Source organism: Nycticebus coucang, chromosome 2 (assembly GCF_027406575.1).
Source record: "Nycticebus coucang isolate mNycCou1 chromosome 2, mNycCou1.pri, whole genome shotgun sequence".
In the NCBI taxonomy this organism is placed as follows: Eukaryota; Metazoa; Chordata; class Mammalia; order Primates; family Lorisidae; genus Nycticebus; species Nycticebus coucang.
This window is the reverse complement of record NC_069781.1, coordinates 14,529,027-14,601,115: the sequence shown is the minus strand read 5'-3', so window position 1 is coordinate 14,601,115 and position 72,089 is coordinate 14,529,027. Positions and strand designations below refer to the sequence as shown.

The window sequence follows — 72,089 nt, the reverse complement described above, 5'->3', positions numbered from 1 at the left end:
CTAAGAGACTCCTACAATCGATAAATAAATTCCACAAAGTCTCAGCTACAAATTAGTACCATTCCTAAACACCCACAACATTCAAACTGAGAATCAAGTCAATGACTCAATACCTTTCACAATACCTACAAAGCAAATAAAACACCTAATAATATATTTAACCAAGGAGGTAAAAGATCTCTACAAAGACAACCACAAATCACTGAGGAACAAAATTTCGGTTCATGTAAATAAATGGAAAAACATATCATTCTCAGGGATTGGCAGACGTTCCAATTTCGAACTAACTTTGTTAGTTTTTTTTTGTTTTTTTTGTAGAGACAGAGTCTCACTATACCACCCTTGGTAGAGTGCCATGGCGTCACAGGGCTCACAGCAACCTCTAACTCCTGGGCTTACGCGATTCTCTTGCCTCAGCCTCCCAAGCAGCTGGGACTACAGGCGCCCGCCACAACGCCTGGCTATTTTTTTTGTTGTTGTTGTTGCAGTTTGGCCAGGGCTGGGTTTGAATCCGCCACCCTCGGCATATGGGGCCTGCGCCCTACTCACTGAGCCACAGGCGCCGCCCGTTAGTTTTACTTTATAAAAAAATTAAAAGAAATTCTATGTATGATACATTATTAATGTGTGTCAAATGGACACTTCCATAGGTCCAGTCACAGCAATGTAAGACTTTGGACAATTTCTTTAATAAGACTAAGTAAGCCCCAATTCCCTCATCTATAAAAAAACACAATGCGGGTAGTGCCTGTAGCTCAGTGGGTAGGGCACTGGCCACATACACTGAGGCTTGCAGGTTCAAACCCAGCCTGGACCAGCTAAAACAACAATGAAACTGCAACAACAACAAAAAATAGCTGGGCATTATAGCAGGTGCCTATAGTCCCAGCTACTTGGGAGGCTGAGGCAAGAGAATCTCTTGAGCCCAAGAGTTTGAGGGGGTTGTGAGCTGTGACACCATGGCACTCTACCAAGGGTGACAACGTGAGACTGTCTCAAAAACAAAAAAACACAAGCTCCATATAAAATGTTGCATGAGCTTACAATAAATGGTTATTATTTATTATGTGAACATATTCTCGTCCTTGAGCTTATTTAATTCTCTAGGTATCCTCTCTGGCATACATGTACTACTAAACCCATGTTATAGATGAGAAATCTAATCCCGAGAAAGCCTCAGGCCCTAGCCTCCTCTCTATTTACTTCAATCTCTTTCAAAAATCACAGTGATAACAAGTCTCTAATTACCTGATATTTGAAGAAAGTGTCAGTCTGGAATCCTGAGGTTCTACCATCTTTACTCTTCTCCCAAGCCTCCCTTCTAATGAGCTCCCGGGAGTGGTGGGTTGAAACACTGACTGTGTCCTTGGGGTAAGGTTACATGAAGGGCAATCATCTCCTTCCAAGTCCACATTCCTTCATTTTTTGCTGATATCTTAAGGGGCCAGTGAAGATAGCTGGAGATGGGAGAAAGCCTCATTTTCCTGATGTCTGGGACTGCATTTAAAGGAAGACAGGAAAGTGGCTGAGATGACAATTCACACATAAGTCCTAGAGTAAAGCAGATCCTGTCACCTCCCACACTGAGCCTGAACCCTTTCTTCCTCTCCTAGTGTGAGAACTCTGCCCTTCTCCCCCATACCCTTATCCCTCACCCAATCACCATGACCAAAGAAGCTGAAGAGAAGATGCCTGGACCCCAAAATTACCACCCTGGAGGTCATCATCCCTTTTCTGAGTAAGTAGCTATTATCTTCAATTCTATCACTACACCCAATTCCAGCAATCCTGGAGTGTTAGAAACTGAGAAATTATTTCGTATACCATCCTCTTTTTACAAGAATGAAAGCTGACGTTCAGCATGGCTAAGATTACAAATCAAGTCATCTGCCTACAGTTTCTAAACTTTAAATATTCTGACTAAACTTCCAATGCCACAATCTCTGTATCCTTTACTTTCTCCTTCTCCATTCATATAACATGGGAAGAATTTGTTATTGGTAGGTAAGATCCCAAAGGAAAAGGAGGTCTGTCCTTTGGAAGAGACAAGGGCAGACCCCCTTTTCCTTTGGGATCTTACCTACCAATAACCAATCTTCCCTTATGCGGATAAGTGGAAACCAGCTGGGCTCCTGGTTGGCCCCAAAGACAGTAAGGTTGAGGAAAGCTCAATATTCTATGGCCTCACTCCAACCACTGAACATCTTCAGATCAGCATGGACCATAAACTGGTACGTGAGAGTATAAGGAGAGAGAAAACTCCCAGTAAGGCTGGGTCATCATACCACTTCCCCTGGCAACATAGTTTGCAGTAGTGAGTAAATCAAACTCTCTCTGGGCCTCAATTTTTCCCTATGGAAAGTATGTTATTTTCAGCTACATCATCATATTACTTAGTATGCAGTTATTCAATGTACAAAACACAGAAGTAGCAGAATTTCTCTGATTAATGAAGAGACCTCAGCCCAAGACCCTCAGGTAAGCCTGCTTTGGAAACATTTGAAATGAATAAATTATAGGATTACTTTCATCTCCAACAATTTAGGTTTTCACAAGTATCATTATGTCCCCCAGGAATTTAAATTCTAAAAGGAAATATTGACTATTCCACAGGGAGATTAAGCAGTAGCTTTAAAAAGGTGACTGTAGATAGTGGGATGATTGATTACTATATTCTGTAGGTTTAGATCAGAAGACGCTGGGGAATTTCACCCAGAAAAGGTGACTAGGGATATAGTTGCTGTTTTTAAACAACAGAATGGCTGGCTATTCTTACTGGGTTCTCATGCCTAGGTTACCTGCTGGCACTCAGTTTGTTGAGTGAATTTTAAATCAATCAGTCAACCCATAAAAGAAAAGCATAACTAATATCACTGGCAAAGTGTGAAGTTACTTCTCAGTACTGCTAGGCTTAATAGAACCCTTGATTGAAACCTCTTGAATTTTAATGCAGGATAAATAGACTTATCCAATAGTGATTACAAAGGGTCAAACAGTTCAATTTAGCAGACTGTGCTTCTTTTACCGGAAATATTTCAGCTGGATAACCTGGCATCTGTGTTCCTGATGGAAACTCCCAGAGTAAAGCAAATGAGAACTCTGCCTTTCTCCCCAAACCCCTCATCCCTCCCTAATCACCAAGGCCAAAAAAGCTGAAGAAAAGATGCCTGGAGCCCCAAATTTCTACCCTGGAGGTCATCCTCCCTCTTCTGAGTAAGTAGCTCTTAGCTTCAATTCCATCACTACACCCAAGTCCAGTAATCCTGGAGTGTGTGTAACCTGACATCTGTGTTCCTGGTGAGAACATTCTGGGAACAGAATGCAAAAGAAACCCCCTATGTTTTATTTAAGAATTGAGATTCTTTTTCTTATTCCTAGACTTCATATGCAAAGGGCTGACCCAGGCAATGGCATATTGCCAACACTGGGCCACTTTTCCTTTTATTTGTTTGCTTCCTCACTCACTTGTGAACTTGTATTCATTCCCCACTCCTATTACCCCCCCCCATTCTAATCTAATAGGATTCTAATGTTTGACTTTGTATATAAATACGCTTATTTCTTTGTGTTTTTAATTTACATAAATCATCTTGTATATTATCATAGATTTCATTCGTTTCTTACCCTACTTACTCAGATTATGTTTTTAAAATCTATTCCTGTTGCTCTGAGTAATTCTAGTCAATTGTTTCTTACTTTTATTTTGATAGATTTAGGAGTACAAGTGGAATTCCATTACACATATATAGTGTAGTAGTGAAGTCGAGGCTTTTGGTGTACCCGTGTAAATAGCCCCACAGTGTGCCTCTGTCATATTTGTTAGCCCAGTGAGGGACATCCATATTGCTTCAAACTCCACACCACTGCAAATGACAGTGAAGAAAACATCTTCACCCATGAGCTTTCATATAATAGCATGAGAATCTCTCTGGGAAATGTACACATCTAGCAACAGATTATTGGGTTATAGAATTTACTTGACTAAATCATGCCAGTTTGCTTTTTAGAATATCACACCTGCCTACATTCCCACAGCAGAGCCCCAAGATTTCAATGCCCTACATTCCTAGCAACAATTGCCCTTGTTACTCTTTCTAATGTTTGCCAGGCTAACAAATGTACAAAATATTGTTTACTTTTTCAGTTCTCTGATAACCAATGAATTTGAGCTTATCTTTATATGCTCATTCACCTTTTGGCTTTCTTGCACAATTTTTAGCATTTTTTAAAAGTTGGGAGTTTTGTTTAAGAAGCTTTTCCCCTTCTAACTCATAGATGTTCTTCTATAGTTTTTTCCCATTTATTTTGTAGTTTCATGGATCACAGGTAAGACCATAATTCATCTGGATTATACCTTTATATACTATGATGTTATATAGCAATTCTCTTTGATTATCTTTGATCTAATGAGCCAGTTTTCTTAACGTGCCAAATCATTCCATCCCTTCCCCCCTGGCTTTTAGTGCCACCATGTTTCTGATTAAGTTCTTATATAAATGATGATCTCTCTCTGATATACATGTTTTCTAGTCTTTTCCATTGATCATTTGTCTGTTCTTGGATCAAAATTGCACTATTTTATATTATTGTTAACTTATAATTATCTTTTTCAAATATATTAAGAGGGTACAAATGTTATTGTTACATGGCTTGAGTCAGGGTTATTAATGTGCCCATTGCCTGAATATGTTCATTATACCTGCTACGTGGATTTTTGCCCATCTCCTCCTCCACTTTTCCCCTGCTTGATTTCCAATGACTTTTACTTCTCTCTGTGTACTTGTGTGACCTTTGGTTAGTTCCAATTGCCCATCAATTCATGAGTGAATTAACAAAATGAGGTATATGTATCCCTTGGAAATTCAGCCATAAGAAGGGAAGAATTAATACCATTTGCAGCAATGTAGAACTGGAGACCATTATCTTAAGCAACGTATCTCAAGAAAGGAAAAATATAGAGTTATTATACTCTAATAACTTTTATTTTTAATCTCTGAAAAGACAGGCACCTTTTTTTTTACTCCTCATTTTTATTCAACTTAACTACTTCTAAATCTTTATTGTTACAAATAATTTGAGGATAAATATATCATAGGCTTCAAAAAATCCTACAGGAATTTTGATTGAAATTGAGTTAAATTTATAGATTAATATGGGAAATGGCACCTTTGTAATATTTGTTACTCATCTCACACACAAAGAGGAAATTTATTTATCTCCATTTATTTTAATTATCTTATATGCCCTTTATTAGACTTTAAAACTTTTTTATTTTCCACATAGTAGTTTTGTATATTTGTAAATAAATTAATTCCTAAAACGTTAGCACTTTTGCTGTAACAATGAATGGCATCTTCTTTATTTTATTCTGGTTACTTAATTCTAGTTCAGAAAAATGCTACTGAATTTATTTTTATGAAGTGTTTGACCTTGTTATTTTATATTAATATCTAACTGTATTTAATCAACTTTGCTATTTGTTTCTTGGCATTACAGCAAATATAAAACACCATCTGATTAACAGAGCACTATTAGTGGTGAAGCAAGCTCAAGCCAAGATATCACAATAGTACATTATTATTGGCTACAACTCCTACACCAGCACCAAGAATGGTGCTTAATCACGATTACATGCTATAAAGCCTTTAGAACAGCTGTTACACTGCAATAAAACAGTTCCCCTTCAAAAATATTCTCAATAGTGGGTCTTTACCTTTAGATAATTTCTTTAATAGTTCCCGTTTCTTTTTATGTACTGATGGTACATAAAGCCTATGGATGTAAATTATACCCAGCAACATCACTTTGTTGTAATTTTTAATCTTACAGTCATTTTCAAAAATAAAAACATAATCTGAAAGGAAATGCAATAAAATTAAAAAAAATTTTATGTTTTTGCTTTCATGCATCTTTGCCTATATGTTTTTGCAGTTCAGTTACCCTTAAAGTATTATAAATGTATCAAATATTTTCTTGAAATTAACATAAATTTTGTTATCTCATGGCCTTAGGATTTTGATTACTGTCTTGCCTAAAATATACTTCCTTGCTAATTTTTTGTCTTTAGGAATTTTATCCCTATTTTTCTTTTTACTATATTACATTGTTTATTTTATTGTAAAATAATTTCCTGGAACCTGATTTTTCCTCTTTCTTTTTTCTTTACCATATTTTCTTTTAACTGCCCTTATTTCTGTCATTCAGTTTATGTTCTGCTACCTATTCCATGTTATCTTTCCACCTCTTACTTTTTCTTTTAAAAACATCTGAGTTTCCCTCATATTAATCTGAAATAAATAATAATAATTAATAGAAAATAAAAAAAAATATCTGAATTCTCCCACTTGTAAGAACAGCAGGGAGATTTTTTGGTTTTGTGGTGTTGGGATTCATTTACATTTGGGTTATTAGTACTTTGTCAGATGAATAGTTTGCAAATATTTTCTCCCATTCAATTAGTTGCCTCTTAACTGTGTTGATTATTTCCTCTGCTGTACAGAAGCTTCTTAGTTTAATAGAGTCCCATTTTTCCCTTTTTTTTATTGCCTATCCTTTTGAGATCTGAGCCATAAAATCTTTGCCTAGACCAATGGCTTGGAGGGCATCCCCTATGTTTCCTTCTAGCAGATTTAAAATTTCATGTGTTACTTTTAAGCCTTTAATGCATTTAGATTTGGCTTTTGTATATGGTAAGAGGAATCTAGTTTCATTCTTCTCCATGTGAATATCTAGTTTTCCCAGTATAATTTTTTTAAAAAGACTTTTTCCCATGTTCTTGGAGCTTTGTCAAAAATCAATTGGCTATAAACGTGGAATTATTTCTGGGTTGTCTAGTCTGTTCCATTGGTTTGTGCATGTCTGTTTGTTTGACAGCACGATGCTATTTTGGTTACTATCGCGCTGAAGTATATTTTGAAGTCAGGTGGTGTTGTATCTCCAACTTTGTGCTTTTTTGCTTAGGATTGCATTGGCTATTTGGACCCTCATGGTTCCAGTGAAATTTAGTATTTTTTTTTCTATTTCTATTTCCTTGGTGTTTTGATAGGGATTGTGTTGAATCTGTAGGTCACTTTCAGTAGTACAGCCATTTTAACAATATTAATTCTTCCAATCCATGTCGTAGAATGCCTTTCCTTTGGGGGGGTGTCCTCTTCAATTAGTTTCACTAGTTATTAATAGAGATCTTTTACCTCTTTGAATAACAATATATTCCTAGGTATTTTTATCACTTTTCTTTTTTTTTAATAAATTATTTTTTTATTGTTAAATCATACCTGTGTACATTAGTGCAATCAAGGGGTACAATGTGCTGGTTTCATATACGATCTGAAATATTATCATCAAACTGTTCAACGTAGCCTTCATGGCATTTTCTTAGTTATTGTATGTAGGCATTTGTATTCTGCATTTAGTAAGTTTCCCCTGTACCTATTCTAAGATGCACTGTAGGTGTTGACCCACCCATTACCCTCACTCCACCATAACCTCCCCGCTTCCTTCCCCTTCCTTGGCCCTTTCCCCATAGTCTTGTGATATAGTTGGGTTATAGCCTTCATGTGAAAGCTATAATTTAGCTTCATACTAAAGCTGAGTACATTGGATACTTTTTCTTCCATTCCTCAGATACTTTGCTAAGAAGAATATGTTCCAATTCCATCCATGTAAACATGAAAGAGGTAAAGTCACCATCTTTCTTTAAGGCTGCATAATATTCCATGGTATACATGTACCACAATTTGCTACTCCATTTGTGGGTCGATGGACACTTGGGCTTCTTCCATGACTTAGCAATTATGAATTGGGCTGCAATAAACATTCTGGTACAGATGTATTTGTTATACTGTGATTTTTGGTCTTCTGGGTATATACCTAGTAAAGGAATTATAGGATCGAATGGCAGGTCTATTTTTAGGTCTCTAAGTATTCTCCAAACATCCTTCCGGAAGGAACGTATTAGTGTGCATTCCCACCAACAGTGTAGAAGTGTGCCCTTTTCTCCACATCCACACCAACATCTCTGGTTTTGGGATTTTGTTATGTGTGCTACTCTTACTGGGGTTAGGTGATATCTCAAAGTAGTTTTGATTTGCATTTCTCTGATGATTAAGGATGATGAGTTTTCTTTTCATGTGTTTGTAGATCGTGCATCTGTCTTTTTTACAGAAGTTTCTCTTCAAGTCCCTTGCCCAGCCTGAGATGGGGTCACATGTTCTTTTCTTGCTAATACGTTTAAGTTCTCTGTGGATTCTGGTTATTAGACCTATATCGGAGGTATAACCTGCAAATATTTTCTCAAATTCTGAGGGCTGTCTGCTTGCTTTACTTACTATGTTCTTGGCTGTGCAGAAGCTTTTTAGTTTGATCAGGTCCCAGTAGTGTATTTTTGATACTGCTTCAATTGCCTGGGGAGTCCTCCTCATAAAATATTCACCCAGGCTAATTCCTTCAAGAGTTTCCCCTGCACTTTTTTCAAGTATATTTATAGTTTCATGTTGTAAGTTTAAATCTTTTATCCAGTGAGGGTCTATCTTAGTTAATGGTGAAAGGTGTGGGTCGAGTTTCAATTTTCTACAGGTTGCCAGCCAGTTTACCCAGCACCATTTGTTAAATAGGGAATCTTTTCCCCACTGAACGTTTTTAATTGGCTTCTCAAAGATCAAATAACGGTAAGTAGCTGGATTCATCTCTAGGTTCTCTATTCTGTTCCAGACATCTAGTTCTCTGTTTTTGTGCCAGTACCATGCTGTTTTGATCACTATCGATTTATAGTACAGTCTCAGGTCTGGTAGTGTGATTCCTCCTGCTTTTTTTATATTGTTGAGTAACGTTTTGGCTATTCGAGGTTTTTTTTTTTTTATTCCATACAAAATGAAGTATTATTTTTTCAAGATCTTTAAAATATGACAATGGAGCTTTAATAGGAATTGCATTAAAATTATATATTGCTTTAGGTAGTATAGACATTTTAACTATGTTAATTCTTCCCAGCCATGAGCATGGTATGTTTTCCCATTTGTTAACATCTTCAGCTATTTCTTTTCTTAAAGTTTCATAGTTCTCTTTGTAGAGATCTTTCATGTCCTTTGTGAGGTGTACTCCCAAATATTTCATCTTCTTTGGCAATACTGTGAAAGGAATAGAGTCCTTGACTGTTTTTTCGGCTTGGTTCTTGTTGGTATATATAAAGGCTACAGATTTATGGGTGTTGACTTTGTAATCTGAGACATTGCTGTATTCCTTGATCACTTCTAAAAGTTTTGTAGTAGAATCCCTAGTGTTTTCCAGATATACGATCATATCATCTGCGAAGAGTGAAAGGTTGATCTCTTCTGACCCTATATGAATACCCTTAATTGCCTTTTCTTCCCTAATTGCAATGGCTAAAACTTCCATTACAATGTTAAAGAGCAATGGAGACAATGGGCTACCTTGCCTGGTTCCTGATCTAAGTGGAAGTGATTTCAATTTAACTCCATTCAATACAATAATGGCTGTGGGTTTGCTGTAGATGGCCTCTATCAGTTTAAGAAATGTCCTTTCTATACCAATTTTCTTAAGTGTTCTGATCATGAAGGGATGCTGGATATTATCAAAAGCTTTTTCTGCATCAATTGAAAGAATTATATGGTCCTTATATTTTAGTTTGTTTATGTGCTCAATTACATTTATAGATTTACGTATATTGAACTAGCCTTGAGACCCTGGCTGAGACATTTGGTCATGGTGTATAATTTTTTTGATGTGTTGTTGGATTCTGTTTGTTAGGATCTTTTTGAGTATTTTAGCATCAATATTCATTACTGATATTGGTCTATAATTTTCTTTTCTTGTTGGGTCTTTCCCTGGTTTGGGGATCAAGGTGATGTTTGCTTCGTAGAATGTGTTGGGTAATATTCCTTCTTTTTCTATATTTTGGAAGAGGTTTAGTAATATAGGTACTAGTTCTTCTTTAAAGGTTTGGTAGAATTCTGATGTAAAGCCCTCTGGTCCTGGGCTTTTCTTTTTAGGGAGATTTTGTATAGTTGATGCTATTTCAGAGCTTGATATAGGCCTGTTCAACATTTCCACTTCATTCTGGCTAAGTCTTGGTAGGTGGCGTACTTCCAGGTATTGGTTGATTTCTTTCAGATTTTCATATTTCTGAGAGTAGAGTTTCTTGTAGTATTCGTTAAGGATTTTTTGAATTTTGGAGGGGTCTGTTGTTATTTCATCATTACCATTTCTTATTGATGAAATTAGAGATTTTACTCTTTTTCCTGGTTAGGTTGGCCAAAGGTTTATCTATTTTATTGATCTTTTCAAAAAAGATCCAACTTTTGCATTTATTGATCTGTTGTATAATTCTTTAGTTTTCAATTTCATTTAATTTTTCTCTGATTTTGGTTATTTCTTTTCTTCTGCTGGGTTTGGGGTTGGAGTTTTCTTCCTTCTCCAGTTGCTTGAGATGTACCATTAAGTAATTAACTTCCTCTCTTTCCGTTTTCTTAAGGAAAGGCTTGCAGTGCTATAAATTTCCCTCTTAGGACTGACTTTGCAGTATCCCAGAGGTTCTGTTAATTTGTGTCTTGATGGTTGTTTTGTTCCAAAAATATGGTGATTTCCTTTTTAATCTCATCTATAACCAATCTAGACTTCAGCATAAGGTTGTTTAGCTTCCATGTTTTTGTATGGGTATGCAGGTTCCTGTTGTTATTGAGTTCAACTTTTATTCCATGATGGTCTGAGAAGATGCAAGGAATAATTTCTATTTTTTTTAATTTGCTGAAGTTAGATTTGTGGCCTAGGATGTGGTCGATTTTGGAGTATGTTCCATGGGCTGATGAGAAGAATGTGTATTCAGTTTTGTTGAGATGAAATGTTCTGTAGATGTCTGTTCAGTCCAGATGTTGAATGGTTCAGTTTAAATCTAAAATTTCTTTGCTTAGCTTCTTTTTAGAGGATCTATCCAGCACTGCCAAAGGGGTGTAAAAATCTCCAACCACTATGGAACTGGAGGAAATCAAGTTGCTCATGTCTGTTAGAGTCTCTCTTACAAATTGAGGTGCGTTCTGGTTTGGTGCATAACTATTAATAATTGAGATATCATCATATCGAGTATTACCTGTAACAAATATGAAGTGTCCATCCTTATCTTTCATTATTTCAGTTGGTTTAAAGCCTATTGCGTCTGTGAATAGGATTGCAACACCTGCTTTTTTCTGCTTTCCATTTGCCTGGAATATAGATGACCATTCCTTCACCTTGAGTTTATATTTGTCTTTGAAAGTAAGGTGAGATTCTTGTATGCAGCAGATATCTGGCTTGAGTTTTTGTATCTAGTCAGCCAACCTGTGCCTCTTTAAAGGACAGTTTAAACCATTCACATTAATCGAGAATATTGATAAGCCTTTCAAGAGTCCAGTGGACATTTTTAATCCTTTTGTGACTGTGGAAGTTGGAAATTGATCAAAATTTTCTGGATGGGTTTACTTTTGTGGTGGAGGATTATGCTGGTCTTTATGGTGGTTAGGTCTGAGAATGTCCTGGAGAGCTGGTTTATTTATAGAATATTTCTTCAACATGTGAATGTCATTGAAGTATTTAATTTCTCCATCATAAATAATACTGAGTTTAGCTGGGTACAGGATCCTGGGTTGAAAGTTATTTTGTTTTAGGAGTTTAAAAGTCAATGACCATCCTCTTCTAGCTTGAAAGGTTTCAGCAGAGAGATCTGCAGTTATTCTAATATTCTTCCCCTTGTAGGTGATGGTTTTCTTTCATCTGGCTGCTTTCAGAATTTTCTCCTTCATATTAACTTTAGTGAAATTGATTATGATGTGTCGGGGGGGTGTCTTATTTGGGTTGAGTCATGCTGGAGTTCTGAAACTGTCTGCTATCTGAATTTCAGAATCTCCTGGCATGTCTGGAAAGTTCTCCTTCATAATCTCATGGAGAAGAGACTCTGTGCCTTGTGAAGCCACTTCATCACTTTCGGGGATCCCTATAAGACGAATATTGGTTTTCTTTGAATTATCCCAGAGCTCTCTGAGAGAGTGATCTGTTTTTGTCCTCCATTTCTCTTCCTCTTTGAGCGTTTTGGGAGCATTTGAAAGCTTTGTCTTCAGTGTCAAAAATCCTTTCTTCTGCTTGCTCCATTCTGTTACTGAGGGATTCTACTGTGTTTCTGAGATCTTTGAGGGCTGCAACTTCTTGTCTCAATGTGTCAAAATCTTTGGTCATTTGGTCTTTGAATTTGTTGAATTCTTGAGATATCTTTTGGGTTATTGCTTGGAATTCTAATTCAATCTTATTGCTATCCAGATTCTGAATTTGATTTCTGACATCTCAGCTATTTGTTTGTGCATGGGATCTTGTGCTGTGTCTGCTCTATTGATCCTTGGGGGAATTGATCTACTCTGATTATTCATATTGCCAGAGTTTTTCTGTTGATTTGCCTCATGATTGTTTTTCACCATTGCCTTTGGCTGTCCTCAGAGTTGGGGAGGTGTCTCTCCAAGAGAGGATCCCAGCAGGATCACTCTGTTGTTGCTAGATCTTTGTAGGGAGTGACCCCCCTGTGCAGTTCCTCTGGGACTGCCCCAGCTAGGGAGTTCTGGTTGTGGCAGAACAGCAGCTCTCGCATGTGACACACCCAGATCCGGCAACAGGGCAGGAGGTGGTGCGTACAGTTCTGGGAGTGCCTAGTGCCCAGTGACTTTGACACAGAGAGCCCAAGGGTCCAGCAGTCTCTGGCCAGGAGAAGAGCTCTGCGCAGAGGCTGGGAGGGCTCCAGAGGGCACGCAACTAGCAGTGTCCCTGGCCAGATGAGTGGGCCAGTGTGGAGGAAGGGATGGTACAGGAGGGAGGCCACGGGGTTGCACAACTCCTCCAGTTCCTGGTCAGGGCATGCAGTGGCCCAGCGGGCATGGGTCAAGGGTCGAGGGTCAGGGGTCGCAGCACAGCTCTTATGGAAGTCTGGGCGGCACCAACCCCAGGAGTTTGAGATTGCTATAAGCTGTGATACCACGGCACTCTACCCAGGGCAACAGCCTGAGGCTCCAGTGTGCCAAAACCAGTCTCACTCTGCCCCTAAGGGTTAAGACTGTAAGGCAACTCAGTCCCCGCCTTTATGCTGCTCAGTCACTAGGTTACTAGCTCCTACCCGATCCTTACTCTGCGACCCTGAGGGCAGAGCTTGCTGGGGCAGTTCTCTCACAATGGCTCCCTGTGGCCCACAGCCAAATACTATTAGCTCCGTCCGGCTCAGCGGCTCAGTCTGGGGCCCTAGACAATGCCCAAAGTTCTCTGCACTCCTGCTCAAGCTCTCCCCAAGGCAGTTCAACTGAGTGCCAAGTCCAAAAACACCAAAACAGTTCACAGGGAAGGCCTTTCCGGTTTGCAGTCTCACTGCTGCTTGTACTTACGGTTGCCAGCAGGATTAGGTCAATCGAACACACACAACCAGTTGCCAGTTTTCCACTGTTTTTGTCCTCCTCTTGGGGTCCAGAAGTCCCTTGCTGACTCCCTGTATCCTCAAAGGGATGATTACAGGCAGATCCCACCAACCAGAGATGCCTGGCGTCTTATCTCCCCAGACTCACCATGCCCAGTTGCAGGGAAGCTGTTACTCGGCCGCCATCTTGCTCCACCCTTTTTTATCACTTTTCTTAATGGGATTTCTTTCCTTATTTCTTTTTTAGCTAGTTCATTATTGCTGTACAAAATTACTATATATTTTTGGATATTGTGTATCCTGCAATTTTACTGATTTTATTCAGCAGTTGTAAGAGTTTTTAGTGATGTCTTAAGGTTTTTTTCTATATATAATATCAGGTTATATGCAAACATAGAAAACATGACTTACTCCTTTCCAATTTAGAGACGTAAGTATTGTGGCCTAGCATATACATGGGCAGTCCTAAATAATGTTCTGTGTGCTATTGAAAGGAACATGAATTCTATAGCTGTTATATAAAATTTTCTTTATATATCAGTTAAATTCAATGTTTCATTGGCTGATTTCTGTCTAGATGATCTATCCCTATCCCAAGAGTGGAATATTGAAGTTCCCAACTATTATTATATTGAAGTCTATTTCTCCCATTATATCTATTAATATTTGCTTTATATTAATAAATACAATGCTCCAGCATTATATATTTATATATATAATGAGTTGTTAAATCCTCTTGTTGAATTGATATCTTTATTATTTTATAATGATCTTCTTTGTGTCTTTTTTTATCATTTTTCCCTTAAAGTATGTTTTATATCATTAGTATAGCTACTCCTGCTCACCTTTGGTTTCTGTTTGTGTGAAATATCTTTTTCTATCCCTTCAGTCTCAGTCTATTTGTTTCTTTACAAGTGAGTTGAGTTTCCTGTAAGCAGCATATAGGTGGGTGTTATTTTTGTATCCATTTAGCTAGTCTGTATCTTTTCATTGGGACAATTAATTTATTTATATTCAAGGTTATTATTGATGATGGGAACTTAATCCTGTCAATTTATTACTTGCTTATATTTCCTTTTTTCCTTCCTTCCTCTCTTACTATTTATCACTGAAGTCTCATGGTTTCATGTGTGATAAAGTTTGATTTTTTTTATCTTTCTCATTTGTGTATCTGAACTACCAGTGAGTTTTATACTGTTATATGTTTTCATGATGATATCTATTGTTCTTTTCATTTCCGATTTAGGACTCCCTTAAGCTTTTTTTATAAGACTGGTCTAGTGGTGATTAATTCCCTCTATTTTTGCTTTTCTGGGAAAGATTTTATTTCTCCTCATTTCTGAAGGATAGCTTTGCTGGGTATAGTGTTTTTGATTGGCATGTTTCACTTTCAGGACTTTGAATACATCATCCAACTGTCACCTGGCTTGTAATGTTACTGCTAAGAAATATGCTGTTAATCTAAGAAGGTTTCCCTATATGACTTGATAATTTTCTCTTGCTGGTTTTAGAATTCTTTCTTTGCATTTGACTTTTGAAAAATTGACTGTAATATGCCTCAGAGAGGACATTTTGTGGTTGAATATATTTCAGAATTTTTGAGTTTCCTGAATCTGGATGTTCACTTCTCTCTGTGAAATTTTCAGCTATTATTTCATTAAGTAGGTTTTCTATAGTTTTCTCTTTCCTTCCCCTTCTGTAATTCCCATAATGTGAGAATTTATTTGTTTAATGGTGTCCTGTAATTGCTATAGTCTTTCTTTATTCTTTTTTATTAATTTTTTTTCTGTCATGGTCATGTCAAAATACCTGTCTTCAAGTTGAGAAATTCTTTCTTCTGCTTGATTTAGTCTATTTATCATTAAAGCTCTTGACTGTATTTTTTATTTTATTCATTGAATTATTCAATTCTAAAATTTCTGTTTCCTTGGTTCTTTTATTATATCTATCTCTTCATTGAATTCACATTTAGATCATAAATTGCTTCATCAATTTTGTTTGACTAGTCTTGCTTGAGAGAACAGTAAGATCATTATTTTGAATCTCTTTTCTTGCATTTACTAAATTTCCTTTGTGTTTAGTTATTAGAGAATTTTTTTCCTTTACATGTGTCATGTTTCCTTGCTCTTTCATATTTGTTGTGTTCCTACATTGATATCTGTGAATCTGATAGAATAGTCATGCACTTCTTCCAATTTTCCAGAGTAGCTTCAGAAGGTAATCTAGGTACTGACTGATTAAGGTGTATTGATTTTGGTTTGGGGTTAACACAGTAACACAGTCTTCACACAATTTTATCATCCATAATCCATATTAGCAATGTCTGCAAGTGCCTCATAGACTTAAGCTGCAGGAGGTTTTGCCAGTGGTGGTGCATATTTGCTGAAGGTGCGCTCATCAAGCCCTAGAACTGGCTTGCACAGAGACACAGTGGCTATGCAACCACAGAAGGACACACTACAGCACAGGCTCAGATTTCAAGATGGTCCTGTGATGTAGCAGCTTGAGTCTTGGGGGAGAGTGGAAGTACATAACATGTATTTCTACTCTGGAGTAATGTAGCCATGTGAATTCCAGACAATTCTCCAAACTGGACTCATTGCTTATTAAGACTCTGGGATTCTTTCCTCTGCTATTTAAGGCAACTAAAAAGCAGAAGGTTCCTTATACACATTCAGGAAGGAGTATCCCTGTTAAAATGAATATTTCTACGTTGTAATGCATCATCTCCAGGGGTGGAAGAATTCAAAGAATGAATTCCGAAAAGAAGCCAGCCAGTATACATATGTTTTGATCAATTCCTCCCCACAGCAGTCCTTCTGAGCTGCTTTTCTATTATCCTGCTGACACTGTGAACCTAGGCTCCTGCTACCAAATTCTGTAGTGAACAATTAGCAATGATTGTCCAAAGGTAATGATGTGGATAGGAAAAGTCAGAAATTTTCTCTAATACTTCCTTTCACAGATGCTCCCAATTACCCTTCATCTCAATTCAGACTCATACACACAAAGACCCCCAAATAGAAACTCAAACAAATTAGACAGATTTCAATTCTCCAGGGGATTCTCATATTCTTTTTCTGTTTTCCCTGCAATAAAAACTCCAGGGACTCCTGGACTCTCTGTTTTCATAGAGTCCCTGAAATCTATTCTTTCCATTTCTGTAGTTTGTTGAAGCTTATTACAATGCTACTAGTCTGCAATTTTCACAGGAAAAATTTAAGCATAATTATATGTTCACATTAAAATTATTCAACATATATAATAGGCAACCTCTTACATATACAAATCCATAAACTAGTTTTGTTCTGTCCATCTTAGAAGGGTACAGATGAAACTTACTAAACGCAGAATATAAATGTCTAAACACAATAACTAAGAAAATGACATAAAGGCTATGTTAACCAGTTCGATGAAAATATTTCAAATTGTATATAAAACCAGCACATTGTACCCCATGATTGCATTAATGTACACAGCTATGATTTAATTTTAAAAAGGAAAAAATATATAATAATAGCTAATATTCATTCAAAGCATATCCGTTATAGCCACTACCCCAAGGGATAGTTTGCTGGATTTTTTAATCTTCATAACTGCCCACTGAAGCAGTTAAAATTATTATTTCTGACTTCCAAATGAGGAAACTAAATCTTAAAGTTCAAATAATTTTCTCAAAACCACACTGACAGTATGAATCAGGGCAGTGAGTTTCATTCAAGATCACTGAGGATTAGAAGCACATTAGTACTTATGGTCATTTCTGATTCATCATAACAAGTACCATAAAGATAATGAGTACACAGTGAGTTTGGAATGTGGACTTTCTCTAATTCAAACTCTGAAGCCCTAACACTACCCTCATTTATTTGGAGCTACTTAACCACTATTAGTAGGCTCTCTTTTCTGCGTGTTTTTTTTTTTTTCCTAAAGGCAATCTTGTTCCTAGGTGGAATGGACATGAAGAGTAAATGTTCTGTTACTCAGTGTACTGTCTTGAGAGTGAATTGTTCTAATTTTCTAATTGTTCTAATTTTATGCCCCAGTAGTTTTTCTTTATTTATTTTTTTGCACTTCACATTCATATTTTATTGCTACATTAAAAATGAAAATAAACTGCAAGAAGCTGCAAAAGCATGAAATATCATGAAGATTGTGAAGCAATGGAGGCACCCATTGTAGAAGGCTAAAATTGGCTCATCTAGTAGGAGGTGTAAGGACTACACACACTAAGGTCATCAATGATGAGACTGACAGCATCTGCCACCTGGAATTTATGTACCAATGGGAGTTTTAAAATGAACTTAAGGGAACATTGGTTACCCATAACTTATTAGCCAAGAAGTATAGGTAAGAAGACATCACAAGAAGCCTAAAATCTCTAAACACATAGGTTTACAAAAAACAAGCCTAAAACCAAGGTTTTCAGGCAACGCTGAAATTTTCCTTGAGAGAAGATCTTCGTTTTATGATGTGTAGACAGCCTCTTTCTCCTGTTGCATAGTCTCCTGAGAAGGGAGAGTATTTTTTCTTCAGTATTAGTTTTCTTCAGTTTTGACTTGTCAAACTTCTCCACTTCTGACAAGTTTGGCTTATCACTCATCTTGACTTACAGAAAGACTTAAGGCTGGAAGACTTGTGAAATACCGACCACCTTCATGAGCCCTCCACTTGCTCTAGACCCGCTTCTCCCTTGTACTTTTTTTATTTTTTTCTCCTTTTCAACTGAGTCCCTATATTGGTAGATAAGTGACCAGGGCCTCAATTCCTGCCAGACTGGTACCTTGGTTCTCCTTGGTTCTTACCATTGGTGAGGGAAAGGGACCAATTCCTGAATCTTGGTGCCCTCCTATTCATTCCTCTCAGTGTTTTTTTCTATAATGCTATATCTTCTCATATTTCCATTTCTCTCACTACACCCCTTGGACTCTTCTTACCTGTAAGAGCACCCCCATTAGTCCCTCTATCTCTTCCTTGATGCCACCTACCTGCCTGAAACATCAAGCCAAATGCTGGGTAAACAGGCTAACAGAAATAGCTTTTTAACCTCCCACCCACCAAGACAGTTACACACCAGGAGGGACACATCAAATTTTGGCATCCCAGCTATTAAAAGTATGTTTTTTTAAAATAAGTTTGACCCAGGAATACAGTCTGTATAGTCTTCATGTGATTTCTATAGGGAAAACCTAAGATGTCCCCCTCTTATTTCTTCTTATTTAGAAATAAAGAGAAAAATTATAGCCAGAAGCATTAGGTGGAAGGTAACACTCAACAAAAGAAGAGACCAGATAGAGAAAAAAGATGTGCCAGATTTATTCCATCTTTGGAAATTGAGAAAAAGGATTATTTTCTAAGCACCTTTGTTATAATCTTTACCATCTATCCTCAGAATACCCTAAGAATATGTGCCACTGTCATTATACCACCATGACATACCACTGTCATTATAAGTTTTGTCTTTTGAACAAAAAAACAAGATAAAGTGCCTCATTCAACGTCACAAAATCAGTTGCAAAGTTAATATTGAAATCAAAGTGTGTCAACAACAAACTTAGGAAGTTATATTACATGCATATACTACATGCAGTCTACATGAATGGCTACCCTTATACAGTGGACAAGCTACAATAGTTTATGAGGTATCCCCCTCTACCAGATTGCATACTTCAGCCAGAATACATGCCAAACCTTCCTTCAAATTTTTTATTTGCAGGACAGCAATGCCAAGGAGGAACCAGAGCCATATTACTGAATTCCTTCTTCTGGGACTGACCACTAATCCCAAACAGCAGATCTGGCTCTTTGCCAGTTTCCTGGTCATGTATCTTGTCAATGTGGTTGGAAACTCAGTTATCATTGCAGCCATCTGGGGGAATGCCCGCCTCCACACTCCCATGTACTTCTTCCTCTCCAACCTGTCCCTGGTGGACATCTGCTTTACCACTGTCATCGTGCCACAAATGTTAGTGAACATGCTGACTCAAAGAAAGACCATTCTCTTTGCCCAGTGTCTTACACAGATGTATTTTTTTGTGGCCTTTGGGATCACTGACAGCTTCCTACTGGCTGCCATGGCCATGGACCGCTATGTGGCCATCTGTAACCCACTGCATTATGCCACTACCATGAGCCCCAGGCGCTGTCTCCTGTTGGTCATGGCCTCCTGGACAGTGTCTCACTTGCACTCGCTCGCCCACACAATTCTCATGGCCCGCCTCTCCTTCTGTGGGCCCAACATCATCCACCACTTCTTTTGTGATGTCCAGCCACTGCTGATGCTCTCCTGCTCTGACACCTCTGCCAATGAGCTTCTGGCCTTCACAGAGAGCTCCTTTGTTGTTATGAGTCCCTTTATCTTCATTATTGTCTCTTATTTCTACATCACTCGTGCTGTCCTGAGGCTTCCCTCAGGGGGAGGAAGGTACAAAGTCTTCTCTACCTGTGGATCCCACCTCACAGTCGTGGCACTATTCTATGGGACCATAATATCTGTGTACATTCGTCCCTCATCCACCTACTCAGTGACAAAGGATCGTGTGGTCACTGTCATCTATACAATAGTCACCCCCATGCTGAATCCTTTCATCTACAGCCTTAGGAATAAGGACATGAAACAGGCATTGAGAAGCCTAAGTAAAAGAACAGAATAGAATGTGTATTTTTTCTATCTTTAGGAGTTTATGCATCAATTCAATAATCATATGTTAAACATCTACTATTTGTAGGCACTATGCTTAACCTTGTGAGGAAATCAAAATAATCATAACTTCTGTCCTCAAAAGTACTTATAGGCTCAGTGGCTGTAGCTTAAGCAGCTAGGGTGCCATCCACATACACCAGAGGTGGCAGGTTCGAATCTAGCCCGAGTCCAACAAACAATGATGACTACTAAACCAAAAAAAAAAATACCCGGGCATTGTGGCCAGTGCCTGTAGTCCCAGCTACCTGGGAGGCTGAAGAAAGAGAATCACCTAAGCCCAAGAGTTGGAGGTTGCTGTGAACTGTGACACCATGGCACTCTACCCAAGGAGACAGCTTGAGACTCTATCTCAAAAAAAAAGTACTTATAATTAGCAAAAGGGAAATTGTCAATAACTTGCTATAGTAAGTAGTTGTCTTTTTCATAAAAATCCTATGAGGTGTGATTGCAAGTGTCTTAAATTATAAAATAAATTCCCAATTTACTCCTTCTTCCTCAGTATCTTTATCTTTTCTCTTAGAATTTCTACTTCATATATCTCATGTATTTTACCCATATAGACAAATATTTCACCATAAAATATTTTTTAATGCTTCCACATCTATCATTTAGTGACTTAAGGTAATTTAGTTAACCTCTGTTCATTTTAATTACCTAGTCCTGTAGTATACTGCTTGGGCTTTAAGCCCAGTGCAATAATAACCAACTCTGTGATCTTACATTAATCTTCCTGTGCCTTAATGTTTTATATGCCAAGTGGACTATTGCTAAGATTAAATGATATAAGTGTGCTAAGACATATGTAAATTATGTATAAATGCTTAGAACACCATATAGCAAGCTCATAATAAATGTCAATAAATATGATAATATTACATGAAAATGTCTCTACAGTCCCTGTCCAACTAACATGTTTTGGAATAGGGTGGGAAATAGTTATACTTTCATACATCCTCTCACTCAGTTCAGCCTAAGTGCTTGTGGGCATTCAGTATAATTATTCTACCTTTAGAACGTATCACTGTGTTGTCAATTTCCTTAGGGACTCCAGTGAATATGGAAAAGGCCTCCCCCAATTATTATCACACAATAAACACTGGCCCTCCTTTCCCCATTCTCACTCATCCATCCCAATTTCATTGCCTTTAAAATAATTTCATCACCAAAGCCATGGGGAGCACTGTCTAGCACTTCAAACATCTGAAAGACCAACTATGGCTAAATAATGTGAAGGAGACAAGTGAAAAAAGTTAAAAGGAAACTATAACTTTACATAGGAAGAACTTAGAGGTTTGATATAAAAGAAGGGGAAAATATAACAGTCAAACTCAGCAAGGATAAAAAAAGACGTGGTAGGACATAAAATGGAATTTAACTGATCAAGAATTTTTCCAAGTGTCTGTCTTGACACAAGGTGCAAAAGGATGAAACAGCCACACCAGTATGATGAAAATTCCATGGAGTCTGCTTTTTGTTTGAGGAGATACATGCCACTGGGCTGCTATGACACGGTGTAGAGGGATTAGTGAAGGAACACAATAGCTTTGGATTTCAATTCTGACTGCTAATATTTTTGTAACCTTCGACAAATTTATAAGCCTGCTAAACCTGACTTATCTCACCTATTAAATGGAAATAATAACAGTAGCTGGTTTCATCAGGATTAAGTGAGATGACAACCTGTGTAAAGCAAGTAGCACACTACCCAGCCTATTGTAAATGCTCAATAGAAGTTTGATATTATGATTCTGGCAGTGTTTGGAACTTTATAACTTGAGGCAAATAAATTAGTTTGTAGAAAAAATAAAATAAGATTCGGGGGAGAGATTAGAAGGAACCACCAAGTAGAGGTAAGTAGACATCGGTTCCAGGAGGTCATTTTCCAAGATCAAAGTCAAGTCTCAGAGTAAGTTTACCTTCACACAGTGGGCAGCAGAGAGTAACACATAAAGTACACAGGTGGTCACTTTTGAAGTACTCTCCTTGGCCATCTGGTGACTGTAGTAATATTCAGCAATGAGATATGTAGCACTTTTACTAGGATGAGTTTCCAAACTTAATTGACCTCATAAACAATTTTTTTAAATAGTGGCAAAAATATAGCAACAAATCCAAATTCCATTAACATTAGAATGGATAGGTACCTTATGGTACATCCCACGATGGAATGTAAGTATACAATCCCTTAGCTGTAACCCTGAAATCCAAAAATCAATGATAGGAGTTTTCATGGGGTTTCGGCAAACTTATTTTGTAGCAATCCAAATCTGGATTGATATGTAGCCTATTCATTCTATGTGGTATGAATATTCATACATCTACTTGCCAAAATATTACTGTGGTTTTGTCACAGTGTGCAACCCCAGAACATACTAGTGCTATCAAATAATATATTATGTGTATACAATGTTCTTTTCTAAAATTGGAAACATTCTAAATTCCAAAATGAAAAACTCTAAAGGAATGACTAGTATAGTGTAAATCTTTATTATATAGTGGTAAAAAAGAATAACCTACAGATACAAGTATCAACATGAATATCAAAAACACTATATTGACTAAAAGAAGCTGAAGGATCCCATTCATGAGAAGGATAAAAATAGGCAAATATAAATAATACATGTTTTAGGCATATATGCATAGATGAGAAAACTATAAAAAAACTATTCCTATATGTTTTAGACAATTCTGTATTTTGCATGCATTTTGCAATTTTAAAAATCTTTAGTGGAAGACAAATATTAAAAACAATTGATCTCATGGAGACAGAAAATAGAATGACGGTTAACACAGGCTTGGAAGGATATCGGGGAAAGTGGGGAGGATAAAATGGGGATAATTAATGGATGCAAAAATATACTTAGATAGAATGAGCACATTTTGGTAGCATAACAAAGTGACTATGATCAACAATATGTTATGGTATATGTTAAAATAACTAAAAGAGTAGAATTGAAACGTTCCTAACCCCCCAAAAATGATAAATTCCTAAGGAGATGGATACCCCAATTATCCAGACTTCATTAATCCATATCGTATGACTGTATGAAAACATCTCATCTGCCCTATAAAGATGTGCAACTATTATGTATTCATAATAATTGGAACTACAAAATAAAAATAAATAAAAATAACAATTTAATCTTGTATGCAGAAAACCCGATTCTTTTTTTTAATTATTATATATTTTTTATTTTTAGTTTTTAGTTTTTTAATTATTAAATCATAGCTGTGTACATTAATGCAATCATGGGGCACCATACACTGGTTTTATAGACCATTTGACATATTTTCATCACACTGGTTAACATAGCCTTCCTGGTCTCAAGAATGCAAGAAAAAGTATCCAATGTACTCAGCCCTATTATGAAACTAATTTATGGCTCTCATATGAAAGCTATAACCCAGTTATAACCTAAGAAAACCCAATTCTTCTACAGATTTAAGCTATGTCTCCACCTTCTGGAGTCCCAGGGAACAAGTGTGATCACTTTTTCTATGTGACAGAACTGTAGGAATTTGAAGGCAATAACTGTGTTGCCATTCCACATCAAATTTGTTCTATTCATTCACTACTACTTATTTTCAGAGAGATGATGTGTTTTCTTCATGAGGATTGGAATTTGATTAGAATGTGGGGACTCCATAGTGAGTTAGGGTGGGGAAAAGTAGAGCTCTCCCACTCCTTTTCCCAGGTAAGGGGTGCCAGTGCCCCAGACCTGGTCACTCTGAAACAAAAGTGTTCCCAATACTGCTGGCTATCAGGACTCCAGGACCCAGAATAACAGCTGGGAGGTTGTACATTTGCCCCATCTTGTCTCAAACTAGGGATTTGATCCCACGACACAATACATGTGAAAAGCCCACGGCTCTTCCTGGCTCCTGCATCTGACGACAGGTTTCTTCAGTCTGTGCTGCTGTTAGGAAAGGAAGAACACTGAGCTCCCCCCTCCCCCGACTCCCACCCCCCCAAGTGCTCTTCAGGAGAAGGAGGAGAAGCAGACCAAACAGAGGAGGCAGGCCCAACACTCAGTGAAGGGGACAGGAACTCAAGATGGCCAGAATTTCCAGGTAAGAGGTGAGGGTGCAGATGAAGCATTAGTCACACACACACACACACCACAGCTTCTCCCCATTCCTTCCTCCTTTCCTGCCCTTTCTTCCCTCTCAGCCAAATATAACCTGACTCTGCTGATCTCCATCAGAAAGACTGTGGTTTAAAATTCATGAACTCTCTGAGAATCCAGCCTGAATCAATGTACATCAGCCACTCCCAAGTTCCTGGCAACTACCAAGATATAATAACCGAGTAATAACAGTGCCCAGGACCCCTGTACTATGCAAGGACAATTCATTCTTAGGCCACTCAATCATGAGAGGCTTTCAAGATCATTCCTTGTCACTATTTATGCACAGTAACAGTCTCTATAACAACTGACAGTCCAAGTGGGGTGGCTCATGCCTGTAATCCTAGCATTCTGAGAGGCAGGGGGATTGATTGAGATCAGGAGTTTGAGACCAGCCTGAGCAAGAGCAAGACCCCATCTCTAAAAATAGCCAGGCATTGTGGTGGGCACCTTTTGTCTCAGCCACTGGGGAAGCTGAGGCAAGAGAATCTCTTGAGCCAAAGAGTTAGAGGTTGCTATGAGCTGTGACGCCACAGCACTCAACCAATGGTGACAAAGTGAGACTCTGTGTCACAAAAAACAAACACAACTCTGTAACAATTGATTGCTCAACATGCCATTTTGTTTTTTGTTTTCTTTTTAATTTGAGCTTCAAACTTGGTGCCCATAGCTCAATGGTTAATTTGAGCTTCAGAACCACGAGAGCTAGATACATTTAGGTTCATTTTGCCATTAAAGTTAAATGACTTGACCAAGATGCTACAGCTGTAACTCAAGCCTGAGTCTGCACACGGCAAAGTGGATGCTTTGTTGTGGTACTGGTAGGTCAGAGCCACTGACACCCAAAGGTCATGATGATGATACACTGATGACAGTGACAGTTACCACTCTATTCATTAAACTTTATAGTTTCAAAACCATTTACATCTCTTTATGCCTGTGTGTGCTCAGCACTTAGCTCCCAATTATTACACAGTACATGTAAAAGACATTGGAAAATAAGAAGGAGGAAAGGCCGGAGGAGGTGAGGGGTAAAAACTTATTGAGTACAGTGAACAGTATTCTGGTGATGGGCGCACTAAAAACCCCACCTTAAGCCTTGTGCAAGGTATCCAAGTAACAAAAGTATTTGTACCCCCCCAAAAAATTTTAAAAACCAATTTCCCATAGATATAGACCACGAAAAGTGACATATATGGTGACCAGTTATCCCAGTTACCCGGGGGATTCTCAGAATTCAGACTTTCCATTTTAAAAGCAGGAAAGTCCGGGGTAAATGCAGAAGACTAGTTGTTCACCCTAGAAAGCACCCTAATTTTGCCAACCCTTCTAAGGAAATAAAAATATCAAGAGAGGCTAATGTTGGAGGGGCCTTAGATATAAGCCACTAATTGTTACAGTTCTGCACAATCTTTATCTAATTGCATCCTTGCAATGCTATGAGCTAGGCATTGTTCTTACCCTCTTCAAGCAGATGCAGAAAATGAAGCCAGAAAGACAGACCAACTTATTCAACATCACAGCCCAATAAAGCTTTGTTAAACCCAGAGGGAATGTGTTTTATCACCACCTCATACAATATAACACAGGACAGGCTAGCAATGTCTGCTCACCATCCAATTGCACCAGTTAAAATCCCTCATCTTAGATTTTACATCATAGGTCCTGAAAAAGATTGCAGTTGATTCCAGCATTTTAATGCTTTCACCTGTGACTCAAAGGAGTAGGGCGCCAGCCCCATATGCCGGAGGTGACAGGTTCAAACCCAGCCCCACCCAGAAACTGCAAAAAAAAAAAAAAAAAAGAAAGAAAGCTCACACTTATGGGCTCAAGTGATCCTCCTATCTCAGCCTCCAAAAGCTGGGACTACAAGTGTGTGCCACACCTACACAAGTTTTTTTCTTTTCTTTCTTTTTTCTTTTAGACAGAGTCTCACTATGTCACCCTTGATAGAGTGCCGTGATGTCACAGCTCACAGCAACCTCAAACTCTTGGGCTGAAGTGATTCTCTTGCCTCAGCCTCCCAAGTAGCTGGGGCTACAGGTGCCTAACACAACACCAAGCTATTTTTTTGTTGTTGTAGTTGTCATTGTTGTTTGGAAGGCCCAGCCAGGTTGGAACCTGCCAGCCCCAGTGTATGCAGTCAATGCCTTAGCCTCTGAGCTATAGACACTGAGCCTAGATAATTTTTTTCATTTTCCTTACAGAAAGGGTCTCACTACATGCAGTCCTCTGTTAAAATGAAGAAAATGATGCTCAGAGAAAATAATCTACCCAAAATATAGAGGGTAATCTAGGGTTACAGCTGGGAAGTATGTCATCTAACATTTTCCAGGGCATTAGAAACTCCAGATTTCATTTGATCTGCTACTACTAACAATATTAATAACTACTATCACAATATATTGAAAACCTACCCTACCTTTGGATTTCTGATCTAAGGTATTATCTGCAATAATGCAAAATATGTACATAGTTACAATCTAGGGAAATTGAAAGGGGTGTGTAAATTGCAGAGGATTACACAATTAGGAAAGACAGAGAAAGGATTTCCATTTGATAAGACATGAAACCCAGCACTCCCAGTGACTGGTGATGTTGGTAATGCTGTTGATTATAATGATGATGAGTCCTCATATTTGTAACACAATTTTGAGTATATAAAGTTGTTTTATTTGAAGGGTCTCCAACAGAATAAGAGGGTACATATTTTCATCATACCAAGAATACCTGAGTCCCAGTGATGACCTAAATAAACCAATCTTTCTCTCCCTCTAACACACGCACACACGCGCGCACACACACACGTCTGCTTAATAATCTTCTAGTAAATGCATATGCTCAAGGTATTTTATTCAAATTTCACAAGCCTATGAAATTAATAGCTTTCCACTATTTAAAAAGAGGAATGAAAAGGGGAGGCAGAGACATACTCAGACTTCCGAGCTGATGTCAAGCTCTACTTCATCCAAGGAGCTGACAGCACAACTTAATAAATATCTATAATGCAAAATTGACCACCCAACAAGATGTCAATATTCTCCTGTCCTTATGTTTACAAGTCTACCATCAAGACATACCAGTAAATCTCTGTGACCTATAAGAGGAACACAGAAGACAGACAAAATGTCTTGAATTGTCCAAGTATCTGGAGTCTAGTTATATTAAAAAAGATTTTCCTCCAATTCTTCTACTTTAAATGGAAATTAGAAACCAAACTACCATCTCTGACTTCCTGCTCCTGGGCTTCTTTGAACACCCTGATCAGCAGCGCCTCCTGTTTGGGCTCTTCCTGGCCATGTACCTGGTCACTATGTTGGGAAACCTGCTCATCCTCCTGGCCATTGCCTCTGACCAGCACCTCCACACCCCCATGTACTTCTTCCTGGCCAACCTGTCCTTCATCGATACCTGCTTCACCTGCACCATTGTCCCCAAGGTGCTGGTGAACATCCAGACACAGCATCACACCATCTCCTACACCGGCTGCCTCATGCAGATGTACTTCTTCATGACCTTGGCCCTGATGGACGACTTCCTGCTGGCCGTGATGGCATATGATCGCTATGTGGCCATCTGCCTTCCTCTGCACTACACCATGGTCATGCATCCCCAGCGCTGCCTGACACTGGTGCTGGCATCCGGGCTCTGCTCCCACATCCTGGCTTTCTCACTTACTTTTCTAATGGCTCAGTTCTCATTCTGTGCCTCCCATTCCATCCCACACTTTTTCTGTGATGTGCCCCCTCTTCTCAAACTTGCTTGTTCAGACACTCATATCTTTCAGGTCACAATGTTAACTGAAGCAGTTCTCTCAGGTGTGATCCCTCTCACCTGTGTCTTGGTCTCTTAAGCCAACATCATGCACACCATCCTCAGGATCCCTTCTGCTGGGGGGAAGCACAAAGTTTTCTCTACCTGTGGCTCTCACCTGTCAGTGGTCACACTCTTCTATGGGACCCTCTTTCTGGTGTATTTCCAGCCCCCATCCTCCTACTCAGCAGATACTGGAATGGTGGCATCTGTAGTATATACGATGGTCACCCCCATGCTGAACCCTTTCATCTATGGCCTGAGGAACACGGACATAAAGAGGGCTTCGTGGAGACTCATTGGCTTGAGAAAATGCTCTATTTGGTAAAGGAAACTTCCCCAGAGTACAATCCCAGGCTCTTCTAAAAGCCTTCCCAATTGGACCCTTCCCAATTTGGTAACTCAAATTTCAGGCAAGATGGATACTCAGCATTGCTAGCAAGTTTAACAAATGGAGAATGGCTGATGTGACAGGACTAGAATCGGACCAAACGTCTAAGGTCAGAGCTGCAAACTGGAGAGAGGTAGTGGCCAGTATTTCCTACAGAGTGACCTAATTAATTAGTTGAGACAGGTATGGAAGAAGATTTAAAACAAAGAATTGAACCACTAAAAGAACAGCATCATACCAAAGCTCAGCTAGCAGCTCATTCTACGACTAAGAGGTTCCATCTAATGACAAGAAATGCTGATAAGATCTGGAAAGGGTCCCATACTCTGAGTTTCAGGGACTAGTCCCAAGCTCAGATTTGGAAGCAGCTCACATACAGGGATTGATCTGCACGTGCAGAAAGCAGAACCAACAAGACACAGGTTTTGTGGGGACTAAGAAAGCAAGAATAACTCTAGAAGGGGAAACTGGTCACAAATAGATTAGGGGACTTCTCCAAAATCAACCATCTGGAAGTGGGTCTAAATATTCTCACAGTGAGTGATTATTCATTATTGGGACAAATCCTTGGTTCTTCAGTTTTTAAGTACTGGTTTATTCGTTTACCTGCTTATTTTGCAATACATGTTCACTGCATTAAATGTGTAAAACATAAACTAGGAGGAAAAAGAAAACAAAACACTTGCCATCCCTCATTTAAAGATAACCACTGATAATATTTTGAAATTTTACATCATTTCTCTCCTATTTTTTCCTTATTGCTTTTGTCTTTTACTTTGTTGAGAAAGTACCACAGGTACAACTTTATATACTTTTTCATCTAATCTTATAACAGGGACTGTCTCCATGTTGTAATTTGCTCCTTCTGAACCTTTATCTTTCTAACATTATATCAGAAGAAAGATCCATGAGTTACACAACATTTCACTACTGTTGAACAATTTGGAGTTTTCTAAGCCTTTGCTTGCAAATAATGACACAGTAAAAGTCCCTGGAAAGAACTCAGTTTCATATTTAAAGTCTGTTACCTTTAATATTTCCCAGAAGCAGCATGTCTAAGTAGAGTTGTTATAGAGCTCTTTAACCATGTTGCCAAAATGCCCAAACAAGAGTGTTCTTTTGTCTGCACCCTCTTAAGATTTCTATGTTCACATTTTCACCTTAATTATAAGTGAAATGACAGCCAAAATGATTATCTCCTTGCTTTCATTTTCATTTCTTTGATCGTTGCTGATGGAACTATTTTCCTGTGTCTGTTAACTAATTTTTTAAAGTCCCTTATTGTTTCTTTGTGCCACCTGCTCACTACCTACTGAGGACTTTTTATTGAATTGTACAGGTCTTTCTGTATTAAAGGTACTACATCTTTCTATTCTTTGTCTTGGTAATGTTCTCAGTTAATTCTTTATTTCATTATAATTTTTATGTCAGGAGGATTTTAGTTTATATATTGTCAAATCAAGAGGTCTGCTTCTTTGTAGTTTATTTTCCTGGAGAATCCTTCTCTATGCAGAATTCGTGCAAATGGTCAATATATTTTTTTTCACTTTCTTGTAGAATACACTATTTTTAATGTAACCAAGTATTAGTTTAAATGAAATTATATAGTTGAAGTAGTTCTCTCTGAGTATCTCTCACTTTATGTAAGTTTTTTCTCTCCATTTTATGCTGTATGATTATTAACAATTATAAATGCTGACTATCTCTAAACCAGGACTCTCTCTCTCAAAAAAAAAATAGAATGGCCACAGTGTTGCATGCCTGTAATCCTAGCACTCTGGGACACCAAGGTAGGTGGATTGCCTGAGTTCATGAGTTTGACACCAGCCTGAGCCAGAGCTAGAACCCCATTCCAAAACTAGCCAGGCACTGTGCCAGATGCTTGTAGTCCCAGCTACTTGGGAGGCTGAGCCAAGGGAATCACTTGAGCCTTGCTGTGAACTATGATGTCACAATACTTTACTAAGGGTGACAAAGTGAAACTATCTCAATTTAAAAATAGAACAAAAGACACTGTAAAGGCTCATGTTATAAGAACAAAAGCTTTCACTCCTCAGTAAAATAAAGCATTTGTAAATTTTTTCAGTAATGAAAAAGACACAAATATACAGAAAGAAAAATTAATACAACAAGGAGAACTAGACAAATCCATTCTAACAGGAAATTTTGTTTTGTTTTGTTTTGTTTTTGTAGTACCCTCAGGTAGATTGCCATGACGTCACACAGCTCACAGCAACCTCTAACTCTTGGGCTTATGCGATTCTCTTGCCTCAGCCTCCCGAGCAGCTGGGACTACAAGCACCCGCCACAACGCCCAGCTATTTTTTTGTTGCAGTTTGGCTGGGACTGGGTTTGAACCCACCACCCTCGGTATATGGGGCCGGCACCCTACTTACTGAGCCACAGGTGCCGCCCTCTAACAGGAAATTTTAACACACTGTGAGAACTGAGAGAACATATTGATTTTTTAAATTCAGTATAGATATGGAAAATTTGAAAAGCACAATTAATTATTTAGTCTAATGGATATATATAGAACATTGTACTTAACACATGAAGAGAATACACCCTCTGCAAGAATACACCCTTCACAAAAATTGCTCATTTACTGAGCCATGAAACACACCACAATAAATGTCAAAGGGTCAAAATGTCAAATGTCAAACACAAATGTCAAAGGGTCAAATGTCAAAATGTCAAACACATCACACAGACCACATGCAATTAAGTTAAAAATCATAACAAAAATGTAACTAGAAATGCCCACAGATTTGGGAATTGGGAACTCAGCTAGGAAGAATCTAGGCATAAAAAGAGAAATCACAATGTCTATTAGAAAATATCTTCATCTGAATAAGAACTGTTATGAAACATTATTTACAAGAAATGTATAACATTACATGTAAGTGTCAGAAAAGAAAAAGAAAAGATCCCAAAGTAGTGAGGTAAGCATCAATCTTCAGAAGCTGTAAAAAGAACAGCTAAATCTACCAAAGCAGGATAAAAGAAAGGAAATCTAACATAAGAGTAAAACATAACAAAATAAAATAAATCATGCAGTAGAAAAGACCAACGAAGGGGAGAAGAGCCAAGCTTTCAGTAGAGACTCTTGTCCAGAGGGAGAAATAATGTCCAGAACCAACCCAATAAAGTGGAAGATCAGGAACTGAGCTGAGAGAGAGGATTCATAGGTTCACATCACCCCTGCTGAGGCAAGCTTGGACTCCAAGGAAACAAATTTCAGGTACAAAACCCATCCCAAACAAGATGGGAGTCCTTCCTTCCTCCCCCACCCCCATGAGAGCAGCTTGAGGCAAGTATTGGACAGAGGACCCTTTGTTTCACCAAAGGGGAGAGGACAGCATAGGGCCGAGACTCCCTCCACAGAGAGATACCGCTGCAAGCCCAGGCAGTCTATTGCCTGGGCCAAAAGTTGATGTAATAGTCCGCCTATCTTCCTGAACTCCCAATCCACCCCTCCCCCCTCTTCTGGCAGTCTGGAAGACAACCCCCTGCAGAATCCAGAGAGTCTGGCAGATTTTTGCTAGGATGGGCCATCTCATGGACTGTGGGGTAGTTGCTCTAAAACTATAACATTAATGGACATGGGGAATCACAAGGGGAGAGAGACTTGCCCCATGTTGGAAAGAACATTGCGCAGAACCCACATCACTGATCACTGGGGACTGCAATACCAGCACCTCGCCTTCTGCTACCTGCAGGGCACCACCCACCAGCTCCCTAGCTCCCTACCCAGCACCTGCAGCCCTCAGCTGGTAGCTTCACCCTCAGGTTCCCCACCCAGCTCCTGGGACCCACTGCCAGGGCAATGCCCTCCAGCTCCCCTTTCAATCCTGTGACCTGCCACATAGCAGTACCCCAGACCATGGGCACCACCCCTGACAGTGACAGTGCCACCTCCATGGTCCCTCCTACTGGGCTCAGATTTGGGAAAAACACCTCCCTAATTCTGTGGAACATGGGGGGAACCTGACGTGATCTGTAGGGGTTCCAGAGTTGGAGTGTAGGCAAGGCAGAGATGTGGTCTCTGAGGGAGAGCCACACTCCTCCATGGTAACTCCGGCTATGTACAGATGCAAGTGGAACACTCCCCAGTGTCCAATGATCACCAGAGGGAATCAGGCCTGACCTAGTCTTGCCTACAGGTCACACAGTGAGATGGCCCTGTAGGAGAGGCATTGTCTCCTCTTTGACTAAGGTGCAAATCACTGGTGTACTTCAGTATTAGAGAGAGCTGGGCTGCAGCCCTACAGCATAACTGCTGACCACCAGAATGAGTCACACTTGAGCTACTAGTGGACCCCTGCTGTCCAGTTGCTGGAGACCTTTTGAACTCTCCCACTTGATCTATGTTTATGCTGACCAGGAAAATTGGTTTGGAACTCTTGATCTTGGTTGATCACCTGGGGACTCTCCAAGGTTATATCCTGCTTGTGTTGTAGAGAAAGGGTCTGATTCTCCTCTCCCAGTTATTGCCAGTGGGGGGCAGGGTGTCTTAATTGCTTGTATTCATCCACAGTTGAGATTTTAACCCAAAGTCATTGATCCACTAGGATTTCTCAGCGTCTAGCTAAGTATGAGATAGACCCACCTAGCCCCATCATACCAAGCAGGTCCCCAGAGTCTCAGGCTGCAGTACTGAAGAGGACCTTGGTAAAGCCCTGGGGGGAAAGCCGCAGTCACCACTCCCAGCACTCTGGTAAAGGGCTGATTAATTACATCTCTAGGAGCCCTCAATTTAATTCCACCTTACCAGCTTCTCTTAAAAAAATGGTGAAAAATAACCATGGGGCAGTATCAGCAGAAAAACTCAGGCAACATGAACAACCAGAGTAGACAACTCCCCCAAGTTATGACAATGGAGATGCAGCGGAAGATCCTATTCATGAACAAATGGCTGAGATATCAGAAATTGAGTTCAGAATTTGGATTGCAAATTCAATTAACAGAATTGAAGTAAAATTGGAATTAGAAGTTCAAGGAGTAATTCAAAAGTCGGCTCTAGAATTCAATGAATTAAAAGGTAAAATTACCAAAGATTTTGACAAATTGAAGCAAGAATTTGTATCCCTCAAAGACATGAGAAATACAGTAGAATCCCTCAGTAATAGGATGGAGCAGGCAGAAGAAAATATCTCACACATTGAAGACAAAGCTTTTGAACACTCCCAAATGCTCAAACATGAAGAGAAACAGAGAACAAAGATGGATCATTCCCTGAGAGAGATGTGGGACCACTCCAAAAAAGCAAACATTCACCTTATTGGAATTCCTGAAGGTGATGAGAATGAACTGAAAGGCACAGATGCTCTACTCCAAGACATTTTAGAGGAAAACTTTCCAAACATAGAAAGAGATTTTGAAATTCAGGTAGCAGACAGTTTCAGAAACCCAGCATGATTCAATCCAAATAAAGCATCTCCTACACACATTTTAATTAACTTCACCAAAGTTAATATGAAAGAGAAAATCCTGCAAGCAGCTAGATGTAAGAAAATCATAACCTACAAGGGGAAGAATATTAGAATGACTCCAGATCTTCCTGATGAAAATTTTCAAGCCAGAGAGGATGGTCATCAACCTTCAATCTCCTAAAATAAAACAAATTTCAGTCTAGGATCCTGTATCCAGCTAAACTGAGTTTCATTTATGATAGAGAAGTCAAATACTTTAATGACATTCACACATTGAAGAAATTTGCCATAACTAAACCAGCTCTTCAAGATATTCTCAGACCCATCCTCCATAATGACCACCACAATGCTGCACCACCAAAGTAAACTCACTTGGAAATTATTGGTCAAAACCCAACTTCCACAGTGGTGAAAGGATTAAAAACATCCACTGGTCTTTTGAAAACCTTGACACCAGAAACACTACCAGGCTTATCAATACTCTCAATTAACGTCAATGGCTTAAATTGTCCACTAAAGAGGCACAGGTTGGCTGGATACAAAAAAATCAGGCCAGATATCTTCTGCATACAAGAATCTCACCTTATCTTAAGGGATAAATATAGACTCAGGGTGAAGGGATGCACAACTATAATCCAGGTAAACAGAAAACAGAAAAAAACAGCGTTTGCAATTTTATTTGCAGATACATTAGGCTTTAAACCAACAAAAGTAAGGAAAGACAAGGATGGTCACTTCATATTTGTTAAGGGAAACCCTCGACATGATGAGATATCAATTATTAACATTTATGCACCCAACCAAAATGCTTCTTAATTTATAATCAAGACCCTAACAGACATGAACAATTTGTTATCTTCCAGCACCATAATAGTGGGAGATTTTAACACCCCTTTGGCAGTGTTGGATAGATCCTCCAAGAAGAAACTAAGCAAAGAAATTCTGGACTTAAACTTCACTGTACAACAATTGAATTTATAGACATATAAAGAACATTTCATCCTAACAAAAGTGAATATACATTCTTCTCATCAGCCCATGGAACATCCTCGAAAATGGATCACATCTTAGGTCACAAGGCTAATTCAAAAGAATAGAAATTATTCCTTGTATTTTCTCAGATAATCACAGAATAAACGTTGAATTCAACAAAAACAGGAATCTGTATATTCATACAAAGACATGGAAACTAAATAACCTTATGCTGAAAGATAGCTGGGTCATAGATGAGATTAAGAAGGAAATTACCAAGTGTTTAGAACAGAATGATAATGAAGATATGAATTATCAGAATCTCTGGGATAGTGCTAAGGCAGTCCTAAGAGGGAAATTTATAGCACTACAAGCCTTCCTTAACAGAATGGAAAGAGAGGAAGTCAACAACTTACTGGGACATCTCAAGCAACTAGAAAAAGAAGAACACTCCAACCCCAAACCCAGCAGAAGAAAAGAAATAACCAAAATTAGAGCTGAATTAAATGAAATCAAAAACAAAAGAATTATTCAAAAAATCAATGAATCAAAAAGTTGGTTTTTTGAAAAGTTTTTAAAAATTGATAAACGCTTGACTAGCCTAACTAAAATAGAAAATTAAAATCCCTAATTTCATTAATCAGAAATGACAAAGGCGAAATAACAACAGACTCCTCAGAAATTGAAAAAATTCTTAATGAATATTACAAAAAAAAACTCTATTCTCAGAAATACAAAAATATGAAGGAAATAGACCAATACTTGGAAGCCTGCCACCTTCCTAGACTTAGCCAGAAAGAATTGGAAATGTTGAACAGATCTATATCAAGTACTGAAGTAACATTCACTATACTAAATATCTCAAAAAAGAAGAGTCCGGGACCAGACAGCTTCACATCAGAATTCTACCAAACTTTTAAAGATGAACTAGTACCTGTATTACATAAACTTTTCCAAAGCATAGAAAAAGAAGGAATACTTCCCAACATATTCTATGAAGCAAATATCACCCTGATACCCAATCCAGGAAAAGACCCAACAAGAAAAGAAAATTATAGACCAATAACGTTAATGAACACAGGTGAAAATTAGTTTGATGTAAGCACACCAATTGTATTAAAAAACCAACACATTGTACCCCACAAAGGCATAAATGTATTCATGATCTATGTGTATATGACTTAATAAAAAAATATTGAATAAGATCCTAGCACACAGAATCCACCAATACATCAAACAAATTATACACCATGACCAAGTTGGTTTTATCTCAGGGTCTCAAGGATGGTTCAATATATGTAAATCTATAAATACAATACATCACATAAACAAAATAAAAAACAAAGACCATATGATTCTCACATTTGAGGCAGAAAAAGTTTTTGAAAATATCCAGCATCCTTTTTTCATCAGAACACTTAAGAAAATAGGTATACAAGGGTCATTTCTTAAACTGATAGAGGCCTTCTACAGCAAACCCACAGCCAATATCATACTGAATGGAGTTAAATTAAAATCATTTCCACTCTGATGAGGAACCAGGAAAGGTTCCCGATTGTCTCCACCACTTTTTAACATTGTAATGGAAACCTTAGCCATCACAATCAGGAAAGAAAAGACAATCAAGGGTATCCATATAGGGTCAAACTTTCACTCTTTGCAGATGATATGATTGTATATTTGGAAAACCCCAGGAACTCAACTACAAAACTCTTATAAATGATCAAGGAATATAGTGGCATCTCAGGATATAAAATCAATACTTAAAAATCAGTAGCTTTTATATATACGAACAATAGTCAAGTTGAAAAAACAGTCAAGGACTCTATTCCTTTTACAGTAGTGCCAAAAAAGATGAAATATTTAGGAGTTTACCTCACAAAGGACGTGAATATACATTCCTCTCATCAGCCCAATGGTCATCCTCCAAAACAGATCATATCCTAGGGCACAAGTCTAACCTCAGCAAATTTAAAAATGTAGAAATTATCTACATTTGTATCTTCTTGTATCACCATGGAATAAAAGTTGAACTCAACAGCAATGGGAATCTTCATACTCAAAGAAAGTCATGGAAGCTAAATAATTGTAGGCTGAATGATAGCTGGGTGGATAAAAGATGAGATTAAGAAGGAAATCACCAATTTTTTTTCTTTTTTTTTTTTTTGTAGAGACAGAGTCTCACTTTACTGCCCTTGGTAGAGTGCCGTGGCATCACACAGCTCACAGCAACCTCCAGCTCTTGGGCTTACGTGATTCTCTTGCCTCAGCCTTCCGAGCAGCTGGGACTACAGGCGCCCACCACAACGCCCAGCTATTTTTTTGTTGCAGTTTGGCCGGGGCTGGGTTTGAACCCATCACCCTTGGTATATGGGGCTGGCGCCCTAGTCACTGAGCCACAGGCGCTGCCCGAAATCACCAAATTTTTGGAACAAAATGACAAAGAAGACAGAAATTATCAAAACCTGTGGGATACTGCAAAGGCAGTCCTAAGAGGGAAATTTATAGCATTGGAAGGCTTCATCAAGAAAACAGAAAGATAGGAAGCCAACAATTTAATGCATCATCTCAAGCAACTGGAAAAGGAAGAACATTCCAACCCAAAACCCAGCAGAAGAAAAGAAATAACCAAAATTAGGGCAAAATTAAATGAAATTGAAAACAAAAGAATCATTCAACAGATCAACAAACAAAAAGTTGGTTTTTTGAAAAGATTAACAAAATGGATAAACCTTTGCCCAACCTAACCAGAAACAGAAAAGTAAAATCTCTAATATTGTCTATCAGAAACAATAAAGAAGAAATAACAACAGACACTTCAGAAATTCAAAAAATCCTCAATGATTGCTACAAAAATCTCTATTCCCAGAAATATGAAAATCTGAAGAAAATGGACCAATACCTGGAAGCACTCCACCTTCCTAGACTCAACCAGAAAGAATTAGAAACCCTGAATAGACCTATATCAACCACAAAAATAGTATCAACAATATGAAATCTCCCTAAAAGGAAAGTCCAGAACCATATGGCTTCACATCCGAATTCTATCAAACCTTTCAAGAGGAACTAGTACCTATATCATACATTTTCCAAAGCATAGAAAAAGAAGGAATACTTCCCAACACATTCTATGAAGCAAATATCACTCTGATACCCAAACCAGAAAAGGATCCAACAAAGAAAGAAAATTATAGACCAATATCATTAATGAATACTGATGCAAAAGCTGAAAAATCAAGGACTCTATTCCTTTTACAATAGTGCCAAAGAAAATGAAATATCTGGGAATTTGCCTAACAAAGGACATGAAATAGCTCTATAAAGAGAACTATGAAACTCTGAGTAAAGAAATAGCTGAAGATGTTAACAAATGGAAAAACATACCATGCTCATGGCCAGGAAGAATCAACATTGTTAAAATGTCCATACTACCCAAAGCAATCTACAGATTTAATGCAAACCCTATTAAACCACCATTGTCATACTTTACAGAACTTGAAAAAATAGTACTTTGTTTTATATGGAATCATAAAAAAAACCTCTAATACCAAATACATTACTCAGAAATAAGAATAAATCAGGAGGTATCACATTACCAGACTTTAGTCTATACTATAAATCTATAATGATCAAAACAGCATGGTACTGGCACAAAAACAGAGCAGTAGATTTATGGAACAGAGTAGAGAACCAAGAGATGAACCCAGCTACTTATCATCATCTGATCTTTGACAAGCTGATCAAAAGTACTCACTGGGGGAAAGACTCCCTATTTAAACTGGATGGCAACCTGTAGAAGACTGAAACTTGACCCCCACCTTTTACCATTAACAAAAAATTGATTCTCACTGGATAAAAGATTTAAACTTAAGACATGAAACTATAAACATACTAGAAGAGAATGCAGGGGAAACAATTGAAGAAATTGGCCTGGGAGAATATTTTATGAGGAGGACCCCCCAGGCAATTGAAGCAACACCAAAAATACATTACTGGGATCTGATCAAACTAAAAAGCTTTTGCACAGCCAAGAGCACAGTAAGTAAAGCAGCCATACAACCCTCAGAATGGGAGAAGATTTTTACAGGTTATGCTTACAACAAAGGTCTGATAACTAGAATCTGCAGAAAACTCAAATTAATCAATAAGAAAAGAATAAATAACCCCATTTCTATGTGGGCAAGAGACTTGAACAGAAACTTCTCTGATGAACACAGGAACATGGCCTATGAACACATGAAAAAATGCTCATAATCCTTAATAATCAGAGAAATGCAAACCAAAACCACTTTGAGATATCATCTAACTCCAGTAAGATAAACCCACATCACATAATCCCAAAACTACAGATGTTGGCATGGATGCGGAGAGAAGAGAATGCTTCTACACTACAGGTGGGAATGCAAGCTAATATGACCTTTTTGGAAAGGAGTTTGGAGAACACTCATGGAACTAAAAGTAGACCTACCATTCAATCCTACAATTCCTCTACTAGGTATATACCCAGATGATCAAAAATTATTTTACAACAAAGACATTTGCACCAGAATGTTTATTGCAGCCCAATTAATAATTGCTAAGTTATGGAAAAAGCCCACTTGCCCATCAATCCATGAATGGATTAAAAAATTGTGGTATATGTACACAATGGAATACTATGCAGCCATAAAAAAGATGGAGACTTCACATCTTTTATGTTTACCTGGATGGAGCTAGAACATATTCTTTTTAGTAAAGTATCTCGAGAATGGAAAAAAAGTATCCAATGTACTCAATTCTACTATGAAATCAATATATAACCACCTACACACTCATAAAAATGGCAAAACATAACTATAGTTCAGAAAGTAGAAGGGAAGAGGAGAGAGGGGGTGGGGAGAGGGGATATGGGAAGAGAGAGGGTATTTGGGGGGACCTCACCTAATGTGCATGATGCAATGGTACATTTCAAAACTATTAAGAAATGAGTATAATTGTGATGGATGTGTTAGCTCAGTGTAAGCATTTCACATTGTATATCAAAGCAGTATCCCAAACCCCATAAATGCATCATGTACAAAGTTATGATTTAATAAAAATAATAAATAAAATATGGATGATAAAGACAATAAAGAGAATGGATGAAAAAATGGAAAAATAGAACCAAAAGAGCATGAAAGATATGAAGAATATAGAAAGTATATGGAGGAATTTAAGGAAATGAAGGAGACAATCAGGGAATTTCATGATGCAGTAGAAAATAGGAAAAATAGATTAGACCACGGAGAAAGAAAGAATCTCAGAGCTAGAAGATAAAGTTCTTGAGTTAACCCAAGTAGTTAAAGAGGCAAAAAGGAAGAGAGAGAAAGAAGAACAGGTGCTTAGAGAACTACGAGACTCCATAAAGCATTCAAACATATGAATAATAGGGATTTCTGACAGGAGGAAGATTGTCCCAAAGCAATGGAAGCCCTACTGGAGAATATCATAAATGAAAACTTCCCAAATTTCACTAACGATTCTGAAACACTCCTTTTAGAGGGATATTAAACCCTGGGTCATCTCAACTCTAACATAGCTTTTTGAAGATACATTGTAATGAACCCATCACATGCCAAGACAAAAGAGAAAATTCTGCAAGCAGACAGGAATAAACACCAACTGACCTATAGGGGCAGAGCCATTAGGATGACAGCAGAGTTTCATTTTAAAATGAAACCTTCCAACCCAGAGGAGAATGGTCATTAACATTTCATCTTCTTAAACAAAATAATTTTCAGCCCAGAATTCCGTATCCTGCTAAACTAAGCTTCAAAACTGACAGAAAAGTCAAATCCTTTGCTGACATGCAAACATTAAGGAAATTTGCCATAACAAGACCAGCTCTAGGGCAGTGCCTGTGGCTCAAGCAGTAGAGTGCCAGTGCTATATACCAGAGGGTATATGGCCCCAGCCAAAAACTGCAAACAAACAAACAAAAAAAAAACAAGGCCAGCTAAACAGGAAATACTTAGGCCTATCATCAACACTGTACATCACAATGGACCACCGGCAAAGTAAACACAGAGAAACAAAATGTCAAAACTTAGCTTCCACGTGGCACACAGGACAAAATTATACAATGGATTTTCACAAAGTAAGTTGAATAGAATTCCACCACATCTATCAATTTTCTCAATAAATGTAAATGGCTTGAATTCCCCACTGAACAGGTACAGACTGACCAATTGATAAAAAAAGCACAAACCATCTATGTGCTGTGTACAGGAAATACACCAAACCTTGAAGGGCAAATCCAGACTCAAGGTTAAGGGATTGAAAATGGTATTTCAGGCAAATGGAAATCAGAAGAAAGGAGGGGTTGCAATCTCATATTCAGATACAAGTGGATTGAAAGCAACTAAAGTCAAGACCTCAGAGGAGGCGGAGCAAGACGGCAGCCGAGTAACAGCTTCCTTGCATCTGGGCACCGTGAGTCTGGGGAGATAGGACTCCAGGCATCTCTGGCTGGTGGGATCTGCCTATCATCACCCCTGAGAGGATACAGGGAGTCAGCGAGAGACTTCTGGACCCCAAGAGAAGGACTAAAACAGTGGAAAACCGGCAAGTGGTCGCGTGTGTTCAATCCGTCTAAACCCACCCGCAACTGTAAGTTCAGTAGCAGCGAGACTGCAAACCAGAAAGGCCTTACCTGTGAACTGTTTTGGTGTCTTTGGACTTGGCACTCAGCTGAACTGCCTTGGGGAGAGCCTGAGCAGGAGGGTGGAGAATTTTGGCCTTTGTCTGGGGCTCCAGCCTGGGCCGCTGAGCCAGATGGAGCTAATAGTGCTTGGCTCTGGGTCACAGGCAGACATTGTGAGCAATCTGCCCCGGCAAGCTCCACCCTGAGGGTCGCAGAGCTGGAATTGGGTGGGAGCTGGTAACCCAGCGACCAAGTAGCCTAAGGGGGGGGTCCGAGCCGCCTTGCAGCCCTAACCCTCGGGGCCAGAGGGAGACCAGTTTTGGCACACAGGGTAAGTGGATAGCCACTTCAGCAGTGATTCCAGCGACAAGCACTTCCCTGAGAAAGCTTCTGCTCAGTAAGTGAACAAGTTCAAAGTGCCTTTTAAGTGGGCTGAAGAGAGACTTAGGGTGTCCACCTGCTGGGGTTTGAGAAACTAGCAGCCTCCAGTCGTATCAGAACTGTTATTAACATCTCATACCACGTGTTGCCCAGACAATATTCACTAACATATACATACTGCTTTGTTTTTGGTTGTGTTTGTTTTTTTTTTTTTTTTTGGTTTGGTTGTTTCTTTTGTTTATTTTGATGTTGTTGATTGTTGTTTTGTTTTTTAAGTTCAATCTTTTCCATACAGATCCTTTTTCTTTCTCAATTTTTCTAGTTTAATTATAATTTCCCATTGCTGCCTATTTCAATAATTAGAACTTCATTTTTGTTAGTGTTTCTACTGCTATTGTTTGGTTTTTCCAGCCAATTTTATCCTGAAAAGTTTTCTGTTTGCTTGTTTTCGTTTGATTTATAGCATTTTTGTCTTTCCTCTCTACTTGGTGGAGGTGGGGTACTGTGTCTCATCAGGTTAGCAAAGAGCTGCTGACCCCAAGGGAACCACCCAACTGGGCACCCCCAGAAGGTGGTTTTTTTCTTAAGGTTGTATCACAGTACCCTACTGTACACCTATATTCCTCTGTCTCCCTCTTTCGGTGCCTCTCTTCTTTTTGTCAATATTCCTTTTACCCACCCCCTCTCCTTTCTCTATTTTTCCTTTTTTTTTCTTATCACTCGGTCCTCCTTTCTTTCATCCCTTTTTTGCTCTTCAAACTTCTCACGCTTCTGGTCCTGTAACTCTTAGTCCACAGGCATGAGAACTTAAAGAGCAAGAGGAAGTGAAAGGAAAATTAGGACAAGGAAACAGATAAAAGAAATCACTCATGAGGAAGACTCAGCAGAAAACTCCAGGCAACATGAAGAACCAGTCCAGAACAACGCCGCCAAGGGACCACGAAGTAGCTACTGCAGATGATTCCACCTATACAGAAATGTTAGGAATGACAGAAAGGGAATTTAGAATACACATGTTGAAAACAATGAAAGAAATGATGGAAACAATGAAGAAAACTGCTAATAAAGTGGAAAATAATGAAAAGGAAATTCAAAAACAGAATCAAATAAGAAACGAATGATATGAAGAATATAAAAAGGATATAGCAGAACTGAAGGAAATGAAACAGTCAATCAGGGAACTTAAACATGCAATGGAAAGTATCAGCAACAGGTTAGACCATGCAGAAGAAAGAATTTCAGAGGTAGAAGACAAAGTTTTTGAGATAACTCAGATAGTAAAAGAGGCAGAAAAGAAGAGAGAGAAAGCAGAACGTTCACTGTCAGAATTATGGGACTTCATGAAGCGTTCCAACATATGAGTTATAGGAATTCCAGAAGGGGAAGAAGAATGCCCCAGAGGAATGGAAGGCATACTAGAGAATATTATAAAAGAAAATTTTCTCGGGCAGCGACTGTGGCTCAGTCGGTAAGGCGCCGGCCCCATGTACCGAGGGTGGCGGGTTCAAACCCAGCCCCGGCGAAACTGCAACCAAAAAATAGCCGGGCGTTGTGGCGGGCGCCTGTAGTCCCAGCTACTCGGGAGGCTGAGGCAAGAGAATCGCTTAAGCCCAGAAGTTGGAGGTTGCTGTGAGCTGTGTCAGGCCACGGCACTCTACCGAGGGCCATAAAGTAAAACTCTGTCTCTACAAAAAAAAAAAAAAAGAAAGAAAATTTCCCAAATATCACCAAAGATTCTGACACACTGCTTTTAGAGGGATATCGGACCCCAGGTCGCCTCAACTCTAACCGAGCTTCTCCAAGACACATTGTGATGAACCTGTCCAAAGTCAAGACAAAAGAAAAGATTCTGCAAGCTGCCAGGAGTAAGCACCAGTTGACCTACAGGGGCAAATCCATCAGAGTGACCGCAGACTTCTCTAATGAAACTTTCCAAGCAAGAAGACAATGGTCATCTACCTTTAATCTACTTAAACAGAACAATTTCCAGCCCAGAATTCTGTACCCTGCTCAGCTAAGCTTCAAAATTGACGGAGAAATCAAATCATTTACGGATATACAAACATTGAGGAAATTCGTCACAACAAGACCAGCTCTACAGGAAATACTTCAACCTGTTCTGCACACTGACCACCACAATGGATCAGCAGCAAAGTAAGAACTCAAAAATTAAGGACAGAACCTAACCTCCACATTGATGCAAAAGATAAAACTAAGCAATGGACTCTCACCAAATAAGACGAATAGAATACTACCACACTTATCAATTATCTCAATAAATGTTAATGGCTTGAATTCCCCACTGAACAGACATAGATTGGTTGACTGATTAAAAAACACAAGCCATCCATTTGCTGTCTGCAAGAAACACACCTGGCTTCAAAAGACAAATTAAAGCTCCAAGTCAAGGGTTGGAAGACAATTTTTCAGGCAAATGGAATTCAGAAGAAAAGAGGAGTTGCAATCTTATTTTCAGATACATGTGGATTTAAAGCAACTAAAGTCAAAAAAGACAAAGATGGTCTCTTTATATTGGTCAAGGGAAAAATACAAGAAGACATTTCAATTCTAAATATCTATGCACCCAATTTAAATGCTCCCAGATTCTTGAAACAGACCTTACTTAGTCTGAGCAATATGATATCTGATAATACCATCATAACAGGGGACTTTAACACTCCTCTTACAGAGCTGGACAGATCCTCTAAACAGAAATTAAACAAAGATATAAGAGATGTAAATGAGACCCTAGAACAACTGTGCTTGATAGACGCATATAGAACACTCCATTACAAAGATAAAGAATATACATTCTTCTCATCACCCCATGGAACATTCTCCAAAATTGATCATATCCTGGGACACAAAACAAATATCAACAAAATCAAAAGAATTGAAATTTCACCTTGTATCTTCTCAGACCATAAGGAACTAAAGGTGGAACTCAACTCTAACAAAAATGCTCGACCCCACCCAAAGTCATGGAAATTAAACAATCTTCTGTTGAATGACAGATGGGTGCAGGAAGAAATAAAACAGGAAAACATTAACTTCCTTGAACATAACAACAATGAAGACAAGCTACCAAAACCTGTGGGATACTGCAAAAGCAGTTTTGAGAGGAAAATTCATGGCTTTAGATGACTACATTTGAAAAACAGAAAGAGAGCACATCAACAATCTCACAAGAGATCTTATGGAATTGGAAAAAGAAGAACAATCTAAGCCTAAACTCAGTAGAAGAAAAGAAATATCCAAAATCAAATCAGAGATCAATGAAATTGAAAACAAAAGAATCATTCAGAAAATTAATGAAACAAGGAGTTGGCTTTTTGAAAAAATAAATAAAATAGATAAACCATTGGCCAGACTAATGAGGAATAGAAAAGTAAAATCTCTAGTAACCTCAATCAGAAATGATAAAGCGGAAATAACAACTGATCCCACAGAGATACAAGAGATCATCTCTGAATACTACCAGAAACTCTATGCCCAGCAATTTGACAATGTGAAAGAAATGGATCAATATTTGGAATCACACCTTCTCCCTAGGCTCAGCCAGGAAGAAATAGAGCTCCTGAGCAGACCAATTTCAAGCACTGAGATCAAAGAAACAATAAAAAGTCTTCCAACCAAAAAATGCCCTGGTCCAGATGGCTTCACTCCAGAATTCTATCAAACCTTCAAGGAAGAGCTTATTCCTGTACTGCAGAAATTATTCCAAAAAATTGAGGAAGAAGAAATCTTCCCCAACACATTCTATGAAGCAAACATCACCCTGATACCAAAACCAGGAAAAGACCCAAACAAAAAGGGGAATTTCAGAACAATCTCACTCATGAATATAGACGGAAAAATTCTCAACAAAATCCTAGCCAATAGATTACAGCTTATCATCAAAAAAGTCATTCATCATGACCAAGTAGGCTTCATTCCAGGGATGCAAGGCTGGTTTAACATACGCAAGTCTATAAACGTTATCCACCATATTAACAGAGGCAAAAATAAAGATCACATGATCCTCTCAATAGATGCAGAAAAAGCATTTGATAAAATCCAGCATCCTTTTCTAATTAGAACACTGACGAGTATAGGCATAGGTGGCACATTTCTAAAACTGATTGAAGCTATCTATGACAAACCCACAGCCAATATTTTACTGAGTGGAGTAAAACTGAAAGCTTTTCCTCTTAGAACTGGAACCAGACAAGGTCCTCTGTCACCTTTCCTATTCAACGTAGTGCTGGAAGTTCTAGCCAATACAATTAGGCAAGACAAGGAAATAAAGGGAATCCAAATGGGAGCAGAGGAGGTCAAACTTTCCCTCTTTGCTGACGACATGATCTTATACTTAGAGAACCCCAAAGACTCAACCACAAGACTCCTAGAAGTCATCAAAAAATACAGTAATGTTTCAGGATATAAAATCAATGTCCACAAGTCAGTAGCCTTTGTATACGCCAATAACACTGAAGATGAGGTGCTAATTAAGAACACAACTCCCTTCACCGTAGTTTCAAAGAAAATGAAATACCTAGGAGTATACCTAACGAAGGAGGTGAAGGACCTCTATAGAGAAAACTATGAAATCCTCAGAATGGAAATAGCAGAGGATATGAACAAATGGAAGTACATACCATGCTCATGGATGGGAATAATCAACATTGTTAAAATGTCTATACTTCCCAAAGCAATTTACCTATTCAATGCCATTCCTATCAAAATACCAACATCGTACTTTCAAGATTTGGAAAAAATGATTCTGCATTTTCTATGGAACCGGAAAAAACCCCGTATAGCTAAGGCAGTTCTCTGTAACAAAAATAAAGCTGGGGGCATCAGCATACCAGATTTTAGTCTGTACTACAAAGCCATAGTGATCAAGACAGCATGGTACTGGCACAAAAACAGAGACATAGACACTTGGAATCAAATTGAAAACCAAGAAATGAAACTAACATTTTACAACCACCTAATCTTTGATAAACCAAATAAGAACTACCTTGGGGGAAAGACTCCCTATTCAATAAATGGTGTTGGGAGAACTGGATGTCTACATGTAAAAGACTGAAACTGGACCCACACCTTTCCCCACTCACAAAAATTGATTCAAGATGGATAAAGGACTTAAATTTAAGGCATGAAACAATAAAAATCCTCCAAGAAAGCACAGGAAAAACACTGGAAGATATTGGCCTGGGGAAAGACTTCATGAAGAAGACTGCCATGGCAATTGCAACAACAACAAAAATAAACAAATGGGACTTCATTAAACTGAAAAGCTTCTGTACAGCTAAGAAGACAATAACCAAAGCAAAGCGACAACCTACACAATGGGAAAGGATATTTGCATATTTTCAATCAGACAAAAGCTTGATAACTAGGATCTATAGAGAACTCAAATTAATCCACATGAAAAAAGCCAACAATCCCTTATATCAATGGGCAAGAGACATGAATAGAACTTTCTCTAAAGACGACAGACGAATGGCTAACAAACACATGCAAAAAATGTTCATCATCTCTATATATTAGAGACCTGAGATATCATCTAACCCCAGTGAGAATGGCCCACATCACAAAATCTCAAAACTGCAGATGCTGGCGTGGATGTGGAGAGAAGGGAACACTTTTACACTGCTGGTGGGACTGCAAACTAGTACAACCTCTCTGGAAGGAAGTATGGAGAAACCTCAAAGCACTCAAGCTAGACCTCCCATTTGATCCTGCAATCCCATTACTGGGCATCTACCCAGAAGGAAAGAAATCCTTTTATCATAAGGACACTTGTACTAGACTGTTTATTGCAGCTCAATTTACCATTGCCAAAATGTGGAAACAGCCTAAATGCCCACCAACCCAGGAATGGATTAACAAGCTGTGGTATATGTATACCATGGAATACTATTCAGCCATTAAAAAAAATGGAGACTTTACATCCTTCGTATTAACCTGGATGGAAGTGGAAGACATTATTCTTAGTAAAGCATCACAAGAATGGAGAAGCATGAATCCTATGTACTCAATTTTGATATGAGGACAATTAATGACAATTATGGTTATGGGAGGGGAACAGAAAGAGGGAAGGAGGGAGGTGGGTGGGGACTTGGTGTGTGTTACACTTTATGGGGGCAAGACATGATTGCAAGAGGGACTTTACCTAACAATTGCAATCAGTGTAACCTTGCTTATTGTACCCTCAATGAATCCCCAACAATAAAAAAAAAAAAAAAAAAAAGAAAGCAACTAAAGTCATGAACGACAAAGATGGTCACTTCATACTGGTCAAGGAATGAATACAACAAGAGGACATTTCAATTCTAAATATTTACACACACAACTTAAATGCTCCCAGATTTATGAAACAGACCTTGATTGGTCTGAGCAAAATGATATCCCAGGACAACATAATAGCCAGGTACTTTAACACCCCTCTGACAGAGCTGTATCGATGGTCCAAACAAAAACTAAGCACAGATACAAGAGGCTTAAATGTGACCCTAGAACAAATGGGCTTAATACACATACAGAACACACTGTCCCAAAGCTAAAAAAACATAAATTCTTCTCATCAGCCCGTGAAACATACTCCAAAATGGATCATATCCTAGAATGCAAATCTAACTACAACAAACTTAAAAGAATTGAAATTATACCTTCTATCCTCTCAGTCCACAAGGCAATAAAGGTGGAACTCAACTCCATCAAAACATTCATCCCCACACAAAGGCATGAAAATTAAACAACCTTACCTAAATAATGGTTCGGTCAAGAAAGATAAAAGAGAAAATTGTTAAATACCTCAAACATAACAACAATGAAGCTGCAATTTACTAAAATCTGTGGCATACTGCAAAAGTAGCCTTAAGAGGGAAATTTATCACATTAGATGCCTACATCTGAAAAGCAAAAAGAGAGTGCATCAGCAAACTAATGAACCATCTTAAGGACATGAAAAAGGAGACCAATCTAATTCCAAACCCAGAAGAAAACAAATAACCAAAATTTAAAAAGAGTTTAATGAAGTTAAAAACAAAAAACAATTGGCTCGGCACCTATGGCTCAAGTGGCTAATGTGCCAGCCACATACACCTGAGCTGGTGGGTTTGAATCCAGCCAAGGCCCACCAAACAACAATGATGGCTGCAACAAAAAAAATAGCCAGGCATTGTGGCAGGTGCCTACAATCCCAGCTACTTGGGAGGCGGAGGCAGGAGAATCACTTGAGCCCAGGAGTTGGAGGTTGCTGTGAGCTCTGATGCCACGGCATTCTACCCAGGGTGACAGCTGGAGGCTCTGTCTAAAAAAAAAAAAAAAAATCACTCAGAAAATTAATGAAATTCAAATTGGTTCTTGGAAAAAACTAAATAAAATCAACAAATTTTTGGACATATTAACTAGAAACAAAAAAAAAAAACTCTAATAACCTCAATCAGATGATAAGGGAGAAATAACAAGAGATGTCACAGAGATACAAGAAATTATCTCTGAATACTACAAGAAACTCTATACCCAGAAATTTGACAAAGTGGAGGAAACAGATCAAAACTTGGAATTACACCCTCTTCCTAGACTTAACCTAGAAGAAATAGATCTCTTGAATAGACCAATTTCAAGCACTGAAATCAAAGAAACAATAAAAAATTCTCCCAACAAAAAACTACTCTGCACCAGATGGCTTCACACCAGAATTCTATCAAACCTTCAAAAGAGTTTATACCCATACTGCAGAAATCATTCCAAAACATTGAGAAGGAAAGAATCTTTCCCCAACATATTCTATGAAGCAAACATCACCCTGACACCAAAACCAGGAAAAGACCCAACCACAAAGGAGAATTTCAGACCAATTTCGCTAACAAATACATATGCAAAAATTCTCAGTAAAATCCTACCCAATAGATTACAGCTACACATTTAAAAATTTACACATCACTGTCAAGAAGGCTTCATCCCTGAGTTGCAAGGTTGGTTTAATTTATGCGAATTCATAAATGTAATTCACCATATCAATAGAAACAATAACAAAGACCATATGATCCTCTCAACAGATACAGAAAAATCATTCAATAAAATTCAGCATCCTGGCTCAGTGCTATGGCTCAGTGGCTAGGGCACAAGCCACATACCCTGGAGCTGGTGGGTTTGAATCCAGCCCAGCCCTGCCAAACAATGACAACTGGAACCAAAAAATAGCCACGCATTGTGGCAAGCACCTGTAGTCCCAGCTACTTGAAAGGCTGAGGCAAGAGAATTGCTTAATCCCAAGAGTTTGAGGTTGCTGTGAGCAGTGATGCCATGGTACTCTATCCAGGGCCACGTAGTAAGACTGTGTCTCAAAAAAATTTTACATCCTTTTCCAACAAGAACACTTAAGAAATTAGGCTTAGGTGGTACATTTCTTAAAATGATTGCAGCCTTCTACGACAAACCCATAGCTAATATACGGAATGGAGTAAACTGAAAGCTTTCCACTTAGAACTGGAACCAGACAAGGATGTCCTCTATTACCACTACTATTCGACATGGTGCTAGAAGTTCTAAAACAATGCCAGAGAAGGATATAAAGGTCATCCACGTGGGGGAAGAGGAAGTTGAGCACTCACTCTATGCCAGTGATATAATCTTAAGGAACCCTAAAGACTCAATCACAAGACTCCTGCTAGTAATCAAGAAGTATAATCATGTCTCAGGGTACAAAATCTATGACAACAAACCAGTAGCTTTTTTATATGCTAACAACAGCCAGGTTGAGAAGCTAATCAAAGACACAATTTCCTTCACAGTAGCTTTAAAGAAAATGAAATACCTAGGACTATACCTAACAAAACACGTAAAGGACCTCTACAAAGAGAATTATGAAACCATGAGAAAAGAAATGGCAGAAGACATTAACAAATGGAAGAACATACCATGCTCATGGCTGGGAAGAATCAACATTCTTAAAATGTATATATTTCCCAAAGCAATCTACAGATTCAATGCAATCCCCATTAAAATACCATCATCATACTTTGAAGATTTAGAAAAAATAGTTCTTCATTTCATATGGAACCAGAAAAAAAAAGTATAGACAAGACAATTCTCAGTAATAAAAACATAGCATCACCTTACCAGACTTTAGGCTATATTATTAGTCCACAGTGATCAAAACAGCCTGGTATTGGCACAAAAATAAACATAGACATCTGGAACTGAATACAAAACCAAGAAATGAAACTAACATTTTACATCCACCTAATCTTTGATAAACCAAACAAGAGCATACACTGAGGAAAAGAATCCCTATTCAATAAATAGTGTTGGGAGAACTGGATAACCACAGTAACTCGTCCCACGCATTTCACCACTTACAAAAATTGATTCAAGATAGATAAAAGATTTGTATCTAAGGCATGAAACAATAAAAATCCTATAAAAATCCTTGAAGATGTTGGACTAGAGAAAGATTTTATGAAGAAGACATCTATGGCTATCGCAAAACAATAAAAATAAACAAATGGGACTTAATTAAACTTAAAAGCTTCTGTACAGCCAAGGAGACAACAATCAAAGCAGATAGACAACCTTCAGAATGGGAAAAGATATGACTCTGACAAAGGCTTGATAACTAGGATCTATAGAGAACTCAAATTAATCAACAAAAAAATAACTAACAATCCCATTTATCACTGGGCAAGAGACATGAACAGAACTTTCTCTGAGGAAGACAGATGGATGGCTAACAAACAAGAAAAAATGCTTATCATCCCTAATCATCAGAGAAATGCTAATCAAAATGACCTTGAGATATCCCCTAACCCCAGTGAAAATGGCCCACATCACAAAGTCTCAAAGCTGCAGATGCTGGCATGGATGTGGAGAGTCTCACACAGTTGGTGAGACTGCAAACTAATATAGACTCTTTGGAAAGAAGTATGGAGAGTCCTCAAAGACCTCAAATTAGATCTCCCATTTGACCCCACAATCCATTACTAGGCATCTACCCAGAAGAAAAAAAAAATCATTTTATCATAAGGACACTTGCAATAGAGTATTTATTGCAGTTCAGTTTACAATCTCCAAAATGTGGAAACACCCTAGTTGCCCACCAATCCAGGAATGGATTAACAAGCTGTGGTGTATGCATACCATGGAATACTATTCAACCATTAAAAAGATGGAGACTTGGCTAGGCACCTGTGGCTCAAGCCACTAAGGCACCAGCCACATACACCTGAGCTGGAGGGTTGGAATCCAGCCCCCGGCCTGCCAAACAACAATGACCGCTGCAACCAAAAAGAATTGCCTGGTGTTGTGGCAGGCACCGGTAGTCCCAGCTACTTGGGAGGCAGGAGAATCACTTGAGCCCAGGAGTTGGAGGTTGCTGTGAGCTGTGATTCCATGGCACTCTACCCAGGGCAATAGCTTGAGGCTATGTCTCAAAAAAAAAAAAAGAAAAGAAAAGAAAAGAAAAAGATGGAGACTTAGGGTGGCACCTGTGGCTCAAGAAGTGGGGTGCCATCCCAGGGATGTCAGTTTAAGCCCAGCCCCAGCCAAAACTGCAACAACAACAACAAAAAAAAGATGGAGACTTTAAATCTTTTATATTAATCTGGATAGAGTTGGAATACAATCTTTTTAGTAAAATATTACAAGAAATGTACTCAATTCTAATATGAAGCCAGTAGATGGTCTCAAACATACCTACATAAGAGGAAAACTCAAATTAGTCCAATTTGGGGGTCAGGGGAACAAAGGAGTGAGGAGAGAGCAAGAGGGAGGGAAATGGGTTTGCTCCAACTTAGAGTGAACAATGTTGGGGTATAAGGCACAACTCTTAGAGGCAGGGCACAGTTATAAGAAGGACTTTCGTTAACAAATGCAATCAGTGTAATGTAATTCATTGTCCCCTCAATTAATCTGAAACAATTTTTTAAAAGTACAAGCTATAAGCCAATATATTAATTACACAAAGACAGAAAAAAACAAAGAATTATTAAAGGTAAACTTATAAACTGTTTATAAGAGATTATAAAAAAGGAAAATATCTTTTTTAAACTCAGGGAGGAAAGGGCTTCTTAAGCTATATACAAAGCACTAAGAAAAAAGGAAAATATTGATGAATTCGGGCGGCTCCTATGGCTCAGTTGGTAAGGTGCCGGCCCCATATACCGAGGGTGGCGGGTTCAAACCTGGCCTCGGCTGAACTGCAACCAAAAAATAGCCGAGCGTTGTGGCGGGCGCCTGTAGTCCCAGCTACTCGGGAGGCTGAGGCAAGAGAATTGCTTAAGCCCAGGAGTTGGAGGTTGCTGTGAGCTGTGTGAGGCCACGGCACTCTACCAAGGGCCATAAAGTGAGACTCTGTCTCTACAAAAAAAAAAAAAGAAAGAAAGAAAGAAAATATTGATGAATTCAATATATTGAAATTAGAAATACTTATTTAGCAAATAGCACTGTAAAAGAGTGAAAAAACAAGCAACAAAGACTTTTAAATTATTTGTAGTACATATATTCAGCAACAGACTAGTATCTAGAAATGGTTATACAAATGCATAATAACAAAATATAATTAAATAAAAATGAACAAAAATTGAAAGAAAGTTTCAAAATTAGGAAATGAAAATTCTAATTAGTACTTAAAAGGTTACTTGGTCTCATTATTAATCAACAAAATATAAAATCAAACCAACAAGAAACATCCCAACATACACACATGCACACACACACACACACACCAGAATGTCTACAATGAAAAAAGTGGACACCAAGTGTTATGGAGGATGTGGTACAACTAGAGTCCTAACACATTGCAGGTAGAAGTATCATTTGGCACACTCTCTTTGAAAATTTGACATTTTAGGCCAAAACTGAAGATATGGACATTCTAGAATTCAGCAATTACACACCTATGTATGTATGCAATAGAAAGGAATACATGTGCTTAACAAGAAACATGTACTAGAGTGATCACCACAACATTATGTTTAATACACAAAAAGACGACCATTTGCTAGGTGTAGAATATAAATGTGTTAACACAATAACTAAGAAAATACTGTGAACGCTATGTTAACCAGTTTGATGAAAATATTTCAAATTGTATATAAAACCAGCACATTGTACCCCATGATTGCATTAATGTACACAGCTATGATGTAATAAAAATAAATAAATAAAAACAAAAACAAAAAGATGACTGTTCCTTCAACAACAGATTGCATAAGATGTGGCACCATGATGCAATGGAGCAGCTCATGGCAATGAACATGAACAAACTACTGCTAAGTGCAGTAATCTCCATATTCTCACCAATGTAGAATACTGAGCAAAAGAAGACATAAAAAGAAAAGAATATATAATGTATGGTTACACAAAGTTCAAAAACAGGCAAGAATTATATAAAATGCCAAAAAGAGTAAAGTGATTCTTCAAGAAAAGAAAAGCAATGATTAGCAGAACACGCTGGCAACATGCAGCGTTGTTCTACTTCTCAACATGCATCTACTACATGATTCTCAGGCTACTGGTTTCTAATTGTTTCCTGGGTCATATATTTGTGTTTTGTGCAGTTTGATTACATTTTGTTACCCTAGGACTTGCTGAGAGAATCTGAGATGACATACAAATAATTTCAAATCCAAAAGTTCTGAATTCTGAAATTCAGTAGGCAAAAAGTTTATAATAAGAGATCCTTAACCAGTACAGAATAGTAATGACATGAATGCTCTTCAGCTGCACAGGAATGAACCTACATGAATAAATAATGTTGAACAAAATAAGCAACCGAAGAATGTAAAAAAAGTGCAATTCAATTTATAAAAGGGACAGAACAGACAAATCTCAACTATGCTGTGTCTAATTTAGACATATATGCAAATGTGGCAATACTACAGAGAAAAATAAGAAAATGGTCCACAATATTCATGATAGATCAGGGTTTCTCTGAAAGGGATGTGATCATAAACAGACACAAACAGGCCCTCAAAAGAACTGAGCCATATACTATTTCCACTGAATAATGGGAGAAGGGGCATTAATTTCACTAACATTATTTAAACAGCACATATGTGTTCTATACATTCTTTTGCACGTAAGATATACTTGCAACATAAATAAATTCAGGGATACACCTGCACCAAATATAGAGTGTAAATATTATCTAGAAGAGATGTTATACTGGCCATGCTCCCTGGGTCATAGAGAATAAAAAAGTTCATTCTACCATATAACATTTGAAGGTAAAGATTTTGACCTCTGATATGTTTTATTCTCTACATTTTTCTTATTTTAGAACTTACTGTATTTCATCCATGCAGGCTGGGCTCTAATGAGAATAGTGTGGGCTTCCTGAATAAGTCATGGCACAGATAACAGAAGATGACAAAACCCACCTATAGCTCACCTGAGGGAAAAGCCAGCAGCAGGAGATCCCACCCCTGGTCACTCTGAATTGAGGCATCACTGATGCTGCTGGGACTCAGGGGACCACAGTCCAGAGGGGACAGCTGGGACATTGGACATTTGCCCCAGCTTGTCTCAAAGTAGGAGGTCTGGGATTGGATCCCAGGAGACTCTGCATGTGAAAAGCCCACGGCTCTTCCTGGCTCCTGCATCTGACGACAGGTTGCTTCAGTCTGAGTCTTCAGTCTGTGCTGCTGTTAGGAAAGGAAGAACACTGAGCACCCCCCACCATCCTCAGTGCTCTTGGAGAGAAGTAGAAGAGGCAGAACAAACAGAGTAGAAGAGGCAGGCTCAACTCCAGTGAAGGGGTCAGGATCTCAGGATGGTCAGAATTTCCAGGTAAGAGGTGAGTGAGGGTGCAGATGGGAACATTAGTCACACACACACACACACACACACACCCCACAGCGTCTCCCCATTCCTTCCTCCTTTACTGCCTTTTCCTCCCTCTCAGCCAAATACAACCTGACTCTCCTGATCACCATGAGAAAGACTTTGGTTCACAATTCATGAACTCCCTGAAAATCCAGCCTGAATCAATGTGCATCAGCCACTCCCAAGTTCCTGGCAACTGCCAAGATACAGTAACCGGGTAATAACAGTGCCCAGGACCGCTGTACTATGCAAGGACAATTCATTCTCAAGCCACTCAATCAGGAGAGGCTTTCAGAATCATTCTTTGTCACTATTTATGCACAGTAACAGTCTCTATAACAACTGACAGGCCAGGCAGGGTGGCTTATGCCTGTAATCCTAGCATTCTGAGAGGCAGGGGGATTGGTTGAGCTCACAATTTTGAGACCAGCCTGAGCAAGAACGATAAATCTCTACTAAAAATAGAAAAACTAATGGCGCCTATAGTTCCAGCTAATCAGGAGGTGGAGGGAAGAGGATCATTTGAGCCCAGGAGTTTGAGATGCTGTGAGCTGACACCAGGGCATGCTAGACCCAGGGTGACAGAGTGAGACACTGTCTCAAAAAAAAACTCTATAACAACTAATAGTTCAACATGACCTGATCTCCTGTTTCTTTTTTCTTTAATTTGAACTGCAGAATCACGTGAAGTAGACACATTTAGGTTCATTATGTAATTGAAGTTAAATGACTTGACCAAGATGCTACAGCTGTAACTCAAGCCTGAGCCTGCACGTGGCAGTGAGTACAGTGAAGAGTATTCTGGTGATGGGCACACTAAAAACCCCAACTTAAGCCTTATATAAGGCATGCATGCAATAAAAATATTGTAAACCCCCCTCATAATTTTGAAATTTAAAAAAATTAATCAACTTCCCACAGATGTACACCATGAAAAGTGACAGATAGGGTGACCAGTCATTCCAGTTACCCAGGGGATTCTCAGAATTGGGACCTTCCATTTTAAAAGCAGAAAAGTCCTGGGCAAATGCAAAGGACCAGTTGTTTGTCCTAGAAAGCACCCTTATCCTGCTAACCCTATCAAAAGAAATGAGAATATCAAGAAAAATTAACATTGGATGAGCCTTAGATGTGAGCCAGTAATTGTTACCGTTCTACATAATCTTTATCTAATTGTATTCTTACGATGCTATGAGGTAGGCATTGTTCCTTCCCTCTTCAAGCAGATGCAGAAAATGAAGCCAGAAAGACCAACCAACTTATTCAACACCACAGCCCCATGAAGGTTTGTTAGACCCAGAAGGAATGTGTTTTATCACCACATCCAACAATATGACACTAGCATAGGACAGGCTGGCAGTCTGTTTACCATCCAATTGCACCAGTTAGAATTTCTCACTCAGATTTTAAAATCATAGGTCCTGAAAAGGCTTTTATTGATTGCAACATTTTGATGCTTTCAACAGTTGTGTATGGCAGGTTTATGTCTACATTTTTTTTTTTTATACAGGGTCTCGCTCTCTCACTCAGGCTAGACTGGAGTGGTGAAATCACAGCTCACAGCGACCTTGAACTCCTGGGTTCAAGTGATCCTCCTGCTTTAGCCTCCTGAGCAGCTGGGACTACAGGTACATGCCACCACATCTAAATAACTTTTTTTCATTTTCCTTAACAAAAGGGTCTAATTATACATCACAACATCTCAAAATGAAGAAAATGAGGCTCAGAAGAAATAAGTTACCCAAAATGGAGAGGGTAATCTAGGGTTACAGCTGGGAAGTTTGTCATCTAACATGTTCCAGGGCATTAGAAACTCCATATTTCACTTGATCTACTACTAATAATAATAAGAACTACTATCACAATATATTGAATGCCTAACCTATGCTAGCACTTTGGATTTCTGATCTCATTTATTATCTGCAATAATACAAAATGTGTACATCATTTACAGTCCACAAAAACTGAAGCTCAGAGAGAATAAAAGGGTGTGTAAATTGCATAAAATTACACAGTTAGGAAAGGCAGACAAAGGATTTCCATCTAGTCGATAAGATGCCAAACCCGACACTTCCAGTGGCTTGGGATGTTGGTAATGCTGTTGATGATAATGATGATGAGCTCTTATATTTGTAACACAATTTTGAGTATATACAGTTATTTTATTTGAAGGGTCTTCAACAGAAAAACAGGGTAGATATTTTCATCATATCAAGAATACCTAAGTCCCAGCTATGACCTAAATAAATCAATTTTTCTCTCCCCCAACACATAGCACATGCTCACGCACTCACAAACGTCTGCTTAATAATTTTCTAGTAAATGCTTATGCTCAAGGTATTTTATTCAAATTTCACAAGCCTATGAAACTGATAGCTTTCCAATATTTAAAAAAGGGAACGAAAAGGGGAGGTAGAGATGTAGTCAGTCATCTCAGCTTATCTCAAGCTCTGCTTCATCAACTGAACACAACGTAATAAATATAAAATGCAAAATTCACTACCCAACAAGATCTCCCATTATCATTGTCCACAGTTCTCATGTCTATATTCTCCTGTCCTTATGTTTACAAGTCTACCATCAAGACATAGCAGTGAATCTCTGTGACCTATAAGAGGAACACAGAAGACAGACAAAATGTCTTAAATTATCCAAGTATCTGGAGTCTAGTTATATTAAGAAAGATTTTCCTCCAATTCTTCTACTTTAAAGGGAAATTAGAAACCAAACTACCATCTCTGACTTCCTGCTCCTGGGCTTCTCTGAACACCCTGCTCAGCAGCACCTTCTGTTTGGGCTCTTCCTGGCCATGTACCTGGTCACTATGTTGGGGAACCTGCTCATCCTCCTGGCCATTGCCTCTGACCAGCACCTCCACACCCCCATGTACTTCTTCCTGGCCAACCTGTCTTTCATCGATACCTGCTTCACCTGCACCATTGTCCCCAAGGTGCTGGTGAACATCCAGACACAGCATCACACCATCTCCTACACCGGCTGCCTCATGCAGATGTACTTCTTCATGACCTTGGCCCTGATGGACGACTTCCTGCTGGCCGTGATGGCATATGATCGCTACGTGGCCATCTGCCTTCCTCTGCACTACACCATGGTCATGCATCCCCAGCGCTGCCTGACACTGGTGCTGGCATCCGGGCTCTGCTCCCACATCCTGGCTTTCTCACTTACTTTTCTAATGGCTCAGTTCTCATTCTGTGCCTCCCATTCCATCCCACACTTTTTCTGTGATGTGCCCCCTCTTCTCAAACTTGCTTGTTCAGACACTCATATCTTTCAGGTCACAATGTTAACTGAAGGAGTTCTCTCAGGTGTGATCCCTCTCACCTGTGTCTTGGTCTCTTATGCCCACATCATGCACACCATCCTCAGGATCCCTTCTGCTGGGGGGAAGCACAAAGTTTTCTCTACCTGTGGCTCTCACCTGTCAGTGGTCACACTCTTCTATGGGACCCTCTTTTTGATATATTTACAGCCCTCATCCTCGCTCTCGGAAGATACTGGAATGGTGGCATCTGTAGTATACACGATGGTCACCCCCATGCTGAACCCTTTTATCTATAGCCTGAGGAACAGGGACATAAAGAGGGCTTCATGGAGATTCATTGGCTTGAGTAAATGCTCCACTCACTAAAAGAAACTTCCCCAGAGTACAACCCCAAGCTCTTCTAAATGCCTTCACAATTGGACTCTTCTATTATAATTTTGAATAACTCAAATTTCAGGCAGGATGGATACTCAGCATTGCTAGCTTGTTTAAAAAATGGAGAATGGTTGATGCGACAGGACTACAATGGGACCAGCTGTCCAAGGACAGAGCTGCAAACTGGAAAGAGGTAGTGGCCAGTATTTCCTACAGGGTGACCTAATTAATTAGTTAGGACAGGTATGGAAGATGATTCAAACCAAAAAATGGAACCACTAAAAGAACAGCATTATACCAAAGCTCAACTAGCAGCTCAGTCAATGACTAAGAGGTCCCATCCAATGACAAGAAATGCTGACAAGATCTGGGAAGAGTCCCCTACTCTGAGTTTCAGGGACTATTCTCAAGCTCACATTTGGAAGCAGCTCACTTACAGGGATTGACCTGCACGTCCAGAAAGCTGAACCAAGAAGACACAGGTTTTGTGGGGACTAAGAGAGCAAGAGTAACTTTAGAAGGGGAAACTGGGCACAGGTAGATTAGGGGACTTCTCCAAAATCAACCACCTGGAACTGGGTCTAAAGATTCTGACAGTAAGTGATTATTCATTACTGGGATAAATCCTTTGTTCTTTAGTTTTTACGTGCTGGTTTATTTGTTTACCTGCTTGTTTCGCAATACATGTTCACTGCATTAAACTTGTAAAACATAAACTAGGAGGAAAAAGAAGAAAACAAAACACTCATTATCCCTCCATTTAAAGATAACCACTGATAATATTTTGAAATTTTACATCACTTCTCTCCTATTTTTTTTTATTGCTTTTGTCTTTTACTTTGTTGAGAAAGTACTAAAGGTGCAATTTTATATGTTTTTTCATTTAATCTTATGACAGGAGCTGTCTCTATGTTATAATTTGCTATTTATAAACATTTACCTTTCTAACATATATCAGAAGAAAGATCCATGAGTTACATACCATTTCACTACAGTTGGACAATTTGGAGGTTTCTAAGCTTTTGCTTGCAAGTAATGACACAGAATAAGTCTCTGGAAAGAACTCCATTTCATATTTAAAGTCTTTTGCCTTTAGCGAAGACATGGAAACAGCCCAAGTGCCCATCGACCCATGAATGGATTAACAAATTGTAGTATATGTACATCATGGAATATTATGCAGCCATAAAAAAGATAAAGACGTCACATCTTTTATGTTTACCTGGATGGAGCTTGAACATATTCTTCTTAGTAAAGTATCTCAAGAATGGAAAAAAAAGTATCCAATGTACTCAATACTACTATGAAATCAATATATAACCACCTATACACTCATATGAATGGCAAAACATAACTATAGTTCAGAAAGTAGAAGGGAAGAGGAGAGAGGGGGAGGGGAGGGGGGATATGGGAGGAAGGAGGGTATTGGGGGGACCTCACCTAATGTGCATGATGCAATGGTACATTTCAAAACTATTAAGAAATTAGCCGGGCGTTGTGGCGGGCGCCTGTAGTCCCAGCTACTCGGGAGGCTGAGGCAGGAGAATCGCTTAAGCCCCCGAGTTGGAGGTTGCTGTGAGCTGTGTGAGGCCATGGCACTCTACCAAGGGCCATAAAGTGAGACTCTGTCTCTACCAAAAAAAAAAAAAAAAAACTATTAAGAAATGAGTATAATTGTGATGGATGTGTTACTTAGTTCAATGTAAGCATTTCACATTGTATATTGAAGCAGTATCCTGAACCCCATAAATGCATTAATGTACAAAGTTATGAATTAATAAAAAATAATTATTTAAAAAATAAATAAAGTCTGTGGCCTTTAATATTTCCAGAATCAGCATGTCTAAGTAGAATTTTTTTTTACATATACATGTGTTTATTAGGTTTCCACTTTTTGCCTTCACAAAATTAAAAAGGCTTAAAATATAATAACAATAACAATGTTTAAGATAAGGACTAGAAACAAAAGCCTCATAAAGAGCAAACAAAGATAAATACATTCAGGAAAGAAATCTGATGATTGCTGCACCAAAATATTAAGCAATAACAATAATAATAATAATGCAAAGAAAGTAACAGTCACATTGTCAAATAAGAGTATGTCTATTATAGAATGCTTTGTCTCTGTGGTTCAGTATGGAGTCATGAGTTAACTTCTTCTTATTATTATTTTTCTGAAGTCTCAAAAAATAGACCACTAATATTTATAAATAAAAGTAAAAGACAATTTCGAAAAACAGATCATGCCAAATCTTACAGACAACAGAAAAAGAAGAAATACTTTAAAATCATTCTACTTAATCTGGATACACCTGATATTAAAATTGGAGAAAATACATTATTATAAAGAGGAAATTACAAACATATTTCACTTATAAATGAGGATGCAATATCCTAAATAACATATTAACAAGTTGAATTAAAAATTAATGTTTAGGTAATGTACTTTGGTCAAAATTAAATTCAATTTATGTGAGAATTAGTCACTATTTTCTTTTCTTTTCTTTTTTTCTTCTTTTCCTTTACCTCATCCCATTTCTCCTTCTCTGTCTGGTCTCCCCTTCCCCCCATGCCCCACTATGTCATTAATTGTCATTAATTGTCCTCATATCAAAGTTGGATACATAGGATTCACACTTCTTCATTCCTGTGATGCTTCACTAAGAATAATGTGTTCCACCTCCATCCAGGTTAGTACAAATGCTGCAAAATCTTCATTTTTTTGAACAGCTGAATACTATTCCGTGGTATACATATACCACAGCTTACCAATCCATTCCTGGGTTGAAGGACATTTAGGCTGTTTCCCATTTTAGCGATTGTAAATTGGACTACGATAAACAACCTAGTACAGGTGTCTTTATAATAAAAGGCTGTTGTTTTTTCCTTCTGGATAGATGCCCAGTAATGGGATTACAGAATCAAATGGGAGGTCTAGGTTGAATTCTTTGAGTTTTCTCCATACTTCCTTCCAAAAAGGTTGCATTAGTTTGCAGTCCTATCAGCAGTGTAAAAATGTTCCTTTCTCTCCAAGCAGTGTAAAAATGTTCCTTTCTCTCCACAACCGCGCCAGCATCTGCAGTTTTGAGATTTTGTGGTGTGGGCCATTCTCACTGGGGTTAGATGGTATCTCAGGGTGGTTTTAATTTGCATTTCTCTAATAATTAGTAATGATGAGCATTTTCTCATGTGTTTGCTAGCCATTCATCTGTAGTCTTTAGAGAAGATTCTATTCATTTCTCTTCCCCATTAATGTATGAGATTGTTGGGTTTTTTCTTGTGGATTAATTGAAGTTCTGTATAGACCCTGGTTATTAAGCTTTTGTCTGATTCAAAATGTGCAAATATCTTTTCCCATTGGGTAGGTTGCCTATTTGTTTTTGTTGTTGTCTCCTTGGTTGTACAGAAGCTTTTCAGTTTAATTAAATTCCATTTGTTCATTTTTGCTGTTGTTGCTATTGCCATGGCAGTCTTCCTCGTAAAGTCTTTCCCCAGGCTGATATCTTCCAGTATTTTTCCTATTCTTTCTTTGAGGACTTTTATTATTTCATGTCTTAAATTTAAGTCCTTCATCCTTCTTGAATCAATTTTTGTGATTGGAGAAAAGTACAAGTCCACTTTCAGTCTTTTACATGTGGATATCCAATTCTCCCCGCACCATTTATTGAATTTCCCCCAGTGGATGCTCTGTTTGGTTTATCAAAGATTAGGTGGCTGTTCATTTCCTGTTTTTCTATTCAATACCAAATGTCTATGTCTCTATTTTTATGCCAGTACCATGTTGTCTTGACCACTATGGCCTTGTAATACAGTCTAAAATCTGGTATGATGATAACCCTGGCTTTGTTTTTATTACTAAGAACTGCCCTAACTATACAGGGTTTTTTATATTTCCATATTAAACGCAGAATCATTTGTTCCCATGTCTTGAAAACAAGATGTTGGTATTTTAATAGGGATGGCGTTGAATTGGTAAATTGCTCTGGGAAGTATGGACATTTTAACAATATTAATTCTTCCCAGCCATGAGCATGGTATGTTCTTCCATTTGTTAATGTCCTCTGCTATTTCCTTTCTTAGGGTTTCATAATTTTCTTTATAGTGGTCCTTCACCTCTTTTGTTTCTAAGTATTTCATTTTCTTTGGGGCCATGGTAAAAGGAGTTGTGTCCTTAATTAACCTCTCATCTTGGCTGTTATTGGTGTCTACAAAGGCAACTGACTTGTGATTTTATATCTTGAGACATTACTGTATTTTTTGATGACTTCCAAAAGTCTTGTGGTTGATAAGATCATATCATCAGGAAAAAGGGGAGTTTGACCTCTTCTGCTCTGATTTGGATGCCCTTTATTTTCTTGTCTTGTCTAATTGTATTGGCTAGAACTTCTAGCACTATGTTGAATAGTAATGGTAACAGAGGACAACTTGACTGGTTCCAGTTCTAAGAGGAAAAGCTTTCAGTTTTACTCCATTCAGTAAAATATTAGCTGTGGGTTTGTCATAGATAGCTGTGATCAGTTTAAGAAATGTGCCACCTATACCTATACTCCTCAGTGTTCTAATTAGAAAAGGATGCTGGATTTTATGGAATGCTTTTTCTGCATCTATTGAGAGGTTCTTGGTTTCACTTCTGTTGATACAGTGAATAACGTTTATGGACTTACACGTATTAAACCAGCCTTGCATCCCTGGGATGAAACCTACTTGATCATGATGTATGAATTTTTTGATGATAAGCTGTAATCTATTGGCTAAGATGTTGTTGAGAATTTTTGCATCTATATTCATTAGTGAAATTGGTCTGAAAATCTCCTTTTTAGTTGGGTCTTCTCCCGGTTTTGGTATCAGAGTGATGTTTGCTTCATAGAACGTGTTGGGGAAGATTCCTTCCTCAATTCTTTCCTCAATTTTTTGAATAATTTCTGCAGTATAGGAATAAGCTCTTCTTTGAAGGTTTGATAGAATTCTGGTGTGAATCAGGCAGTGCCTGTGGCTCAAAGGAGTAGAACACCAGCCCCCTATGCCAGAGGTGGTGGGTCCAAACCCAGCCCCATCCAAAAACTGCAAAAAAAAAAATTCTGGTGTGAAGCCATCCGGACCAGGGCATTTTTTTGTTGGGAGATTTTTTATTGTTTCTTTAATCTCAGATGCTTGAAATTGGTCTGTAAAGGAGATCTATTTCATCTGGGCTATGTTGAGGGAGAGGGTGTGATTCCAAATATTCCAATATTCTTTCACATTGTGAAATTTCTGGGCATAAAGTTTCTGGTAGTATTCAGAGATGATCTCTTGTATCTCTGTGGCATCGGTTGTTATTTCCCCTTTATCATTTCTGATTGAGGTTACTGGAGATTTTACTTTTTTATTTCTAGTTAGTCTGGCCAAAGGTTTATCGATTTTATTTATTTTTTCAGAAAACCAACTCCTTGTTTCATTAATTTTCTGAATGATTCTTTTGTTTTCAATTTTATTAATCTCTGATTTAATTTTGGATATTTCTTTTCTTCTCCTGGGTTTAGGCTTAGATTGTTCTCCTTTTTCCAACTCCATAAGATGGCTTGTGAGTTTGTTGATGTGCTCTCTTTCTGTTTTTCGAATGTAGGCTTCTAAAGTGATAAATTTTCCTCTTAGTACTGCTTTTGTTGTATCCCATAGGTTTTGGTAGCTTGTGTCTTCATTGTTGTTATACTCAAGGAAGTTAATGATTTCCTTTTTTATTTCTCCACCGTCATTCAGCATAAGGTTGTTTAACTTCCATGCCTTTGTGTGGGGTTGAACGTTTTTGTTGGAGTTGAGTTCCACTTTTAGTGCCTTGTGGTCTGAGAAGATGCAGGGTAGAATTTCAATTCTTTTGATTCTCTTGAGGTTTGCTTTGTGTCCTAGGATATGATCAATCTTGGAGATTGTTCCGTGGGATGATGAGAAGAATGTATATTCTTTATTTTGGGGATGGAGTGTTTTGTATATGTCTATCAAGCACAATTGTTCTATGGTCTCATTTAAATCTATAATATCTTTGTTTAATTTCTGTTTAGAGGATCTGTCCAGTTCTGAGAAAGGGGTGTTGAAGTCCTCTGTTGTTATGGTGTTACAGGATATCATATTGCTCTGACTAAGCAAGGTCTGCTTCAAGAATCTGGGAGGATTGAAATTAGGTGCATAAATAATCAGAATTGAAATGTCTTCTTGTTGTATTTTTCCCTTGACCAATATGAAGTGACCATCATTGTCTTTTTGACTTTAGTTGCTTTAAATACACATGTATCTGAAAATAAGATTGCAATCCCTCTTTTCTTCTGAATTCTGTTTGCCTGAAAAATTGACTTCCAACTCTTGACTCTGAGTTTTGATTTGTCTTTTGACACAAGGTGTGTTTCCTGCAGACAGCAAATATATGGTTTGTGTTTTTTAATCCAATCAGCCAATCTATGCCTCTTCAGTGGGGAATTCAAGCCAGTGACAATTATTGAGATAATTGATAAGTGTGGTAGCATTCTATTCATCTTATTTTGTGAAAGTCCATTGCTTAGTTTTGTCTTTTGCATCATTGTGGAAACTAGGTTCTGTTCTTTAATTTCTGGGTGTTTACTTTGCTGTTGATCCATTGTGATGGTCAGTGTGTAGACCAGGTTGAAATATTACCTGTAAAGCTGGTCTTGTTGTGGCAAATTTCCTCAATGTTTTCATATCAATAAAAGATTTGATTTCTCTGTCAATTTTAAAGCTTAGCTTAGCGCTATATAGAATTCTGGGTTGGAAATTGTTCTGTTAAAGTTGATTAAAGATAGATGACCATTGTCTTCTGGCTTGAAAAGTTTCATTAGAGAAGTCCATGGTCATCCTGATAGATTAGCCCCTGTAGGTCAGTTGGCCTTTACTTCCTGACAGCATGCAAAATCTTTTCTTTTGTCTTGACTTTAGATAGATTAATCACAATGTGCCTTGGAGAAGCTCTATTTGAGTTGAGGCAACCAGGGGACCAATATCCCTCTGAAAGGAGTATGTCAGAATCTCTGGTGATATTTGGGAAATTTTCATTTATAATATTCTCTAGAATGACTTCCATTCCTCTGGGGCATTCTTCTTCCCCTTCTGGGATACCTATAACTTGTCTGTTTGAACGCTTCATAGCGTCCCATAATTCTGTCAGTGAATGTTCTGCTTTCTCTCTCTTCTTTTCCATCTCTTTAACTATCTGAGTTATCCCAAGAGCTTTATCCTCTACCTCTGAGATTCTTTCTTCTGCATGATCTAGTCTGTTGTTGATACTTTCTATTGCATCCTTAAGTTCCCTAATTGACTACTTCAGTTCCTTCAGCTCTGCTATATCCTTTCTATATTCTTTGTATCATTCATCCCTTATTTGATTCTGTTTTTGGATTTCCTTTTGGTTATTTTCCACTTTCTCAGCAATTTCCTTCATTGTTTTTGATTGTTTTCCACTTTCTCCACAATTTCTTTCATTGTTTTTTGATTGTATTCCACTTTCTCAGCAATTTCTTTCATTGTTTTCATCATCTGTATTTTAAATTCCCTTTCTGTCATTTCTAACATTTCTTTATAGGAGGAATCCTCTGCTGTAGCTACCACATGATCCCTAGAAGAGGTTACGCTGGACTGGTATTTGATGTTGCCAGGATTTTTCTGCTGATTCTTCTTCTTGAGTGCTTTCTTGGATCTGTTTCCTTACCCTAATTTTCCTTTCACTTTTTCTTGCTCTTTAAATTACTGTGCCTCTGGCCTAAAGTTTCAATGAGTCCTTTTGGTATGGGACCAGAAGAATGAAAAAAATCAAGAGCAGGAAGGGAAAAAAGATTTTAAAAAGAAAGAAAAAAGAGAAAGAAGAGGGGGTGAGTAAAAGGAAATATTGACAAAAAGAAGAAAGGCACTATAAGAAAGAAACAGGAGTAATATAGGTGTGTAGTAGGGTACTTTAACCTGACCTTAAAGACCCCCAACTTCTGGGGGTGCTGGGTTGGGTGATTACCTTGAGGTCAACAGCTCTTTGCCAGCCAGATCAGACACAGTACCCCACCTCCACCAGGCAGAGAAGAAATACAAAAAGACTATACATCAAACTGAAACTAACAAGCAAAACCCTTATGGGATAAAACTGGGGGAGGGGGGACAAATAATAGGGGCAGAAACACTGGCAAAAATGAAATTCCAATTGTTGAAGAATGCAAAAATGGAAGATTATATTTCAACTAGAATAGTGAAAAAAAGAGAAAAAAAGGAAATAAAAAGAAAAATGTCAAAGAAAAATGTTGAAATTAAGAAAAAAACCCAACTTCTCTCACGATGGCTTCCTGTGGCCCACAGCAAAACCCTAATAGCTCCATCCAGCTCAGCAGCTCAGACTGGGGCCCTAGACAATGCCCAAAGTTCTCCACACTCCTGCTCAAGCTCTCCCCAAGGCAGTTCAACTGAGTGCCAAGTCCAAAAACACCAAAACAGTTCACAGATATTAGCATTTGGTTAAACCAAGCACTTAAAGGAGTCTGGGACCACCATGGGAATACAATAGAAAATGCTCATCTTCTCACTTTGTTTCATCAGCTCTGCAAACTCTTATTTTTTTGAATTTGTCCTATTTTTGTGTTTGATGGGGATGCTCCACTATTGAAGAAACAGACTTTGGCTAAGAGAAGGCTGAGAAAGGATTCTGCATCCAGTGACTCCTGAAAAACTACAGAGAAGCTTTTGAAAACATTTTTGAAAAGACAAGCTATCAAAACTGCCTTCCGAAGCAAAAGAGATGAAGCACTGCCCAGTCTCACGCAGGTTCTCACGCAGATGATATCTACGCTTTGCCTCCTTTACAAGAGGAAGAAAAACACAGTTCAGAAGAGGAAGATGAAAAAGAATGGCAAGAAAGAATGAATCAAAAACAAGCATTACGGGAAGAGTTCTTCATAATCCTCAAGCAATAGATATTGAGTCTGAGCAGCCTGCCCCCTGAAATAAAGCATGATATCTTATCTGATATGAAAGAATTTACCAAGAGAAGAAGAACGTTATTTGAAGCAATGCCAGAGGAGTCCAGTGACTTTTCACAATACCAACTCAAAGGCTTGCTTAAAAAAAACTATCTAAACCTTTTGGTTATTTTCCACTTTCCACTTATTTTAAACCAGCACATAGAACAGGTCCAAAAGGAAATGAATCAGCAACATTCAGGACAAATCCAAAGGCAATATGAAGATGAAGGGGGCTTTTTGAAGGAGGTAGAGTCAAGGAGAGTGGTCTCTGAAGACACTTCACATTACATCTTGATAAAAGGTATTCAAGCTAAGAAAGTTGCAGAAATGGATTCAGAATCTCTTTCTTCTTCCAGCAAAATGCACAGCATGTCTTTAATTAAGTCACCTGCATGTGAAAAAGTGAAGGCAGAGGAAGAGGCTGGTGCCACCCCTCCTTCTCCTAGAACTTTGCTGGCTATGCAAACTGCTGTGCTGGGGAAGAGCTCAGAAGAGGAGAGTGAGGAGGGAGCATGGGGGCAGGAGTGCAGGTGCGTCCTCAAGGACTCTGCGCCAGAGAGCTCTCGATGATGATGAAGATGTGAAGGTGCCTGCAGAGGACACCATGCAGTCAGGAGGGCCAGGAGCCACCAGACTGCTCTGGACAGTTCCACTGAGGGCAAGGATGGACTTACAGTGAGCAATGGAAAAGGAGTGCTGTTTACTCCCGTGCTGGCTTCTGCCAGTGTGAATTCTGCGGAGGAGTGTGCCGCCAGCACTCCTGATGAGAGAGGGCTGACAGACTCGGCTCCTTTACTGAGTACTATCTTTCATCCAGGTGGTGACTCTGATGTCCCAAGGAACAAACATCGTTTATTCATGTGGCAGATGAAGCCTTTCAGATAGACAATGAATCTGTCATTAAAGATGCAAAAGACCCACTTTCCTCAGAAAGTACGGTGGAGGGATGTGCCTGGGCTGGCAGGTGGAAGGGGCATGACACAGGCACTGGCAACAAGTGCAAGTTCTGTGTCCAGGGATGAAACATGTACCACAGTGCTTGAGCCACAGGAACACGTTTGCCGGCCTGAGAGTAAATATGCTTCCTCTGCTCTTTCAAGTGATGATGAAACAGAATGTGAACAAAATCCTGCTTCTGAAGTCATCGGTACTGTCAGTTTGCAAGAAATGAGTAAGATGGTAGGTGTCCCTTCAGAGGCAGTAGGTGACTTAGAAAATGTGGTATCATCTAATGCTAAAGAGCACAAGAATTTCCTAAACACCATCCAAGAACAGGAGATGATTGAGTCTGCAGGCCAGGATTTAATTTTGGTTCCAAAGTCCATAGAACCAATGGACATCAACTCCGAAGAAAGTGAATCTGATGGGAGTTTCATTGAAGTGCAAAGTGTGGTTAGTGATGATGAACTTCAAGCTGAATTGCATGAAGCTTCCAGATCTCCCTCTGAACAAGATGAAGAGGAACAGATAGGAATTAGGGAGGAAGAAGCCACTGCTGACACCAGGAGCCTCCCACAGGACAACTCTGAAAGCCAGGACTTAGATGTTGAGGCATGGGAAGAAGCTGAAAAAGATGCAGATGATTCGTTCAACGAATGGCAAGATATTAATTTGGAGGAGCTGGAAACTCTGGAGAACAACCTTTTAGCAGAACAGAATTCCCTAAAAGCTCAACAACAGCAGCAAGAACGGGTTGCTACTACTGTAACCATGAAGATGTGCCTGGAAAGCCAGGAGCTCCTGTGGCTCTTCGGTATTCCCTACATCCAGGCTCCTATGGAGGCAGTGGCGCAGTGCGCCATCCTAGACCTGACCGACCAGACTTGTGGAACGATCACTGATGACAGTGATATCTGGCTGCTTGGAGTACGGCATGTGTATAAAAACTTCTTTAATAAAAACAAGTTTGTAGGATATTACCAATATGTGGACTTTCACAACCAATTATGATTGGACTGGAACAAATTAATAAACTTGGCCTATTTGCTTGGAAGTGACTATACTGAGGGAATACCAACCGTAGGTTGTTTAACAGCCATGGAAATCCTCAATGAATTCCCTAGACATGGCCTGGAACCTCTCCTAAAATTCTCAGAGTGGTGGAATGAAGCCCAAAAAAATACGAAGATAAGACCTAATCCCCATGACACCAAAGTGAAAAAAAAATTACGGAAGTTGCAGCTCACACCTGGTTTTCCTAACCCAGCTGTTGCAGATGCTTACCTCAAACCCGTGGTGGATGACTCCAAGGGATCGTTTCTGTGGGAGAAACCCGACCTTGACAAAATTAGAGAGTTTTGTCAGCGATATTTTGGCTGGAACAGGATGAAGACAGATGAATGTCTGTTTCCAGTATTAAAGCAGCTCAGTGCTCAGCAGACACAGCTCCAAATTGATTCTTTCTTTAGAGTGGCTCAACAGGAGAAACAAGATGCTAATAAACGTATTAAGAGCCAGAGACTAAACAGAGCTGTGACGTGTATGCTAAGGAAAGAGAGAGAAGAAGCAACCAGTGAAATAGAAGCAGTTTCTGTTGCTATGGAGAAAGAATTTGAGCTACTTGATAAGGCAAAAGGAAAAACCCAGAAGAAAAGCATAGCAAATAAATTGAAAGAGTCATCAAGCCTGAAAAGAAAGAGGTTTTCAGATTCCAAACGAGAGAATAAGTGTGGTGGATTTTTGGGGGAGGCCTACCTCTCAGAACCCTCTGATGCATCTTCAAGTGAGGATGCTGAAGGTTTATCCTTAATGAATATTCAAAGGAGAAAAGCAGAAAAAGAGTCAAAAATCAGCTCTCCAGATTTGTAAGAGCTCTCCATGCAAAAGACTCATGTAAATGATGGAGGTGTGACTACGGGCAGCTCTAGTGACGATGATGGAAAGAAAGCAAAGACCGTCCTCGTGATGGCCAGATCTGTGTTTGGGAAGGGAAGAGGGAAACTGAGAAGTGCAAGGGGAAGGAAAAGAAAAACCTAATTTAAAAAATATGCATTCTCTATAATTACATATAGACAATATAAATATGTATTCTCTAAATGTTGTTGTACATTTTGTAATGAATTTGTTATAAAGACATAATAAAATTAAATGTATTTGCACACACACAAAAAAAACCCAAAAACCAAAAAACCAAACAATATATGTATCTTGCTGAATATTGTCCGGGCAACAGGTAATCTTCTGATGTATGAGATGTTAATCACAATGTTAAAAATCTAAATAGAATTTTGATGGAGCTCTTTAACCATATTGCCAAAATGCCCAAACAAGAGTGTTCTTTTGTCTGAACCCTCTTAAGATTTCAACACTCACATTTTCACCTTAATCACCCTGTTTCCCCCAAAATAAGACACTGTCTTATTTTAAGGTGTGCTCCCAAAGATGCGCTAGGTCTTATTTTCAGGGGACGTCTTATCTTTCCTGTAAGTAGGTCTTATTTTCGGAGGATGTCTTATTTTCGGGATACAGGGTATAAGTGAAATGACAGCCAAAATTATTATCTCCTTGCTTTCACTTTCATTTCTTTGATCATTGCTGATGGAACCATTTTCCTGTGCCTGTTAACTACTTTTTTAAAGTCCCTTATTGTTTCTTTGTGCCACCTACTCACTACCTACTGAGGACTTTTTATTGAATTGTACAGGTCTTTCTGTATTAAAGGTACTACATCTTTCTATTCTTTGTCTTGGTAATGTTCTCAGTTAATTCTTTATT

The 72,089-nt window shown here is 38.6% G+C and overlaps 2 protein-coding genes and 3 pseudogenes across 3 annotated transcripts; 4 read left to right on the top strand and 1 right to left on the bottom strand.

Moving 5' to 3' along the window:
• Window positions 1-17,898: 17,898 nt before the first annotated feature.
• Window positions 17,899-18,035, bottom strand: LOC128561780 (thymosin beta-15A-like; annotated as a pseudogene).
• Window positions 18,036-19,155: 1,120 nt separating this feature from the next.
• LOC128561742 (olfactory receptor 1L6-like) lies at window positions 19,156-20,085 on the top strand. Its single transcript, XM_053556306.1, has one exon. The coding sequence runs from the start codon at window positions 19,156-19,158 to the stop codon at window positions 20,083-20,085; it is 930 nt and encodes a 309-aa protein (XP_053412281.1).
• A 7,376-nt stretch (window positions 20,086-27,461) lies between these two features.
• LOC128596131 (olfactory receptor 1G1-like) lies at window positions 27,462-28,403 on the top strand (annotated as a pseudogene).
• Window positions 28,404-50,412: 22,009 nt separating this feature from the next.
• LOC128596129 (olfactory receptor-like protein OLF4) lies at window positions 50,413-59,385 on the top strand. Its single transcript, XM_053605556.1, has 3 exons — window positions 50,413-50,609; window positions 55,813-55,950; window positions 58,446-59,385. Exons 1-3 carry the CDS (start codon window positions 50,413-50,415, stop codon window positions 59,383-59,385), a joined length of 1,275 nt encoding a protein of 424 aa, XP_053461531.1.
• An 8,478-nt stretch (window positions 59,386-67,863) lies between these two features.
• Window positions 67,864-71,351, top strand: LOC128561802 (DNA excision repair protein ERCC-5-like; annotated as a pseudogene). Its single transcript, XR_008373345.1, has 2 exons — window positions 67,864-69,163; window positions 69,208-71,351. The product of XR_008373345.1 is annotated as a DNA excision repair protein ERCC-5-like (transcript).
• Window positions 71,352-72,089: the final 738 nt, after the last annotated feature.

Excerpts from the sequence above, each read along its gene's own strand:
- LOC128561742 (XM_053556306.1), top strand. The coding sequence starts at position 19,156 with ATGCCAAGGAGGAACCAGAGCCATATTACTGAATTCCTTCTTCTGGGA.
- LOC128596129 (XM_053605556.1), top strand. The coding sequence starts at position 50,413 with ATGTCCTCTATTACCACTACTATTCGACATGGTGCTAGAAGTTCTAAA. Across the intron at positions 50,610-55,812 it reads AAGTATAATCATGTCTCAGG|CCAAATACAACCTGACTCTC; the intron begins GTACAAAATCTA and ends CCTCCCTCTCAG. Across the intron at positions 55,951-58,445 it reads TGCCAAGATACAGTAACCGG|GGAAATTAGAAACCAAACTA; the intron begins GTAATAACAGTG and ends TCTACTTTAAAG.